Source organism: Micromys minutus, assembly GCF_963924665.1.
Source record: "Micromys minutus genome assembly, chromosome: 8".
Taxonomy (NCBI): Eukaryota; Metazoa; Chordata; class Mammalia; order Rodentia; family Muridae; genus Micromys; species Micromys minutus.
The window spans coordinates 47,771,804-47,832,751 of record NC_137977.1 but is presented as its reverse complement, the minus strand read 5'-3'; the positions used below and the strand labels follow the sequence as shown (position 1 = coordinate 47,832,751).

At 39.0% G+C, this 60,948-nt stretch overlaps 1 protein-coding gene across 1 annotated transcript; it reads right to left on the bottom strand.

Annotated features, from left to right (window-relative positions):
* Nucleotides 1–520: 520 nt before the first annotated feature.
* On the bottom strand, nt 521–53,091 carry HTR4 (5-hydroxytryptamine receptor 4; the record flags this gene model as incomplete). Its single annotated transcript, XM_080920114.1, has 5 exons — nt 521–611; nt 24,216–24,784; nt 39,659–39,812; nt 51,232–51,432; nt 52,847–53,091. The coding sequence occupies 5 exons, from the start codon at nt 53,089–53,091 to the stop codon at nt 521–523; spliced, it is 1,260 nt and encodes a 419-aa protein (XP_080776240.1).
* Between the last annotated feature and the right edge of the window lie 7,857 nt (nt 53,092–60,948).

The window sequence follows — 60,948 nt, the reverse complement described above, 5'->3', positions numbered from 1 at the left end:
ATGTCTACACCTAGACAAAGGGAAGAAAGTGTACAAGCACCCAGCAGAGAAGAGAGCAGAGAAAGGATGGAGGGGGTCTGAGCACAGCTATGGTGGATGTGACCAACCAAGCAAGAAATATGTTCAAGACAGGCACATATTTTGACAATATCTGTAAGGTGACACTTCAAAGAAGGCATGTTTGGAAACTGAAAATTGAACACAATAAACATTTGCAAGACAGACTGGAAACAGCAAGGGGCTTAGACTATGGACTTCAGAGACCACCAGGCAAGAGTGGAGACTCCAGGAAGAGGGAATGTTGAGAAACAGAAAGCAAAAGAAGAAGCCCTTCTCTCCCCTGACTTTCTCAAATACCGCCTCCTGGAATCCTGGTGGGAAAGTCCAGTGTGGATTGCCTCATGCTCTTGGAAAGCCTTGAAGAAGAGAGTGCCAGGGGCAGCCACATACACCCAAGTAGCAGCTTAGGACTGGCTTCTTTCCAAGCTACAGCTGTCTTCTAGGTCATTGTCCCAAGGACCTAAGTATCACTGGGCTGAGCAGCCACCAAAGGAGAAGTTGCTGTGAGGTGATACCGACTCTCCCACTGTCCACCACATTCCACTGCATCCCTGGAGGAGAAGAAGATTAGAAAGGCTCAAGCACTGGAATGGAGTCAAGGGATGGTGAGTTGGCACACCCAAAGCAGGCACCTCCATGCACCCTGCAAATGGGCTGCATCTTAACCTCCAAACTAAGAGTTTCCAACAATAAACTAGCCAATCATTATTCCTGAATAACTTTAACTATTTTAAAATAATTAATTTTCAGCCCAAATTTATCCTCCAGACACTTCTGTCCAACGGGCCTGCTGTGCATTCTGGACCCACCAAAAATCTTAATCTTGTCTCATGGGATAGCTTAAGTTTTCTTTTCCTTAGCCCAATAGCTAATGGTATGTTGTATCCTCCAGATCATATTCCATAATGTGCTATGAACAAAGTATGAGTTCTGGTGATGTCTCTTAGAGTAGAACACTTGAAAGGAGCCCAGGTCTTCAAGTACAACAGGCAGCACAATATACAGGCTAAATAATTAGTTTGCTTATATGGTTACATTTGCAGTGATCTCATTCCTATCGATGCTAATATGCTACTGGGAGGAGTTTTAAAAACCCACACTTCTTCCTTGCCCAGTGCTGGCTGCTCATGTTTTCCCCGTGAATGCTGGGAGCTGCGATCACTCTACACCAATCAACTACTGGCTGGCTCCCGGACTGCACTCTTTTTCTTGCCTACCTGAGTTGCTGCTGATGGTAAATACCAGACAGCCTTAAAATATTTTAAAACCGACCAGATAACACAACTGCTGGGTGAATATCTATTGCTCTGAACTCATCAGCTGTCCTATGTTAGAACTCTGCCAGTGGCAGTTCTAGTGTACCCCAGAACTTACATGGCTCATGCTCTTCTCTCCAAAGCCTGTCTGAAAAGCCCTGTCTGTATCTCTTTCCTGCCTCTTCCTCCCGGGACCTGAAAATCCCAACTCTTTACCTTCCCCCAATGATTAGCTTTCGCTGTCTTTATTGACATAATCAAGAAACAATTAGGGAACCAAATTTTAGTTAGCAGCTCCTCCCCGTACACTATTGACTTTGTTATCAACATATATAGACTTATATGTTTCCCATTTTTGTCTTTTTAATTTCTTTCTCTTCTTATATTACTCTAGCTAGTGCTTCAAGTGCTGTGCTGGAAAAGAATGGGAACAGTTGCAACCCCCTCTTGCTCCTGACTTTAATAGGATAGCTTTGAGTTACTGGCCAGGTAGGATCATGTTGATTATATGTTTTCCATATACAGATTTTCTTATGTTGTGGTCTTTTTCTTCCCATTCAAACATTTCTAGGACTTTTTAATCATGAAGGCATGTTGGATTTTGCCAAAGTTTTTTTTCTGCAGCTATCACAATGATCATGTGATTTTTGTAATGTTAACACATAGGATTATATTTATTGATTTATGTTGAGCTATAGCTGTATCTATAGGATGAAGCCAACATGGTTGTGATGAATAATCTTTTTTGATATGTACCTGTATTTAGTTCGAAAATATTTTATTGAGAGAGTTTTCTATCCATCTTCATCATAAATATTGGCTTACATGTTTTAGAATTATAGTAATAACAGAATGCATTTAGAAATACTTTCTTTTAGTATGAGGGATATTGTAGCTCTTTATTGAAAGTCTGGTGGGATTCTGCTTTGAATCAATTAGAATCTGGACTTTTTAATGTGAAATCTTACATTATGGTTTTAATTTCCTCATTTGTTATGGTTCTAAGTTGCTCATACCTCCTTGATTTCAGCTCTATGCTGGACAAATCTGGACGTTTATTTGTTTCTTTTATGTTTTCTAGCTTAATTGAGTACAGATTTTAAAGTATTACTTCACACTATTTGGAATTTCTCTGGTGTTTATTGTAGTGTTTAATCTTTAATTCTGTGATTTGGGTCATCTCTTCCTTCTTCTGGTTCATTGTCAATTTTACCTTTTTAGAGAACCAACTTAAGAATTTGTTCATTTCTTGTATTGGTCTGTTTCTATTTTATTAATTTCTGTCATGTTTTTTAAGGTTTTTCTTTTCTTCCCATTAATGGATGAAGGTTTGGTTTATTCTTGAATTTCACTAGTAAATTATTTGTTCTCTTTCTGATTATATCAGAGAATCTCCATAGATGCATGGAAATTTGGAAAGTCTTTCCTTTGAATTTTCAGCTTTATTGCATTATGGTGATATAGACTACATAGTATTACTCTGTCTGGATTTTATTGAGATTTGTTTTGTGTCTCAATCATCTTAATAAAAAGCTTCCACGGGCCATTGAGTAGGGAGTATATTCTTTGTTTTTTGGGTAGAATATTCTGTAGCTATTTGTTAGAGATGTTTGATGTTTGCTGTCATTTACATCTTATGCTTCTCTGTTAATTTTTGTCCAGATGATCTGGAGAAAGGAGGGTACTGAACTCACTCAACCCCTGTGTTGGGGTTAATTTTTATCTTTACAGTAGGATGCTTTTTACAAAATTGAGTGAGTTGGAGTTTGTCATATATGTGTGTAATGTCCTCTTGGTAAGTAATTGCATAAATTAGAATTATTATCATTTGTTACTTCTGGTTATTGTTTGCTGAAGTCCATTTTTCCAGCTATTAGGATAGCAATGCCAGCTTCTTGCTGGTCCTGTTTGCTAGAAAACTTTTTTACATCCCTTTACTCTAAGGTGATGTCTATACTTGAAGTTGTGATGAGTTTATTCTAGTTAATAATTATGTTATTACATTATTATATATAAACATGTATTTGAGTCAAAAGGGTTAACATTTATTTCAGTTAAACTTTATCATATGGACTTGACAACAATTTTGCCACTTGAGCTCATGTTATAAGAACTTCAACATTTAAAATAATTTTCAATACCTACCATGTTTTAAATGTTTCTAAGAACATAGATAACCTGTAGTGGGCACTAACTAGACAATTAAGTTTAGTGTTAATCTGAATTTTAAGTTTTCAGCCAAACTAAAAGTATTCAGCAGGGCAGACAAAGTATAAATACATAAGCCTCAACATGCTTAATTAATCATGGCCTCATTCTATCAGGCTTTGACTGGTGATAATTTAAAGTATTTCACCAAAAACTATTCTATTAGAATATAATCACATGTGGCATTGAGTTATTTTCATTCATTTGTACAATGAATGTCTTGGAATTCTAGTGAAGTCTACTTTATGCCACACATTTACAACTTCTAGAATCTTTCATGAAAAACTGGGTATTGCTTAGTGATTGATGTCCACTCTTCTGCTGTCTCACCTGTGCTGTCAGAGAGCCATTATGGGATGTCATCAGTCAACTTTCAAGCCATGAGATTTTATATACTTTGCTTGGAGATATGTTTGTCTTTTTAATTAATCTAGACAGCAATGTTCCCATAATGTTCTCTTCTTATCAGTTAGTGTCTTCTCTTATTATAGAGAATGTGCACCCGTTCTTCCTAAAATAGTAACATAAAACTATTTGAGACTGCCACTTTTTCTTAATACACACTGGATTCAGATTCATTATTGACTATATGTCCTTCTATAATTTTCAAATGCCATTAACTCTTTAGATAATATATACCATAACATCATTACCCTACATTCTATCTGATCTGTTGACATATCTACAAAGATTTTTAAAATTCGAATATAAGGAAGAAGAGAAGGAAGAAAGGGTTGCTTATGTGCCATTGGCCAAGCCAATGGCTTCATGGAAGACACATCTGCTTCCTCTCTGCAACAGCAAAGGCACTTTAGAATAGGAAAGGGGTAGTATATTGATGTCACTGGTCTGGAAGATTCTCAACTTATGTTATTATAGCAGCACAATTAACAGTTAATACTTTAGCACGATTTGCCTGAAGGTTTTTACACAAGATAAAAATTTATGGAAGATTACGTTATACCAAAGAGATGACATGTGCTCTAAAAGATAACACTGAGAGTGTGCACTGTTTTTTCCATCCCAGGAACCCACGTTGCTGCCAGCTAAAGTCAGGAGCAGGAGCAACAGCTAAGTGCAGCAGTAAGAACACTAATCAGAACACAGGGAGTTCTAACGGGTGTTAGTCTGCCAGGGTATGTACCCAACAGCACAGACTTATTTCTGTGCCTCGTTTCCCCCATTTGTTAAGTGAGTAGGAGGAGAGTAATCCATAAGATCCTTTGCAGTTCTGACATTCTGATTCCCTGAGTAGCAGGGATGGTGGGTGACAGCCATGGGCCTTTTGATTAGGTAGCAGTTGTGTGTGGGACTGTTCTACAAAGCTGTGGGTAATTGCTTCAAATTTGGCTTTTAATATCCTATTGTTAGCATTTGATACTTTATATTCCAGTTAGAGGGAAGAGGATTTTCTGGAAACGCAGGGAAGGTAATTTTGCTTTTGTGTCAAAAGAATCGAAAAGTCCTCAGTTTCTGAGCTGCAAATTCACTCTCCAAAGCTGTTAAGTATATCTAAGTAGAAGGGTGTGGGGTAGGGTTCAAAATACAGGGAGATCATAATTGACTGTCCTCAAACACAAACAAGGGCCAAGAACATTGCCAGAGCTATGCAAAAGCCTTGACACAAAACATCACTAAAAATAATTTTCTCCAATAATCTAGCAGGTCAGTTTGGAAATACAAGATTTTGCTTTATGAACTGGTGGAGCGTCTTTACAACAGATGGTACATTTTATCTCTCTCCACGTCTAATCTTCAGCACATACCTATAAGGAAGGAATGTACAGAGTATTTATTTCCATTTAATAAAAAGAGGGAAATATAAAGTAGATATGGATTGATGGGTGGTGTGTTGGTTTGATTGACATGTTCTCCATAGGCTCATGTGTTTGAATGTTTGGTCTCCAGTTGGTGGCTGTTCGTGTAGGCTTAGGAGGGTTACACTTATTGGAAGAAGTATGTCACTGGGACATGCTTTCAGATTTCAAAAGACTCATACTCTTTCCTTTTTCTTTGTTTTTTATTGGATATTCTCTGTATTTATGTTTCAAATGTTATCCCCTTAGCCCATACTCTTTCAAGTTAGCACTTTCTATTTTCTTCTTGTGTGTGAGAATGTGAACTTTCAGTTTCTGCTCTAATGCCAGTCCTGCCTGCCTGCTGTTGTGCTCCCTGCCACAATGGAGAGGGACCCTTATCCCACTAGAGGAAAGCCACCCCAAACCTTTTTTTTTTCTATAAGCTAAATTGGCCATGGTGTTTTATCATTCAAAAGAAAAGTGGCTAGTACAGAAACTGGTACAAGGGGGTGGGCTATTGTTCTGACAGATCTGACCATGACAGGTTTGGAAGATTATGGATGACTTTGGCACTTTGGGTTAGAAAAGTGGTTGAATGCCATAGTCAGGCATTAATGGGGCATCCTAATAGGAGCCTGGAAGACAGTGCTAAGAGCTATATGGATTGTGGAGGTCCAGCTCAAGAGGTTTCAGAGGGAAGCAAGAACTTTAATAGCAACTTGGGTAGAGACCATTACTATGATATTTTGCTTTCTGTTTTTCCCTTGTCCTGAGAATTTCCTGGGGCTAAATTGAAAAATAATGAACTAATTTATAATTTGGAAGAGACTTCAGTATGGCCTAATGCAGACTCCCTTGCGTGGTTATTAGTAATCACTCTTAGGTAGATCTTCAATAAAAGAAAACAGTGGGCCAAGCAGGATACAAAATACACAGTTTGAAGAGAAAAAGAGGACAAGGAAATGTAATGCTGGAGCCAAGGCTTGTGCAAAAAGAAACAGGGAGATTAAGAAGAAGCCTGATTGTGAGCCTAGCCTTTAACGGCTGAGCCTTCTCTCATTTATCTTTGATTTTTTAAAATAAAGTTCTTCAATTAGAAAAAGAAGAAGCCTGATTTTTTTCCCACTCACTGATAAATGGAAATTAACCCAAAAGTTCAAATACCCAAGATACAATTCACAGACCACATGAAGCTCAAGAAGAACAGTCAAAGTTCTTAGAAGGGGGAACAAAAATATTCTCAGGAGGAAATATGGAGACAAATCTTGGAGCAGAAACTGAAATAAAGGCCATCCAGAGACTGTCTCACGTGGGTATCCAGCCCATATTCAGCCACCAAACCCAAACAATATTGCTGATGCCAAGAAGCACATGCTGACAGGAGCCTGATATAACTGTCTCCTAAGAGGCTTTGCCAGAGCTTAACAAATACAGAGGCAGATACTCACGTCAACCATAGAACTAAGAATGGGGTCCTTAATGGAGGAGTTAGAGAAAGGATTGAAGGAGTTAAAGGGGTTTGCAACCCCACAAGAACAACAATACCAACCAACCAGAGCTCCCAGGGATTAAACCACTATCCAAGGAGTACACATGGATGGACCCATGGCTCCAGCTGTACATGTAGCCAAGGATGGCCTTGTTGGGCATCAATGAGAGGAGAAGCCCTTGGTCTTGCCAAGGCTTGATGCTGCAGTGTAGGGGAATATCAGGGTGAGGAGATGGGAGAGGGTGGGTAGGTAGGTGAACACCCTCATAGAAGGAGGGGGAGGGGTGATGGGATAGGGGATATGGAGAAGAATCCGGGAAAGGGGATAATATTCGAAATGTAAATAAAATCTGTCCAATGAAATTAGAAAAATAAAGAGATGCCTCATTCTTAATGTGATAAAGAGAAGTATGCCCTCGAGAAAGATTCCCACCCAGCTAGACTCCTTCTTGTGAAAGAAAGGAGTTGAAGAATTTTTCTACTTCTGGCCAGGGTTCATCCCAACTTAGCAGCCAAACTTGGCCGATACTCACATGGATCTGGTTTTAGAGTCATATAAAAGAGTAGTGGAATCTTCTTCTGTGGTTAAAAAGAGCCATTGAAGCCAGGCAACGTGCTGCAGGGCAGTCCCTGAATGAAAACTCAGAGAGGGTAAGAGGCCCTGAAAGGCCTTTTTGTGATGCTGTGAAAGTGAAGCACTGGAGACTCCAATATGTTAAAGGTTCGGAGCCATGGTATATCTGCCAAGGAGAGCTGCCAACAAGGGGTGGGACCAGCCCAAGACTGCAATGTATTTTATAGGCAGCAAAACCCTAAGGATGGAGCCATTGCAGCCCTTTGACACTAGATATATTTTCCTTAACATTGTTTGGTCTTTGGTTCATCATCTCTTTACTAGGTCCCCTATTTTCCTTTTGTGGTAATAGCATGTATGTTGGAAGCATGGAATCTGCATTTTGATTTTGCAGGGGATTAATAAATTAAAAAGATTGCCAGAAGTCTCAGAAGAGACCTTGGACTTCAAAATAGTGTTGAGGTGATAAAAGCCTATGGGGACGTTTGAAATTGGAGTAAATACATTTTGCCTTATGGTATAGGCATGCCCTTATGGTGGGTGTAGCATGTGGTAGTTGGAATGAAATGCTCCCATATGCTCAAGTGTTTGAATAATTGTTTACCGGTTGGTCTGTGTTTAGGGACGATTAGAAGGTGTACTCTTGCTGGAGGGATTACGTCACTGGAGGTGGACTCAATAGTTTCAAAAGTCTCACACCAAGTATAGTTAACCCTCTCTGCTGTTCTGTTTGTGGATCAAGATGGGAGCTCTCATCTGTTGCTGCAGCGCCATTCCTGTTTGCTGCATGCTCCCTACCATGATAGTCATGGAATCTTATCCCTCAGATTCAGAAGCCCCAAATGAGCCTTTTCTTTTATAAGTTGTCTCAGTGACAGTGTTTTATTACGGCAACAGTAAAGTAATACAATTAGTTACCTGTGAATTCCAGGCCATAAATTGATACTTGCCTCTCAAGCTCTTCCCCAAAATAAAGTTAGTTCTCTCCATTGAGGAACACGGGAGTCATTTTTGTGGTTGAAAGAATTTTTTTGATGAAGCTTGATATTAACAGTTAATAAATAGACTTATATTAGTTATAAAAGCGGAGGAGAAGGGGGGTGGTAATGGAGAAATGTAATTCTACCTAAGAATCTATTACAAAGGCCTCCAAACTATGTGTGTGATGATTATGTACATGCAACAAATAGAGTTCAGGGTTTCCCACCTGCCCAACAACAATGGAGGGCAGAGTTTAGGTGAGAAAAGAAGAATTTTGCACTTAAAAATTGCTGGCAACTGATTTTTACATACACAAGTGTATGAGGTTCTTTGAATAAGTGAGTACTAAACTCTTTGATTAATACCCATGAGACAGTTTAGTGATGCAATCTTGTGGGTAGTAGAGAGAAAGTATGATTCACAAGTACCGGAGCTGGATGCCTGAGGCCGTCAGTGATGCTCTGAATGTAGTCAGAATGAAAGCAGTAAAATGAGATACAGAATATCCCTGTGAGAAAAGCTGAAAAGGGACATTTACTGTTTATATGACAAGGTTAATAAAAGGGCTTGGTGACAAAGTCATGCAAATGAGAGAACAAATAAGTTGTAAAGAAACACAATAATTAAAAAGGAATAATAATAAAAACCCTATTATCCCACTTTAGAGAAACATCCCCTACCAAGGGTCTCTTTCAGCTTTCCTGATTTCTTTGTATACATTGGATTTATACTCAAAGATTCATAGCTCAGATCTACAATAAGAGAGAAGATGGGGCACTTGAATATCCTGGTCTGGGTTACATTGCTCAGTATAATATTTTCAGTTTCATGCATTTACTTTCATTACTTGCGTTTACAGCTGAGCGAAATCTTTTTGTGCATATGAGCCATGTTTAGGTAGATTCCGTTTCCCAGCTTTTGTAAACAAAAGGCGATGAACATGTTGAAGTAAATATCTCTATAGTATTACATTGATTCCTTTGGGTATATAGCAAAAAAGTGGTATAGTTGGGCAATATGGAAGATCCACTTTTGACTTTCTGAGGATTCTCCATGATGATTTCCACACTGCCTGTACCATTTTTCAAGCCCACAAAACAGTAAATAAGGGTTCTCCTCTCCCTGACTTCTTAACAAAATTATTGCCAGTTTATTTATTTATTTATTCATTCATTTTTTTTCTCTTCCTTAAAGGGTAATAGGAACAATGGGGACTCCAATGAGGGAGTGGTGATAAGGTGAGTGGGAAGAAGCAGAGTTGAATATCATTATTAGCATTGTCTACCATGATTTATAGATAGTCTTTGTGCAGGTTAATTTATGCATGTGTTTGTTTATTTGGTTTTTTTGTTGAATCATTGCAAATAGAAGAAAATATAAATGTATCTAAAAGAACATATAAATTGAGATTTGTAGTAAAAGGAACTCTCCTTTGCTCTCTTTATTATTGTCCCAGATAAATCATGGGTAGCTCACGTAATCATCAAAGAATTATAACACATTAGTGTTCACTTTTTGGCAAAAGAATGAGGCCTACTAACTAGGCCTAGGTAGAACTGGAGAGCCTCACCAAGACAGCATCACTAAACGTGTTTTGTCCCCCAACGAACCCCCTAAATTCTTAGACACTGCTCATGAGAAGCAGGGCAGTTTGGTGAAAGTATAAACAGTGCACAAAGATCCAAGATATACTGAGCTCCCACAAGAATGGAGAAGCAACCGGAAGAGAGTCCACACGAAGAAGAAGTAAATAATTATTGTTCAGAGTCCAGGAGCTGGGATCAGAGAAGTTTAGGGAGCTCATATTGGAAAACGTGTTTGGCAGAAAGATGAATGTTGTGCTAGAAAGGAAATTGAGACAACAGTCAAGGCAGCCCAAGTGGGCCAGTGGTAGGAAAGCCCACCGATGACTTAGAGAAGTTCACCAAGCTTATACACCTACCACAGGAAGAAGACCATACCTGCAGTGCAAGAAATGAGCAAAAAAAGTCACGATTGTGTCAGGCCTATCAAGGCTTATGTACCTTTTCACCTTTAGCTCACTGCAAGTCACACTGCATACTTGCTTGTTCTATCCCAGCCTGATCCAGCTGCCATGTGCTGGTGAAATCTTACATGTCTGAGTGACCTCCTGGGTGGTAATATGCAAAACAGAGTCTCTTCCTAAACTATATTATACATTGTTTCAAAAGGGGGGGGGGTCAGAGAAACCTATAATTTACTGTGTTGTCAAGGGACAAATCTTCAAAGATGGCCATAAAGCTTTATTTTCAAGCCCTTTGGAAAGTTGTGAAAACACTGTATTGAATACAGAGGCTTCCCAGGATGGTCTGAGGTATTTGTTGTAGTTCTGTGTGTTGCATCAGAAGCAAGACTTGAGTCATCAGAAGTAAGAGAGAAACTATGGATGCCGAGACACTGTTCTAGAAGGTATTTTGTTTTTGTGCATTTGTGCCAAATCTCTGCCTACTCAGACATTATTTGTAACTCTGCTAGAAAGGTAATAGCAAGATGGTGAATGAGTGGATGAGCCAATGTGTTAAAGAGAAATTGCCCCTGAGTTCTGAACCTGAGATCTGATCTTCCTTTCTTCCTCTATTGACTCCTAATGTTCTCTGAGTCTCCTGGTTTTTGTTTGATTTTTTTGTGTGTGTGTGATTTTGTTTTTGTTTTGTTTTCTTTTTTTTTTTGTCTATAGCACACAGGGTTGAGCTGAGCAGCATACCCCAGGAAACTTTTATAGGATTTAATCAAGTCCCATTATGGGATAGCCATTGTAAACATTAGTATGATGGAGCAATGGCCATGGTATTGTGTACATATACTCCTACATTAACTTCCCTTTCAATCCACAGTTTTGTTTTGTGTTGCCACACTTTGGAATAAAAATCAATTTGAAAAAAATGGTTTGGAAGCCTGAAAAACACATTTGAAAGCCAGTAAGTTGGAATTCTAGAACCAGTTTCACCCATAAGATTCATGTCTTATGTTGTGCGGAGGTACAGGCAAATAAAATTTAACCAAACTTTGCTACAATGAGGGATGTTCAAACTGTAGTTTTCCTGACCTTCAATAATATTGAGAAATCATGTGTTGGGAGTTGAGCTAGACAGCAAAGCATTGTAGAAGAGATTCTGTCCTGTTTGGTGACATAGTTTGAATGCTAAATGTCTCCCAATGGCTTAGTTCCAAGAAAAAAGCATCAGTTAATTTCTTTGAATACATTCCTCTCTCAGTAAATTGGGAATAGTAAAGCCTGCCCAGAGATGATTAAGAACTCAATGCAACAACGAGATGTATTTAGCTCAGTGATTTGCATATAAGCCATTAAATACTAGCTGGTAAGCCATCCCATGATAGCCATAAAGTTGCGAAAATGTCTCCAGATCTGTGGATTTGACCAAGGTTTTCCTCAAAGGCAATCTCAGGCATCCAATAGTTATATGCTTTTGAACTCAGGAATGAATCTCTCTCTCAGAAAAGTCTGAACGTTCTAATTTTTCATTAGGTTCTAACCTGTCTTAGTTAGGGTTTTACTGGTGTGAACAGACACCAGGACCAAGACAACTATTATGAAGGACAACATCTAATTGGGGCTGGCTTACAGGTTCAGAGGTTCAGTCTATAATCATCAAAGCAGGAACATGGCAGCATCCAGGAAGGCATAGTGCAAGAGGAGCTGAGAGTTTTACATCTTCATCTGAATGCTGTTAAGCAGAATACTAACTTCCATGCAGCTAGGATGAGGGTCTTAAAGCCCACACCCAGAGTGACACACCTATTCTAACAAGGCCATATCCATTCCAACGTGGCCACACCTTCTAATAGTGCCACTCCCTGGGCCAAGCATATACAAACCATAACAATATTGCAAGGATTTCTAAGGAAAAACAGAATAGCCCCTGAGACAAACTGTATCACCTGCAATACATCTCTACTCACTGAAAATTTCTTCAGCTCTTCTCCAGCTTTAGCTGAACACAGCAGCTGAAGTGGGCTGCACTTTTTCCTGCATTTCACTGCACTGTAGAAAGAAAATGTTCTGAGACTACCTTATTCTACTCCCCTTCCCCCTACTTCTTCAGAAATTCTGACAAATGATCACATGGTAGTTCTGGTGACTTGAATCTCAGCTGACACTGCTAAGTGGTCATCCATTTGTTTCCTTTAGCTTGACAGGAGCACTCTAAGTAAGGTATCCATTCCACACTGTGCTGGAACACATATTCATAAAACCACAAACCATTAAGAACAGGCCAGATGTCCCCTTTACCCATAGTAGTCCCTTAAATAGATAAAAAAAAAAAAAAAAAAAAACAAGCTTATGATATGAATCATTTGCTCTGTACACAGAATTTTGTTTTCCTTCCTCTGTTCTTCATACACAATAAATTATCCTATAGAAAAATGATGGGATCTGCCTTCTTTTGAGCACACCCTTGTTTGTTAAGTCCCTGCATAAGATGAAGCTTCCATCAATTCAATAGACCAGAGACCTATACCATTCTACTGTGGGCTAAACACACATTTACACAAGACTCTAGTTCCTCAGTGGGTTTCATAGTGTGCTTTGGAGGCAATCCCTTCCTGAGCAGCTGCTCTGACTAAATTGAGAGGGCTGTGTCCTTGCCAAGAACATGGTGTAAGGGAACAAGTGCATAAAGCCTGCCTTGTAGGAAGCTTATCTGCAAGGTGGCTGCCAACACCTAACCACAGACATGCAGGATTCTTCCCAGAAGAAATCTCAGTTGCCTTCCACAAGGCTTCTTTTTCCTTGTCTTGAGGCTGCATGGGTTGAGAAATGTCAACACTACAGGTGCTGTGCCACTAGTGTTATTCAAGAACTCTTCAGCTGTCTCCTGGCAAGGACAAGAAGTTTCTCTTTTGTGAATCCCAAAGTTTAAAGAACTTTCTATTTCAGGATAATCTAGCACCTTAGGGCCATAGAGCTCTTTCTGTAGGGGGCTTTCCTGTGTGTTGCGAGAAGTTTAGCATCATTCTTAACTTCTGCCCATGAACTGACTATAGCAAGCTCGTGCTATAACAACATGCATATTGGCAACCCTCTGGTAAGCAGAATTATACCACTGAGACCTGATAGTTTAAATGCATATTATCTTGGTACCTAAGTAATGGACCTAGGCATGATCTTAGGGTATTATCTAATTCCACTGTCTCATTTTACTGGTGTGGATGCAGGATAATGGCTGGTTGGTGATCAATAAAAGATAAAAATTCCTCCTGATTTCTGTAGTTCACAAGTGGTATTCTACCCTACTGCATGCAAGAACTTTTAAAATCCTTAGATTTTTGCCCCCCACACAGATCACTTATGGTAGCATTTTGCACATACAAAACCTACTCTTAGGTGGTGTTTCAAAGTGCCCAAGCATCTCTAATGTGCAGTCAGGATTCAAAACCATGACACCATGTCAAACTGTCCATTTTTGACCTTAGATGCTTCCTTCACTTTGGAAACTTGAAGATGCTCAAGATAATAATTGTCTTGGGCTTACCTGCACACAAATGCCATATACAACCCCTGTTCATTGTTGACATCAACCTCAGAATGCTGTTACCCAGAATTCTGGTACCCTGAGAGAAAGCCTGCTTGTAATGTAAACAAGGAAAAATCAACACACACAGAAGGTGCTCAGCCTGTTTGACATGATAAGCATGCTTCATGTCAGGTCAAAAAATACCAAGAAGCGGTTGAGAAGCCAGAAGACATGCAATATAATATATGCAATTGTTCAGCACAGGACCTGGTGAACTCAGGGACTAAATCTTATCTCATGTTGGTTAAACAATTACTTATAAGTAGCACTATATTTAATTAATTTCTGGCCTTTATTTTAGCAGAGGAAAACTCACATTTCCCATTTAAGGAACAGTACTTATTAATTCATTCCTTGGAGACACTTATCAGAGAATTAGACAAGGGTGTTTAATGAAGATGTGAATGATGTTGTACATGCAATTATAATGACCCCCACCATTTATTGAATACTTTTTACATAAGAGAGGTTAGGCTTAGCTTGGGTTAGGCTTATCTCTATACATGTGCAATGTTAGAGAGTCATTTCGAGAAGGGTCTAATAGCCTGACTTTACAGATGAGGAAACAAATCCAGAAAAGTTTAGTAACATGTTCAAGGTCCTGTTGACACTAAATGGCAAACTGCACGTGACTGAAGCCAAATTCCAGCATCTGCATCAATTGTGTTATGTTGGTTGGGCTGTTTGGGGGCTCTATGTTGAAGCTCACCATCCACCAAGTCAGAGGCAACCACATGTTCTATGTCAAACAGTGAAAAAATAGGATGCATCCAGTGTATCGACCCAAAAGTGGTTATCTTGGTAATAAACTTTACCCATTTCATGAATAAAATTCTCCCATAAGTTCTAACTTGTCCTAAGTCAAGGTAAGTGGGTATCAGTGGAAATTACATTCATTGTTTTCCTGGTATGATCTCAACAGACCCTGTATTTTCTGAGATTTTTGGTAGGGTCAGTTTTATGGTTTCAGGGACCAGTGAGACTCAAAGAGACTCAACACTGGGTTTAAATCTCTGCTGTCACAATTGTGAAATGTTTGATAAATCTTTGGACTTATTGAAAATATCAATAAGTATATATCAAGAAGTGATAGAAAAATTGAGCTACTTTTTAAAAGAGAAGCATATGTGAGCTGCAAAGTACAGTTTGTATAATTTCAGTGATTCTGCAAATATAACTGACATTACATTTACACTGAAAACTAGTTCGGAACAACATAAAGGAGAATCTTAGCCAGGCACAATGGAGGAATAATTTCAGCATGTGGGAATCAGGGGCAAAAAATCAGAAGTTCAAGGTTATCCTTGGCAACATAAGTTTAAGGCCAACCTGGGCTATTGTGTAATATTTTCCTCAGAGATTGAAGTATTCCATCCTGCAAAAGGGCTTTAAGATAGATGGTAAATGACTAAAAGCAGGTTCAGGAAGTCACTGAAACTGACCAGATTAACTAGGTTTCTCCTTCTCAAGTGCAAACAGTAAAGACTAGCCAGATTAACTAGTCTCCTTCTCAAGTGTAAACAGTAAAAACTGCTGGAAGTCACTCTCAGACAAGACAAAAAAGACTCTAAGTTAGTTCAGCAGAAACCAGCTGAGCTTCCTTGAAAGGTTTAGATCAACTGAATAACTCAAAGGACATTCTCCAAACCGTTGAGCTGCCTGCATGCTGTGCAGTGAGCTTCAGATTCCCAGATTTTGTGAGTTGTCATCATGCTGGGGTAGTCTTTGGTGATGAAACTGTCTTTGAGTAATTTCTGCTCATGTAACCCTTTACCCATATTCTTGTAATTAACCCCAGTAAAATTCATTGGTTCACCAATTTGTTTTTTGGTAGTATCCATACTTTGGTTATCATGAGTTCACTACCTGGGGTTACTAGATATGTGTTGTTTTTACCCAGGAAAAGTTTTGTCATATAACAGTTATGTAAAATTCTGTCTCAAAGGGGTAAGTTTAGGATAGTACTTAATTATTCTGCTATATATAGGTAGAAAGTGAATAATTAAATAAAAATCAAAGCAAAAGTTAACTAAATAAAAATAAATAAAACAATAAAAATAGTTAATGAATCTATGAACTAGCAGTTTGATGAGATAAACAAGATTTATAGACCCTTGGCTCAGTTTTAAAAAAAAGTGATGAACGAAATAAATAGGATCAGGATTATAAGAGAACTTCACAATGGACACCAAAGAAACTGAGAATGCTGTAAGGGAAGACTTTAAAAATCTATAATCCACTACTTTAAAATCTAAAAAGAAATGGGCTAATTTTTAGATTCATACAAACTACTAAGTTAAGTCAAGAAACTGTCACTTTCCCAAACCTGTGAAATTCCCAACTGCATTCTAAATACCTATCTTTATATCCACAGGGAAGTGTAGTTCTCACCACCCACCAAAATAATCTACTTTTTCCAGCAGATAGAGACCATCAAAGGAAGCCATAACTGGTCAATTGGATGTACATCCAGCTGATACACCAACAACATAACTCCAATACCTAAGGCTCAGAAAACATCACACAAGTGGGGACAAAGGGATGGTAAGAGCCAGAAGACCAGGACATCTGCTGTGAGATTTTGTCTTCTACACATAACACGAAAGCTAAACCCATGAAATCTAAACAACATGCTTGCCTCAACATGACCTATGTAACAACAGTACTAGATCATGTTTCAACATAGATGGTGGACATCTCACAAGACCCCACCCCTGGATAAAGAGGTATAGGTAATTTGTGACTGCTAAGAGAGGAATAACCAGTATTCCAGAGACAAGCCCCCTAATAGGTCAGCCAATCCCAAAAAGTCAGCCCTAAATTCATGAAAACATGAGGAGTACATATGAGCACTACTAGAGAGATCCAGCAGATCATATTTAGGTATATGTGTGTGTATGAGATAACAGTAATAATTTAAAAAGAAGAGGCCATGAATTCAAGAGAGACTTGTGGGAGAGATGTGATAAATTTGAGAGGGGGAAGAAAGTGATGAAAATGATGTAATATAGTATGCATAATTCTCAAACATTATAAGCTTTATAATAATTAAATTTTCCTTTATATAAAAGTACACAGTAAGCAATGACAATAAATGATCAGATAACAGAGACAGATGGAAGGAAAAGACTTTATATTTTAGTTCCTTTAATGGCAATTTTTCCTGCCCTCTTAACCAGTAGCTCAATATGTTCACTTTTGTATTAAGCTATAAATTCTACTGACACTGATGAAGATTAAGAGAGATAAGGAAGGGCATCCACATCCATCCGTGATTTAACACAAATTAAATTGATCTTGGTTCAATTCAATGAGTAAATGTTGACTTCAATTGTAACCTCTAAAGTTCAGGGTAAAGGCCATAAAAATGTCAAACAACTTTACAACATTTGTAGAGATCTCCCAGGATCTTAAAGAAACAAAATCTAAATTATTTGTTCATTTGGGGATGGGGGAATCTTCCAACTCAAAAGTATAAAAGGCTTTATTTTTAAAAGGAATTCAAGGAATTCTGGTAGGTTGAAGTCAAATGTTGGTACGTGGTTCATGGTAAAAAAAATAATGATTTTAAGAGCCACACTTGTGTGTGTGAAAATTTGTTGTCATATATAATAATATACCTACACTATAGAATATTCATTTATCCAGCGAAAATACTGATAAATGATTACATCCTAAAGAGACCTTAGGAAATTAAAGAGACAGTTGTCTGTCTTCTTGTACAGACAGTCTACTGGGTGGGGTGTCTACCAATTCTTAGAAAAAAAAATAACTTCTGGTAATTGTTTATAAGGGAACCAGAAGGAGGCAAAAACTTCAAGGAATTTCATATTTTTCTGCTTTTGTGGGTAAAGGATGAGGTCCTCATTCTTCTTTCCCCTCCATTTTCCTCTCTTCCGGCCCTCATGTTTTTCTCTTCTGATTTTCTACAATTCTGTGTTTACTAACCCCATGCTTAGACATATAGAGGGTTGATATACATATATGTACACATACATATATATCTTATATATTAATTAGTATATATACATATATATGTATACAACACACACACACACACACACACACACACACACACACACACACACACACACGTATAAAAGCTTACTTAAGATAGAGCTCTGCCCAGTAACATGAGTTGTTAAGCCTACGAGAAAGATATACTGAATCCCTTTCCAGAGGAAACCCTTGTTTTCCTGTAAAATTGTGGTGTCTATCAGAACTTTTTCCACTCTTTGAAATATTCTACAACTGTATTCAATGCAGAAACCAATCATGTGGCTAATAAATGCTAAAAATGAGGTCAATACCACAAGGGAAACAATATGGTTTTTTGTTTTATTTAATTTTACGAATATTAACATGTTAGTAGTCACATGTGGCTTATACTTATACCACTGTACAATATATTTGTAGAGATATGTAGACAGTGGAAACCCATCTACCAGGAAGATTACAGCCAAGAACCAAGCTAGGTAGCAAGTTCTTTGGAATTTGGCAGTTTCCCCACTTTCTCGTAACTTCAGTACCTGAAGTTGGAAATCCAAGAAAGAGACCTAAGCCTATTGGATCATCCAGCTCATCTCTAAATCTAACCCATAGACAATTCTGTTTGTGTCACCTAGCTCTGTCTACTCATAGAGCGATCTAGCCCCTGTAAACATGTATAATAGTAGCAAAATAAAATTGTCAAGGAACCTCTGATCAAATCAATGTGACTTGTCTCCACATTTGTCACCTAGTTATTGAGGTCCACAAGGCAAAGTTATGTGTTTATATCATGTTTCTCAAGTGCAGAGACATCTGGTTTGAAGCATGACTTCCTCAAGACAACTTTTCCATGATAGTTTTCTAGTATATTTTGCTAACTAACGTATAGTTAATGTTTACCCTTATGAAGACTTTATCAGAACCCAAGAACTGAAAGAATGCATCATCACCAGAAGTCCTGAAACAAAAGCAATGGCTTCGGGTACTGAACATCCTTCCTAATCAGTGAAATTATAAACTGGTGGATATGGCTTGAACCTTTCCCTAATGGATGAAGATTTTAGGGGACCAATCACTGGGAGAGGAGTAGGCGGGACTTCTGGGTAGGAGAGAGGCAGAGGAGAGGCAGGAGAAAGAGATGGCCTTTTTGGATGGGAAGGAGGATGGAGACAACATGTAGGTAGGGGAGGCCCCTGGTTCAGGAGGTATGTTCGTTGGGGTCAGCTACCAGAGGATTTATAACATGAATTATTACAGGACAATCTAGGTGGGCAGTTTATATTATTATCCATTGATTCTGAGTTTATTATGTGGATATTTTGTGGGGTGTGAATTTACTGATATAGATGTGATTGATGAATTATAAGACGTAAGTGTTTTGATTTTACCTGGTTGCTGGGAATGTGAGCAGAGTTCGCAGCAGGGAATCGCGAGAGGGTGGCCCTGTTGGAGCCAGAGAGTAGCCAGCTCCATGGAAGTGGAGAGACTGCCGCCAGGGACAGAGAGTAGCAGGGGTAGTGTGGCGTGGTGCATGGAACCACTCGTCCTTTTAAAATATTTACTGCTACAGGTGAATCTTAAAGTTCATGATGCAGAAAATTTGTATTGGTAAAAATATCATTTTACTAGTCGAGTCTTGATTTGCTGAGTAGGGCCCATGAATCTGTTTTTACTAAGTAATTCATTTATTCAAATGCAACTGAACAGTTGATCATACTTCAGTTCATTCTTTTAAAAATATGTAAGTCAGACCTACAATATATCAGTTCTCCCTGAGTCACAGAAAGTGTCCTAGTTCACTGCACTGTGGTAGAAGTTGATCCATTGACGGCGATAGAGAAGACTCGGCAATGTGGCTGGGAATAGTAGGGAAGCAAAAAACTAAGACTCTATTTGGCTCTGTTAGACTTAAGATGTTTAAGAGATGTCTACATGGGGTTGTCCAGCGAGCACATTTTATCTTCTGATGTAGAACTCGGAGTAAAGCTATGGCTAAAGATAACATTTGATCTTTTATCTTAATCTTTGAAAGTAGGTGGCATGAAGATGGTGAAGGATGAAGATGGCGATGAAATTCATGACTGGGTCAATCCCATGAGTGTGGAGCATAGCATCCTGAGAACTGACAAGCCTGGAGAGAAGAGGCAGAGTATGTGAGGACACTAACAGACTACTATAAATTAGGAAGTAGATCAGGAAGTCGTAGTGTTTAGGAAAATTAATGTGGGTAGTACTTGAAGAAAGAAGCTAATAATGTGTGTAAGAGGTCAAGTAAAAAATGTGGTTTTCAAACTTGAAACTTCTATTATTTTGTTAACCAAGGTCAAAACTGAAGCAGATGATAGCTACATTTGGAAATAAATACAATGAAGAAACACTATCCAAAACATGACAGATGCCCAGAAATCAATAAGAAAACTACATATACTTGAATGGTGGGATATAGAGAAATTAGTTTCAACTGACTAAGACAATCTCCATGCTGGCTGGCTTTCATAGTGATAGAAGGCACGGAAAAGGTTGTCAGGGGGAGGAAAGGGATCAATGGCCTTATCTAGCACTGGACTGTGTTCAAAATACGTAGTTTGCAGGTGTAAGATGATTAAACAATCAATAAAATATTATATAACATCCTTTTGTATTTTAAAATATATGTAGTTTAAACTATTACTGAACTAATCATATGTAGCTAAGGAATACCATGCCTGTCAGTGAGAACTTTGTTCATTCCTCTTGTTTCAGATGAGTAAAGAAAGACTCAGAAAAAATTATCTTGTAGTGAGAATTTTGAGTTCTTCTAAAAAACACACATAAATATTCTTGCTTTAATCCCAGGGGTGGGATATGACAGCTACTGCAGAATGTCCATAGCAACTGACTATGATTTGGCTTATGCTCTAGCAGGGGTATGATTTTAACCAGGTGCAGATAATTTCTGCAATTGTGTGATGTTAAAAGTTCTGGGGACTTTTCAGAGGTTATATAAATGTTAGTGTACCTAGAGGTAGGTGTGGGGCGGCAGATGTTGTTGGCTGCTGGTTGCTGTGCTTATGGTTTGTTAAGTAGTCATGCACAAAGAAGAACAAGAAGAAGGAGGGGGAGGAGTAAGAGGAAGAAGAAGAGGAGGAGGAGGATAAAGGGGGAGGAGAAAAAGGAAGAACAAGAAGAACAAGTCAAAAGTTAAATATTCCGACAGGAAAAAATCAAACTTGCTGCAAGGGTCTTGATGCCCCTAATCAGCAGAAAGTAGTCTAATGACGCCTTTATTCAGGGATTGCTTTTCTTTCTTCTCTATCCCCTTTCTCACTTATCTAGTGTTACGGGGCTGAAAGGGTAGAAGAAAGGGGATGGCAAAGGGGGAAAGAAAGAACCACAAAGTAGCAAAAAGCCAGCTACAGCTTTTAAGAGGCAAAAATCAAGACTAAAATTCAGACTTTCTGATTTCTAAAAACGATGCTATTTGTATAGTGTCTAGTGGTTATACTTATAAGAAAAATTGACTACATTTTAAAATGAGTAGTATATTTTTAAAAAGCACTGATTTTAAAAGTTCAACATGATCAGTCATCTGGAAAATGCAAATTAAATGAATGTTATAAATTACCAATAATCAAAGGATAATATTTGATATTTGTGAGACAAATAATCTTTTCACACACATTGATAAGAATGATAATTGTTCATATAGTATTGTAGGATATCCATTTTATGGTAAACATGTTATTACCACACATGGTAATAAAACATTTTAACTTTGGTTCTATCTGAAAGGCCAGCAAAAGAAATGTGTTCAAGGGCAGGAAAATAAAGTAGCTTTCAAAAATTTTAAAAATGCATATGGGTCTGGGAGTAGAAAATAAGTAAGACAGTTACTCAAGAACGAATGTTCAAATACGTTAATATTAAAGAATAAAACACAAAATCTAGAAAACAGAAAAGTGCATTTGCAATCACGCCATTTAATTAAAACGATGGAGTTAGTTATGACTTCATATAGTCTTAGGAATGTGTGTAAAGATACTGAGAAAAAGATGGCTCCGAGATAGGGTAGCTAATAAAAGCCTATTTCTTTTTTGTTGTTTCAGTTTTATATTTGTTGAATTTGTCTACATTCCCTGACACTCTAGATGTGAGGTCTTTAAGGCAATGCTGATTTTTTGAACATTACATTAAATCAGATACCTTGATCTGAAGAAAAAAAATGTTTACACAGTCATCAATAACCTAAGTTTCTATATGTCTCAGACACTTGGTATAGAGCAGTGAACCAAACAGGTAGATTCTTGCACCTGGAAGGCGTCACCTACAGTAGATGCAGTTTAGAAATAGATGTGTTTTCTTTACACAGACTACTCTGTTTTCTATAGGATTCTCTTCTCCCACAGAACAATGATAAGTAATCTCCAGCTCCTCCTTATTTCGTGAAGATGTGTAATGAGGACCACATAGTCGGTACATTCATAGCCCTCCAAAACCAGTCTCTTTTCTTACACAGGTGACCAAGGATGGGGGGAGGGGCAGTTTAACATCAGCAAAATAGACCATCTTCAGCTGTTCCAGGGTGTCCGAATCTTTTCTGTGACATTACCTGAGCTAGAAATCCACCACCTTTAGAAACAACAAACTTGGCAATTGTGCTCCTGGAGGCATATAGTATATAAAGCTGCCGACAGCCTGCACTCAGGCAACTCCCAGTTTAAATAGCTAAAGCTCCCTGCACTCTCACGCACATTCTGCACACACTGAGGTTGGCTTATTTTTTTTTCCTGGTGGCACTCCCTCCATAATGATGAAGAGAACACCAGGCTGTCAGAGTGTCCTTCGAGGCCCTTCTACCTGATGCAGCTTCAACTCTGTGTTAGGCTGCCACTACCTGTCTGCACACACGGGGGCATTGATGCTTCTGCGCAGCCTCTGAGGATCATTCTTAGTACTTCATAGCAGTTGAAGCTTCTCCCAAGCTTATAAATGAAAATCCTCAAGTGTCAGCTCCTAGGACAACTCCATATTGCCATCATCAGAAAAAGACAAGTGCTCACTGAGTTACTGAATATGATAAAATTGAGGTATTAATCAACTCTGAGAAACGAAGATGCTCTTGCAACATCAAGTGTTCTTTATGTGAAACTAAACAAGCATATGTATTCTGTTTTTAATAAATGATAAAATTATATAGACCCCGAAAAAAATAAAAGAAGATAAAAGAAGTACTTAAGTCAAAAAAGAAAGTATTCTTCAAAAATCCTAATGGATCTCAGAGCAAAGAACAGCATATTATTGATAATTAATCTTTGCCAGAGGTTAAAGGTTCTGTGCCTGTTACTTTTCACAGTTGAGAACAGTTCAAGCTCACACCTAAAGGCTCTCTGTGGGAGACAGTGCATCATGATACTAAACTCCAGCGTCATCCCCACCTCCAGCAGCCTTGTGGCCTTGTGAGTCCCTACAACCCAGGTGCTCCCAGGCTTTCTTCTTTCTTCCCTCCCCTGCTCTATCTGCCTAGAATGGCTTCCCTAGTCTTTCTGCCTTATCAGAGCTTCTTACAAACTGCGGTTCTGTGAAGTCTACCCACTTGAGAAATTACTGTCCTTCCTTCTTAGATCATGACTGTAGATCTCCACACCCCACTGTATAATTCTTTACACAGCATTTACTATTGTGCACATATTATTCAATTTATCTTAGTTTTATCATCTCATTTAGGCTTCTGGGCAATATACAAGCCCTAGTAGCTAAACTAGTATTAGTACTGTTAGTAGCCCTATGAGCGGACTACGTGTTAAGTTCTACAAACATTTTATCTCTTACTGACATAAAATCAGATTACCAAGATGGTTAGCAGGCACTGGGAGAATCAAAATCAAGTCTCTCCTGCTTTTTGAAGGCCATGCTTTTTCTGCTACCTAAAACACTACCTGTGAATAGTAGTGGACGGCGCTTACTCTCTCTAAGACCGTACTGAGCTCAAGGTCTGCACTGTGAGTGCCACACATATCAGCTCACTGGATGCTCACAAAAGCATCTACATGCAGTGGTTACACCAGTTTCTAAAGGGGCAATTTAGGCTTAGAACTGTTAGTGAGCTAAGGTCATTAATAAAAGTCAGAGAACTATGGGTCTGAATGCAAGTCAGTGTCCTGAGTTCTTGCCCACCGAGTCCACGGCTAGATGGTAGAATGGACACAAATCGTGGGAAACACTGCACACATTTTCAGTGATAACTCCCTAGAGCAAAACTGCATCCCAAGCTCTGCTGAGCAAGGCAAACCAACCCGAGTGATCCCCTCCCTAAGCACTCACCTTAGCACATGGGTGGATCCATTAATGGTTGTGGTTGAACAGGGGACAGTCTGGCCCAGAATGGGGGGTCTTTTGTAGCGCTCATCATCACAGCAGAGGATGATGAGGAAGGCACGTCTGAAAGACTTATTCAAGAAGGCATAGAGAAAGGGGTTCAACCCTGAATTGATATAGCCAAGCCAGAGAAAAGCAGTCCACACCTGCTCGGGGACAGTGTAGTCTATGAAAGGGTCCACAATATTGGTGACAAAGAAGGGAGCCCAGCAGAAACAGAAGCAGCCCATGATGACACATAAAGTCTTGGCCGCCTTGGTCTCTGTCCGCATGCGATGTGTGCTGTGCTGGTCAGCTGACTGGAGCCTGCTTTCAGAGGTGGCTCCTGCCCGTTGTAACATCTGGATCTGCTGGGCATGCTCCTTAGCAGTGACATAGATACGATAATAGGCCAGCACCATGAGGAGAAATGGGATGTAGAAGGCCACCACAGAGCAGGTGATGGCGTAGGGCTTGTTGACCATGAAGACACAGCAGGTAGAGTTAGAGTTGTGGTTGAATTTTCTCTTCTCTATCTGAGAATGGGAAGGAGAGAGCAAATGAGGGTGGGAAGGCAAACGGGGGAACATGGTGAAAAAATAAGCAAAAGTGAAGAAAACAATAGGGAAAGAAATAATGAGAAAACAAGCGAAAGAGTGAGGAAAGGTGGAAACAGAAAAGAAAAATTAATGCTTATCATTACATTTTTCTGTTTTATACAAGTTTATAGCACATAGAACTTTCATGGTAGAAAAGAACATGTCCCAGAGTTGTAGGAGTTTATCTGTGTGGGGTTTCAGAAGATGTAGTAAAAAATCATTCTCAATTCTGTCTGCCCAGTCTTTCTTCATTGTCTGATTGTATATAATATACAAATATCCCTTAGTAAGATGTCTTAGATCAATACCATCAAATATGTTTAAGATCTGGGCAGATTCTGACCTCTATCAAGATCAATTGTTTCAAAATCACTGTTTCTTCATTTTAGACACTTTTAAAAATAGTAAGTTTGTTAACATTTGAGAACTTCACCCTATATCATTCTAATCTCAGATCTTTGGGGGATGCTGGACTCTCCAGAATTGCTTCTTTGCTTTCTGAATGGACTGATGAAGGTTTTCCCCATGTAGAAAGTACAGTAGCCAAAGCACTGATATTGAGAAATGAGCAAGAGAAGCTCGGAGCTTGAGAGAAAGAAAAGGTGGATATTTCACAGTCATGGAAGATATAACATTGCAGTTGTCCAATTGCTCATAGTTTTACCTATCAAAGTTTTAGTTTCTGTGGTCATCCAGTTCAAACATTATATAAAGAAGCAATCCCTAAGTTTTAAATTGTGTGCCATTTTTGAGTAACAAGTAATTCTACACCACCCTCCTCTGTCTCATGTAGAAAAGGAGTCACTCCTTTGTCCAGCATGTCTGCATTATATGACACAGCAATCATTTGTTACCTAGTAGCCTTCTCAGTCATCAGAATGACTACTGAGGTACTTGTATTCAAGTCTGCATCGTGACGTAACAATGACCCAAAGCACAAACTAGTGAAATTTTACAGAAGCATATAGTTGTAATTGTTCTACTTTACTGGAATTATTGTTATTGCTATTTTCAGTGCCTAACTTAAAAATTGAATTTTACTATGTATGTATGTATGTATGAATGTATGTATGTGTATATATATATATGAAAATATTTTATGTATATGCAGTATATATACAGTCATTTCAGGAATCCCTAAGGATCTTGGAGTGTTCCACCTAGTGGACAAAGGGATGCACATCCCCCCTTCTTATTTTCTGATGAATCCATTCCATTTAGGTCCTATCCTAGTCATTCCATTCAAACTACCATAATCAAAATTCCCAAAGATTTCCACAAATTTAGCACTTGGTTAAATCAAATATTTAATGTATTGATGTCCTTAAGCCTTCAAGTCTTTCTTACAGATACATATTTTGTTGAAATAAAATACAGCATCCCAGATATTAAATGTATATGGTGAATGAGATTCATAAAGTAGACATACATATGTAGTCATTTTACAAACCAAAGTATAGAGTATTAGTGGCATCCCTAATGCCTCCCAAATGCCTTTCTCAGTCATAACCATATATTTTGTTGACACAGTCATGTGGTTCTCAATGGGTTGTATCAATGAGCATTTCTGCCTCTCTGCTAGGAATGTTGCAAGTACTCCATATCCCCATTAGTACTTATTATTGTCTATAAATAGTTGTATTTCATTGTGGGCTTATTTAAGGTTTATTAAAAATAATTCCATTTCCTTGATTCTCTCTATGTTCCTCTTCTTTCCTCTTTTCTCCCACTATGCTAGTTCTTTGAGAATTTTATACAGTGTGTTTTGATAACATCAAACCATCCTCCCCCAAGTCTTTCCAGACATCCAAGTTTGTGTGTTTTTACTTTCTAACAAGACCAATCTGTATTTCCCAAATATACTTAGATTGTGGTCTTCCTCTGGAGCATAGCAGACCTATCAGGAGCTACACAGGTCCTTCCTCTCCCAGAAGCTAATAATTCCTAACACCTTCGGTTCTAGGACTGAGACTTCATGCCTAACCCCAAATTTAGTGCTGGGATTTTGTTTGGCTTGAGTTTTCATAGATCTTATGCATGCTTTCAAGACCACTGAGGATTCATATGTGCAACTGCCATGATATATTCAAAGCACACTATTTTGTTGTAGTCATCCAAAATATCTGACTAAAGTTCTTTATACAATGATCCCAGAGTTTGGAGGGGGATGTGTGGTACATATTTTTTTTTTATTGAAAAGTTTTATTTTAAAAAACAAAGATAAATGTACATTTTTGCATAAAAGTATACAAATACATTTTAAGGTTGTAATTAAGGATTTGTGGGTACATATACATACACATATGTATATATGTAACAATAATATAGAAAAAGAGGGCATTAGTTTGAGGGGATGGGAGAGAAACTTGGAGGGGTTGTAGGAAGGAAAGGTGGATGTGATGCAGTTATATTTTAATTAAAATATATTCTTTTTTGTTGAAATTGACACAGTCTGTGAGTTGTTTCTGGGGTGTTCAGAGCTTTCTGGGGTTAGTATCCCATTATCAGTGACTGCATATTATGTCTGTTCTTTTGTGACTGGGTTATCTCACTCAGGATGATATTCTCTAGATGCATCCATTTTCTTAAGAATTTTGTTAAGTCATTGTTTCTGATAGCTGAGTAGTACTCCATTGTGTAAATGTACCACAATTTTTGTATCCATTCATCTACTGAAGGACATCTGGGTTCTTTCTAGCTTCTGGCTATTATAAATAGAGTTGCAATGAACATTGCGGTGCATGTATCTTTGTTGTAAGTTGGAGCGTCTCTGGGGTAAATGCCCAGAAGTGGAATAACTGGGTCTTCAGGTAGTACTATGTCCATTTTTCTGAGGAACCACCAGACTGATTTCCAGAGTGGTTGTATCAGTTTACAACCCCGCCAACCGTGGAGAAGTGTTCCTCTTTCTCCACATTCTCGCCAGCATCTGTTGTGATCTGCGTTTTGGATCTTGGCCAATCTGACTGGTGTGAGGTGGAATCTCAGGGTTGTTTTGATTGGCATTTCCCCGATGGCTAAGGATGTCCAGCACTTCTTTAGATGTTTCTCAGCCATTCAATATTCCTCAATTGAGAACTTTTTGTTTAAGTCTGTACCCATTTGTAATAGGGTTGTTTGATTCTCTGGTGTCTTGCTTTTTGAGTTCTTTGTATACCTTGGATATTAGGCCTCTATCTGATGTGGGGTTAGTAAATATCTTTTCCCACTCTATTGGCTGCCGTTTGGTTTTCTTGACAGTGTCTTTAGCCTTACAGAAACATTGCAATCTCATAAAGTCCCATTTGTCAATCTTTGACCTTAGAGCTCGAGCTATTGGTGTTCTGTTCAAGAAATTTTCTCCTATGCCTATGAGTTCTAAGGTTTTCACTACTTTCTCATCTAATAGTTTCAGTGTGCCTGGTTTAATGTGGAGATCTTTGATCCACGTATAATTGAGCTTTGTACAAGGAGATAAGAAAGGGTCTATTTTCATTCTTCTGCATGCTGAGTGCCAGTTGGACCAACACCATTTGTTGAAGAGGCTGTCCTTTTTCCATTGAATGTTTACTGTTCCTTTGTCAAAAATCAGGTGATCATATACATGAGGGCTCATTTCTGGATCTTCTATTCTATTCCATTGATCCACGTGCCTATTTCTGTACCAGTACCATACAGTTTTCAGCACAATTGCCTTGTAATATAGCTTGAGGTCAGGGATAGTGATTCCTGCAGAATGTTTTCTTGTTGTTGAGGATGGATTTCACTATTCTAGGTCTTTTGTTATTCCAGATGAAATTGCACATTGCTCTTTCCAACTCAATGAAGAACTGGGTTGGAATTTTGATGGGGATTGCATTGAATCTATAGATTGCTTTTGGTAAGATGGCCATTTTTAAAATGTTGATCCTTCCAATGCATGGGAGATCTTTCCATTTTCTGAGATCTTCCTCAATTTCCTTTTTTAGGGGTTTGAAGTTCTTGTCATACAGGTTCTTCACTTGCTTAGTTAGAGTCACACCAAGGTATTTCATAGTTTTTGTGACTATTGTGAAGGGTATCTTTTCCCTAATTTCTTTGTCCACATGTTTGTCCTTTGAATATAGGAAGGCTACTGATTTGTTTGAGTTAATTTTATATCCAGCCACTTTGCTGAACTTGTTTATCAGCTGTAGAAGTTCTCTGGTGGAATTTGTGGGGTCACTTAAGTACACTATCATGTCATCTATAAATAGTGACGTTTTTACTTTTTCCTTTCCAATTTGTATCCCTTTGATTTCCTTTTGCTGTCTAATTGCTCTAGCCAGGACTTCCAATACTATGTTGAATAGGTAGGGGGAGAGTGGGCAGCTTTGTCTAGTCCCTGATTTTAGTGGGATTGCTTCAAGTTTCTTACGGTTAAGTTTGATGTTGGCTGTTGGTTTGCTGTATATTGCTTTTATTATGTTTAGGTATGGGCCTTGGATTCCTGTTCTTTCCAAGACTTTTAACATGAAGGAGTGCTGAATTGTGTCAAATGTTTCTCAGCATCTATTGAGATGACCATGTGTTTTTTTTTTTTCCTTTGAGTTTTTTAATATGGTGGATTACATTGATGGATTTCCGTATGTTAAACCATCCCTGCATCCCAGGGATGAAGCCTATTTGGTCATGGTGAATGATTGTTTTGATGTGTTCTTGGATTCGGTTTGCAAGGATATTGTTGAGTATTTTTGCATAAATGTCCATAAGTGAGATCGGTCTGAGGTTCTCTTTCCTTGTACCGTCTTTGTGTGGTTTAGAAACGAGAGTTATTGTAGCCTCTAAAAATGAGTTAGGTAGAGTTCCATCTGATTTTATTTTGTGGAATAGTTTGGAGAGTATTGGTATTATGTCGTCAATAAATGTCTGATAAAATTCTGCACTGAACCCATCTGGACCTGGGCTTTTTTTGTTTGGGAAGCTTTTGATGACTGCCTCTATTTCTTTAGGTGTTATGGGATTATTTAGATGGTTTACCTGGTCCTGATTTAACCTGTCTAGGAATTCATCCATTTCCTCCAGGTTTTCTAGATTTGTTGAGTCTAGGCTTTTGTAATAGGATCTGATGATTTCTTGAATTTCCTCAGTTCCAGTTGTTATGTCTCCACTTTCTGATTTTGTTAATTTGGATACTCTCTCTGCCCTCTAGTTAGTCTGGCTAAGGGTTTATCAATCTTGTTCATTTTCTCAAAGAACCAGCTCTTGGTTTTGTTGATTCTTTCAATGGTTCTTTTTGTTTCTATTTGGTCTATTACTGCCCTAAGTTTGATTATTTCTTGCAGTCTACTCCTCTTGGGTGTATCTGCTTCCATTTGTTCTAGAGCTTTCAGCTGTACTGTCAAGTTGCTGATGTATGCTCTCTCCAGTTTCTTTTTGGAAGCACTCAGAGCTATGAGTTTTCCTTTCAGTTCTGCTTTCATTGCATCCCATAGGTTTGGGTATGTTGTGTTTTTGTTTTCATTGAATTCTAGAAAATCCTTAATTTCTTTCTTTATTTCTTCTTTGACCCTGTTATCATTTAATAGAGCATTGTTTACTTTCCATGTGTATGTGGGCTTTTTGTTGTCTTTGTTGTTATTAAAGACCAGCCTTTGACCATGGTGATCTGAAAGGATGCATGTGAGTATTTCAATCTTCTTATATCTATTGAGGCTCGTTTTGTGATCAATTATGTGGTCAATTTTTGAAAAGGTGCCATGAGGTGCTGAGAAAAGTCGTATTCTTTTGTTTTAGGATGATATGTTCTATAGATATATATTAATTCCAGTTGGTTCATGACCTCTGCTAGTTTTACAGTGTCCTTGTTCAGTTTCTGTTTCCATGATCTGTCCATTGGTGAGAGTGAGGTATTGAGGTCTTCCACTATTATTTTGTGGGGCACAATGTATTTTTTGAGCTTTAGTAGGGTTTCTTTTATGAATATTGGTGCTTTTGTATTTGGAGCATATATGTTAAGGATTGAGAGTTCCTCCTGACAAATTTCCCCTGTCATAAGTAAAAAGTGTCCTTCCTTATCTCTTTTGATAACTTTTGGTTGAAAATCTACTTTATTTGATATTGGAATGGCCACTCCAGCTTGCTTCTTGGGGCCATTTGCTTGGAAGGTGTTTTCCCAACCTTTTACTCTGAGATAGTGTCTGTCTTTGTCTGAGATGAGTTTCCTGTATGCAGAAAATTGCTGGGTTTTGTTTATGTATCCAGTCTGATAGCCTATGTCTTTTTATTGCGGAATTGAGTCCATTTATGTTAACAGATATCAAGGAATAGTGGTTGCTGTTTCCTGCTATTTTTACTTTTGGAGGTTGAATTGTGCCTGTATTTCTTATTTCTTTTGGTTTTCTTGCTTGGGAGTTTTCTTGTTTTCATTAGTTTGTAGTTCCCCTCCGTTGTATTGGGTTTTTCCCCTATAATGCGTTGTAGTGCTGGGTTTGTTGTCAAATATTGTATAAATTTCGTTTTGTCTTGGAATATCTTAGTATCTCCATCTATGGTGATTGAGAGTTTAGCTGGGTATAGCAGCTTTGGCTGGCACCTGTGTTCTCTTAAGGTCTGTATGATGTCTGCCCAGGCTCTTCTAGCTTTCATAGTCTCTTTTGAGAAATTGTGTGTGATTCTGATTGGTCTGCCTTTATATGTCACCTGGCCTTTTTTTCTTACTGCTTTTAATATTTTTTCTTTGCTTTGGCGTTTTGACTATTATGTGTCGGGAGGAATTTCTTTTCTGTTTCCAATCTATTTGGAGTTTGGTAAGCTTGTTTTATGCTCATGGTCATCTCATTCTTAAGGGTAGGAAAGTCTTCTTCTATGATTTTGTTGAAGATATTTACTGTGCCTCTTAGTTGATATTCTTTGCCCTCTTCTATTCCTATTATCCTTCGGGTTGGTCTTCTCGTTGTGTCCTGGATCTCCTGGACATTTTGGGTTAGGAGCTTTTTGGTTTTTGCATCTTCTCTGACTGTTTTGTCTATGTTTTCAATGTTGTCTTCAGCCCCCGAGATTCTCTCTTCCATCTCTTGTAATCTATTGGAAATGCTTGCATCGGTGACTCCTGATTTCTTTTTTAGGTTTTCTATCTCTAGGATTGTCTCTTTTAGTGTCCATTTCCGTTTTAAATTCCTTCTTCCATTCCTTCATCTCTTTGGTTCTGTTTTCCTCTAGTTCTTTGAGTGTTTTTCTTGTTTTCTCTTTAAAAGCTTCTAATTCTTTATGCTCTTCCTCCCGTTCTTGTTTAAGGATTTCTATCATCATCTTGAGGTATGATTTCAGGTCTGTGTCTTCTTTTTCTGAAGTGTTTGATATTCTGCTGTTTGCTGTGTTGGAAGAGCTGGGTACTGGTGTTGCCAGGTTTTCTTGGTTTCTGTGAGGTATGTTCTTTCCCTTTCCTCTTGCCATCTTGTTGTCAGTCTTGTGTTGATGCCTAGTTCCCTGAGCTGAGCTGGGGCGGGGACCGGCGAACCTCTCTTTTCGCGAACTCTGCAGAGATCTCTCTGCACCCAGGCTAGTCGGAAAGCCTCGCTCTCGCCAGTCCAGTGTCCCTGGATCACCACTGGACCACCACTGACTCACCACTGCTCCTGGTGGTGGACGGTCCTAGTGCGCACCCTGCACTCAAGGTGGTCCGGCTGGGAACAGCCAGACGCAGGGTCACAGGTTCCCTGAACCGAGCTGGGGCAGGGAGGGGGAACCGGGGGACCGCACTTTTTTGCGCTTTGACAGAGATCTCTCCGCAGAGATCTTTTTGCACCCCGGTCAGTTGGAATGACTCCTCACCAATCCTGTGCCCCTGGACCACCGCTGGGCCACCGCTGGCTCACCGCTGTTCCAGTCCTGTGTCCCTGGATCACCGCTGGACCGCTGCTGGCTCACTGCAGCTGGCTCACTCCCAGTGGCGGACGGTCCGAGTGCGAGTTCTCAAGGCTGATCTGAATTCATAGGACTTTTCAGAGAGGTGCATAGGGAGCAAGGTGCTCTCTGGAAAATGGTCTTTTCTGGCCCACAGAAAGAGCTGGGTCAGGTCTCTGTCATTGGAACTCTGGACTACAGAAGGCTGAGCTCGATACATATGTTTTATTTACAGCTGAATATTTTATATTCTATTCTCTACACGTTGGCTAGTTGTGGGTAACTTTGTTGATCATGATCTTCTGCAAACAGAAACACAAAACATGTGTCTCTGATGGAGGTTGAAAGATGCCTTAATCTATGGGGATAGTCATTAGGAGATAGGTAAATGCTATATCCATTTAACAGAACAATAGTAGTAAACTCTTGTACAGGGTCTGAGACGTGTCTAGCCATAGACTCCAGGCCTGATAATGGTGGTAGGTGTGGGTTCCATCTTGTGAATGGGGCTATGAGTTCAATCAGAAAATGATTGGTTATTCTCATAAGATTCATGCCACTGTTGGACAAGTATTATGTCTTCCCAAGCCGGTCATTACTGTAGCTCATAGAAGTCACAGCTGAGTATGAATGATGATCCCCTTTCATACATGAAGATAGCATGTATGATATCTTCCAGCACTATGAAATCTAGCTGGTAGAGATGAAGGTCAATATCAGCTTAATTTATCTGTCTTCTGTGACTCAACTGCATGGTGCCTTCAGCAGTAGTGTATGACTGTCACATTCTGGAGGACAATCAGAATATTGGAAATAGCCTGAGTCATTTGAGCATCATGAGGAAACCCACTGGCCGACAAGTTAATTCTGAACAGTGTCTTGGGCAGCCTTGTCTATATGATTTGAATGTGTGAATTTCATGGGAAAGGGGAAATGAGTTTCTGCTTCTATTCTTGATTGATGTTCTGGTTTCTCCTCTGAGACAAGATTAGAATGGTTGAGCAACTCAGCTTCTGTCAGCCCACATTCTTGTAATTGTGTCTTCAGATTTAATCCAGGTCAGTATTCTTAAGCGTAATGTATTCCATTCTCTGTACTCTGTTTCATGTTTACCTTACCTCGCCTGACTAACTGGATTCAAATTATTAAATTCAATAAACCAAAATAAAGTCTAAATTAATCTGGGCTGCTCACATTAAGAATTTGGTTTTACCACACATTTCTAGACATCTAGATGTCAAATTATGACTTTCCAATTTGTCTTGGGAAGTCATTAGTCAGGTGATTTTCCCATAATAAATGCTTATATAGGTCGTTTTGTTTTTAATAGTTCTATATTCTGGATATGTCCATTGTCAAACCTATATATTGAAAATTCTTGGTTTGTTTGTTTATTGCTTTGTTGTTAGTATCATCTAATTGAGATTTTAATTTTAAGAACCTGTACTTTCAGTTAATACCTTTGTGACCCATTATGAAGTCTTTACCTCCTCATGATAGAAATATTATATCTACCACTTAATGGCATTTCCTCATATCTTGGAACATTGTTGTGTTCACTTTTACATTGTAAATTCTTCAGTCCAGTTGGGATTAATTTTCTGTGAGGTGTTGAGTTTTGTTATGGTTTCTATTGCTGTGATAAAACAGGATGATAAAAGTACCTTGGGAGGAAAGTGTTTATTTCATTGTAAAGCTCTCAGGTCATACTCTGTCCCCCAAAATATTCTTGGATGTATGCTTTTCCACTAGAGCATGCTTTGCTTGTTAGGAGTTACACTCGAGGATAATCTAACCTTTCCTTTTTCAGAAGCTAACATGGCCAATCATTCCAAAGCTGGGAGTGGGATTATGTACCCAAGTTCCCACTCCATGCTAAGACTTGGTCTAGACTGGGGCTTGGACAGGATTTCTACTGTGTAGTTTAAATTGGCTTGATACAGAAACTTTTCCTGGCTATGGCCTTAGGTATGCCTGACACTGATTTCTGAATATAGTATATTTTATTCATCATTATAGTTGAGGTTAGGATCCTTGTTACACTACTTATAATATGTTTTTGAATTGGATTTCTAGAATTTTCCCTCTTCCTTTTGCTTCCTCTTAGTTGTACCTTCCAACCCTCCATTACTGGCTTTTCACTTTTGAGACATTGTCTCTTAGGTGGCTTCATTCCCTAGATGGTTAAATCTACTTGTATGGGTTTAAATAGCATCGAGCTCTAAGAGTGACTTATTTTGAGTTCATTTCTGATAGAGAGTTCCCATAAATATTAAGATTTGATATTAAGCTGACTTCTTGACTGCTGTGTTAAACTATGTAGAAGGTACTGTAGCCCACAAATATTCTACCTATAGCATTTCCAATCTGGAATTTTCAGCTGAAATAAATAGTTATTCAGTAGATTTTTCCAGTTATACTGACCAAAATCTTGGTTGGATCTAATGTTTCTCTTTCACATTTCTCTTCCAACCATACAGAAGATCCTTGTTATATCAAAAATACACTTGTTCCAGACCAGTCTCCATTGCTCTCACTGAAGCTAGAGTATCATTGTTGTCTCTTATCCATGACATCACTTTAACAGACTACCTTTATGTTTGCTTTTTAACAGAATAAAATGAGGATTCTTTAAAAATATTATAAATCTCACTACTAATAAGCTCAGACCCTGTAGTAAACTCCACTCACTCCAAGCCTGATTGCTTTAAATGTCCCACAGACCAATACATTCTCTCCATCTTCTATTTTATTTAATTATTTCGTAAACTCCTCTCTTGTATTCTTACCCCCTCATTAACTCTGTAATGGTCTGTCAGTTACATCTTGCCTTGGAAGCTTTATATCACCTATTTTCTGTCTGCTGTCTGCTTCTCCAAGACACCTACAAGTATATTTCCCCATCTCCTTAAAGTCTTTATTCAAATGTCAACCTCCTCAATAGAGTCTACTCTAACTCCCTATTTTAGAATTTCAATCTGCTAACAACCCACCTTTTAAAGATTTAATATTTGAAAATTGTGTGTGTGGGTGCATGCACTCACATGTGGGCATATTCACGTGTAAGCAGGTTGCCAAGGAGGCCAGAGGTGTTGCATTTCCTGGAGCTGGAGTTACAGGCAGTTGTGAGCCACCTGGTGTGGATGCTGTAGAGATTCTAATTTTATAAGCCATCTCTTCAGTTCCAAGTTGAAGTAAAATATAATCATTATCACCTAGCATTCTAGATCCTGCTTATCATTAGTGTATCGTGTGTTACTCACATCTCACTGGTTGGACATAAAGTTACAAGGATTTGGACCATTTCCAGCTCTTTTTAGTAATGCAGACCAAGCATCTAGAAACAGGTACCAAATAAGCATGAAAGGAAAGAAGATCTGAACTCTTACAGTTTGCCACCACTTCTGGTCACTGCCATCCTACTGTGTCCCTATCATCAATTAGTGGGACCATTGTAGTCTCTTCCCAATGCTTTCCTGATTTCCTGTCACCCTATCATCATTTTCTGTGGACTTCAGAAACACAAAGAGGTCATGCCACTGAACTCTTCTTTGCCCTAATCCCTCCAAGCTTTTGATTGTTCAAAGTGAAAAACTAACAAACAAAAGAATCTGGCTCAAAACCAGCTCTCCAGCCTCTACTCTTGACATTTTTAGAATCAACAAATCATGCTCCCAACTGAAGGCCTCATCATTGTCTGCAATGTTGGTTCCAAATAACTTCTCTATTAGCATCTGCTTGCACAGGGTTTGTTCTCTGTCTCATCTTGCAGGACGATGCTCCGGCCATTGGTTATCAAGTGAGGTAAGTTCTCATACACAGCAGGAACATCTCGTCATCACTTTGAAACTTTTTACTTGGTTTGAAGTTTTGTTTGAAATAAAAACCAACAGTTGAAATATAGTGACATTTCTTTTATTAGACCATAAGAACGTCAAAAGTTGAAATATTGAAACTGATTTCTTAGAAATCACCCAAATGTGATGGGCTTTCAGTTAATATTTCTTGAATGGCTAAATGAAGAAGTAGGGCAACTATTAACCCATAGACTTTGAAGTCAAGATTTTCTTTATAAAACAACTGTTGAGAATGGTAATACTGTATGGACCAAATTATATTAAGTCTTGAAGAATTTAGTATATTCATTAAAGTGCTTGGTAAATGGTAGGGAAGAAGAAAAAGGAGACATTGTTCACAATGTTAAATCCCCTTCAAAGGGTTGGTACAGTGTCCATTTGTAAGCTTTGAGGAAGAAGTAGAACAATTTTGGCAAGCCCAGGTTTCAAAGTATAAGTGTTTCAGCTAAGGAAAGAATGTCCCTGAATACGGTTCACTGAAATACTGATTAACATAGGGCTTAATACATAGTAAGTATGAAACATCTGTTGACCATTATTATGTTACTTGATTATTAGAGTTTGTTGCAAATCAGTATTTCATTTCCCTTCCAGATTTAAAAATGAATCTAAAAAACTGAAAGAAATGGTTTGGGATTCAAGAAATTATCTGCAGCTTCTTCTAAGATGGAGCCCCAACCACCCTAATCCATGCCTATAGGATTTTCTCAGAAGCTCAAGAACTAGTGCTCAGAAATGTCCTGCTCATGGGATTCATTTAAATGTGAAATTAAAATACTTAGGTGTGCAGAAAAGAAGGAAAATTCTCTCTTTTCCAGTCCATTTGGTTCAAAACTCATTCTTCATTCTCAGTCTCTTCTTTCTGTTACCTTCTCCACATCTAGCAAGATCTTAGGAATGGCTTTAAGTGACTGCATGCCATCTTCCTTTAAGAATGTACAGCCCTGACAATGAATCTTGACTATCAGTTTTAATCATCATTATAATTTGGAATGCCAGAGTGGATGATTTTGATAGCAAGATGGTTAATGTCATGTGTCAATGTAACCAATCCATGAGTATTTAGATATTTGGTAAAACCCAATTCTGAGTATGACAATATTTGTGGTTGAGATTAAGCTCTGAACTGGCAGATTGTATAAATCCATTTTTTTTCTTCCAATTCAGCACTACATCTAACCCTATTAAAGGTCTGAATGGAACAAGATAACTGAATAAGAGGAAACTGCTGTATTAAACTAATGAAGGCCATCAGTTTTTTCCTATATTTGGACTTGAAGTGAAATATTGCCTTCCTCGAGTCTCTAGTTTGCTGAGAGTTGTCAACTTCCACAACAATGTGGACCAGTTACAATATGTCTGTCTCTGCTTCTCTTTTTCTTTCTCTAAGTATATAGGTAATAGATGAACAGATGCATTGCAAGGAAAAATTAGATAGATAGATAGATAGATAGATAGATAGACAGACAGACAGATATACAGATAGATAGATAGATGCACAGATAGATGGACAGACAGATATTTACACACCAACATCCTATTGGTCCTATGTCTCTGGAAAACAATACCTAGAGTTTGGACAATATGTGACATATATGACACATGTTCCCCTAGACTCATATTAGATGCAATTTTTCAATCAGCACCAACTTTCCTTCTTAATATAATCCCTTAGCAGGTTGGACATCAGCGGAGCTGGGCTCCAGCTTATATCCTAACTTTTGGACTAGGACTTTCCTCATTCCCTGGCATACTTCATTCACTTGGAATATCATTCTTTGGGTACTACAAACCTTATAGACTCTCAATATGAAATAGAGTGACAGCATCTCAGGACATATGATATGCCTCAAGTTCTGGGAACTTGTTTATAAATATCAATAAATATTAAATAAATAAAAATTTAAACAAAAATCATTTTACAAGAAAACTATGTATCATGGGGAATGCAAATTAACCTGATCACCTTTAAAATGGTCATAATTATATTCTTCCTAAAAGTATTCTTTTGGAGTTACATATAAAGTGCTTATCATCCTATCTGATTTACACTAATGTTAAAAAAATTGTTTGAAACTCTAGCTAAGAAGCATTTATTCTACATTATTTTCATATGAGAAAATACTGTGATTTTGCAGAAGAAGATTAGTTTCAACTCAAAAACACCAAAGGAAAAAATAGTGGGGATTTATAGCCAAGGAGTTGGTTGATGAGGATCAGATAGCAGAAAATTAGTAAGAGTAAGTGGGAGGGGAAAGTGGGATTCTCTGGCTAAGTCATTTTAGCAGGATTCTTGCTGAAGACAAGCCAGGGCAATCAGACATAATCTGGGGAAGCGAAAGGATGACGTACAGGGATTCAGGATAAACTAACTCATCAGCTTTCTTGCAGACACTGAGCAATGCAAAGTTGAACATTATGTTGGTTAGAGGGAGTTGTCAACTTGACAGAATCTGAATCACCTGCCAAGAAGTGCCACTGGGTCTATCCGGGAAGGATTAACTTGTACTTGATAAATGGTGTGGGAAGATCCATCTTTGTTATGGAAAGGACCTTTCCCCAGACAGAGGGTTCTGGAATGTAGAAACTAAAATAAACAAACCCAAAACAACAAACAAACCAACAAATGAAACTGAGCAGTTTTATTGTTCTCTTCTGACTGTGGACGTTAAGGGACTCACTGCTTGAGTTCCCTGCTGGCTTAACATCTCTGCCATAAAGGATATCTTAAACTGTGAGCTAAAATAAACCATTTCTCCCTTAGGTTGCTTCTGTCAGGGAATTTTACCATAGCACAGGAAAAGAATCTAAGACAGACATGGAAATGCAAACTTTGAGGATTAGGCTTCCATGCGATCTAAATACATTGTGCTCCTGTATGAAATTCTCAAATAATAAATAAACTTTTAAAAACACAAATTCTCATTGGGAAGATAATTCAGAGGATCTTGCCTAACATTTGGCCAAGGCATCAATAGGCATTTAGACATGTTGCTCAGACCACTATTATAACATCTATTAAAATAGCTACATAGCTTAGTAGTTTTGCTTATCTAAAATGCCTAGTAAAGCTGAATGGATAATAATCCCATGGTTTTGTGTGCATACTTACCACATCAACTATGCCGATGTTGTTCCAGCCTTGCATTATGGGGAGAAAAGATATAAACATGGGAATGACCCAGCAGCCTCCCAACATTAATGCGATGCGTAGAGGGGTCATCTTGTTTCTATAAACCAAAGGTTGGCAGCAGATGGCATAGTACCTGGAGAGACAATTAAGGGCGGGTCACAGGTAGGGGAAAATGAGGAGAGGGGAATGATCATAATAGATGAGGGAGAGGAGGAAGAAAGAAGAGTAAAAAGAGATGAAAAAAGGGAAAATATTGAGAAGAGGAGGAGGTAAAGAGTAAAATAGAAAAACAAAATTGGGAATAAATAAGTAGGTGGCGGAGGAGGAAAGTGAAAAGGACGGGAATAAGGGCAGAGAACAAAGAGAAGAGTAAAGGCAATTATACAATTAAATATTAACACAGGGCTGAAACATTTGCTCTGTATGAAATGTTTATATTGCATCTCAAGGTCATTGCCTAGAGTTGGCTCCACTTCCCCCTTCATCTCCCAAAGTCTAAAGCAATCTGAAGGTCTACTCTGCCTCGGACACAGTTCCACTTTCAGGGAGTTGAGAAGTTCCTTGAGCTCTCCAGACCCCTATTCACAAGTACCTTTAGCTTCTGTGACTATCATTTGAACTATCACAGATTTCTCCTACACTTCTTGAGGGCTATGCTAAGAAGTTGTATGTACTTCTGTGCTCCTTAAATTGTTGTCCAGGCTTACCCTTTCTCCTCTTTTCTCCCTCAATAGACTTAGCTGAGACGAGCATGTTGATTTAGAGGGTCTCCTGAATCACAGCCACCTGGAGTACCTACCTCCAGTAAATACCACTTACTTCCCCATTAGGAGTGCATTCATCTAATCTGAAGAAGCTTCTTTTCGTTTCTTTCAGTAGATGGAGACCAACACAAAGCTACAACTGCTCAAGCTGTAGAGAAGAGCTAGCCATGGCTGCCAGCTCCAGTGGACAGATCTACAACACAACTGCTATATCTAAGGCTTAGGAAACATAGGGGAAGAGAGACTGGAAAGATTGTAATAGCCAGAGGATCAGGGCATTTGTTTCAAGCTAGTCTCATCAAGAAAAAAAGACAAGGGCTGTTGATTCTCTGGCTAAATATGGATGTTGTTTAGCAAACAGAATTGTGGATCACCTCACTAGTAGCCTCATAGCATACTTTCTATTTAGCTCCAAAATACTTTTACAAAGTGACTGAGTAAATGTTCTAATGGCAAATTAGATCCCAGATGGCCAGGATTAACTAGGATGTAGGAAAGGACTTTACAGAGTAAGTTTTTATGCAAACATTTCAAAGTTTTCTCACAAAGTTCCACCAAAGTTCTCATTGGTAGACAGCCTGCAGCTTCTCCAACCACAGCCACATGCAAATGAAGGATGTAATTGCTTTTAAATGTCTTCAGGGACACAATTTACTTTGACAAGTCTTAGAAGACAGCAGTATATTTTAAGCCCCAAGCTAATGTCTTTACCATCCTGCAATTAAGGAAAATTCTACCATCTCATTCCCTGCTCTCTAACCACAGGTAAAGAAGAAACACCCAGAACAACCAAGAATCCTGGAATTTCACAATTAGTAGAGACCTCAGCAGTCAACATCATGTATCCTCACAGTTTGGTACTGACTTCCTTTACCTTACTCCTATGCCTTCTAGTCTTAGAGCTAGCTCTTGACCCTCTTCAAGACAGTTTCTTCACTTGTAAAGTGGGATAACAATTCTATGCCATCTACTTGCTGTGAGAACAAATGAGCTAATATGTTGAAAACCAGGAAGTTCCTGGCATATACACATAGGTGCTTAGCTATTAACCAAATCATATGAAAATTATTGGATCAGCATCTCTTCTAGTACTTAGAGAGTATAAGACACAAAACACTAAACAAGCTTTTCCCTCTAGGTAAATGGTTGTGAATGATGGAGTTCATTGCGTAGAAGATGTAATATGTACTGTTGCATACAAGTTCTGGGGTCAGTGCTCCACAGTCTTACCTAATCACAACAGGATAAACAGAGATATCACCTATACCTACTTATGCCTATACCTATACATATATGTGCATACAAACACACACACACACACACACACACACACACACACACACACACACACACACACCCAAACACACACAGAGGCAGTAAAGTAGCCTTTCCTTCATGCAGTGGTTTAGCCATATTTTAGGTCAAATCTTTGAATGTACCCTTTTCTCCAGTACAAAAATGGGCTCCCCATTTCTTCATATTTTATCATTGCTGTGTCTCCATGGTGTTTCTCTAACTACATTGTAATTGCTGCTTTCTCCTCTAATTCTTCAATTATCTACAGCATATGCCATGCACTAATTGAAGTACATTTTATGACAAGAAGCAGCTTCCATTTTGTATCCAATATCTGTAACTACAAGGCAACACTTTGAATCCTTTGATGTAGCAAGTAGAAAAGATTATTAAGGTATGATGGAAATTTCCACTTTGAACCTATTGGGTTTGAGAGAAACAGAAAGATGCTGAAGGTACTCTTTCCAACAGACAAAGAGAGGACCTTGGAGCTCAGAAGTAAACTGAGAAAACAAAAACAAAGGTTCAAGTGAGCCACCACTTGTTTTTCCTTTGATAAACAAGTTCTTCAAAGGAAAGAGAGGAAACACCCAAGGCTGAGAAATCTCTTAACTCTCCAACAACAAATGGCTATCAGGCTGAAGAGTCAGGGCCTGGGAAGTCACCTACAGAAGCCACCAGTACTTTGGATTTGGAAATTCCCCAAGGCAAACAGCAAGGTGAAATCATTTAAATGAATTAGGTAAGTGGTACTTGCTTAGACAGCATTTATGTCACTCAACTCCTTTAATCTCCCAGAGGATGTCTTTGTCATTAACATAATTCTACAAATTAGGTGAACTCCAGAATATTCAAGTAGCTTTTCCAAGATGATGAAACTCATATTTGTTCAAGTTGGGATGCATCTAGGCAAGTTAATACCCCAAGCTACACTCTTACCCATTTTTTCTTATGCCAAATTTATCAGAATAGAAGAAAAATAACACCAAACTTGTAATTAAAACCAAGGCACATCTCAGAGTAGCCTACATTTGGTAAACATGTATGGTTCAGTTACTCTACATGTCTCTAGCAACAGCACAAAGTTGATGAGACCAAACGTGTTCTTCTGGCATTCATAATTAGGAAGAAACTGGCAAAAACATAGACTAAGATGAGCTGTCATGCTTATAGGTAATGAATGGTCCATGCAAATGCAAAGCATATACAATGAAAATCAAAGGCTAAAATGAGTTTAGTTTATAATTAATGTGTTAGGTCTTAGTTTCAATCTTCCCCCCTGAAGAACCTTCCTGCCATGGGGAATAGCATACCCAAAATTATTAATTTATTCACTTTATATTCTGATCACTGCCCTAGCTTCTTTACCCGCCCCCCACAGTCCTTCACTTCATTCCCTGTCCCCTTCTCCTCTGAGAGGGTGGAGGACCCCCAATATTCTCTCATCCTGGCACATCAAGTCTCTGTTGGGACTAGGCATATCCTCTCCCAGTGAGGCCAGACAAGGCAGCACAGCTGGAAGTACATATTCCACAGACCAGCAACAGCTTTAGGGACAGTTCCTACTCTAGTTGTTCAGGATATACATGAAGACCAAGCTACACATCTGCTGCATATACTATACGTAGGGGTCCTAGGTCCATCCTCTGTATGCTTTTTGGTTGAGTTGACTCTGTTGGTCTTCCTGTGGAGTTCCTATCCCTCTGTGTCCCTCAATATTTTTCCCAACACTTCCATAAGACTTTCTGGGCTCTGTCTAATGTTAGGTTGTGGGTCTTTACATCTGCTTCTGTCAGCTGCTAAGTGGAGCCTCTCAGAGGACAATTATGCTAGGTTCCTGTACCATTAATAGTGTAGGGATTTGTGCTTGCCCATGGGATGGGTCTCTAGTTGGGCCAGTCATTGATTTTTATTCCCAGTGCAGCATGTCCAGCCTGGCTACAGGAGGTGGCCACTTCAGGATCCAGGCATTGACTCTCCTGCTCTTCAACTGTCAGCAATCTTAGCACATGCTTCTATCTGCTATCACCGTGTTCTATCACTGCACTAAAAGCTCTGCAGTTCAGAGCCTTTCCTGTCATTCAGCACTAAAATTCCAGTGTCCATAAGAGCTCCCAGAAATTAGTAAGCACCTCATGAATATTTGATGAAATGAATATAAACACCACAGTTCATAATTATGCCATGAAATCCAACTTAATAAATGTGACAGTTGGGTATACTGCATAGACCTGTCTGGGAAAAGTATATGAAAAGAAGAAACTCTTATTCACCTTCCTTGCAAAAACAAATGGAACTGTGAGATATAAGTTCACAATGATTGACACATTTGATTTATACATTCACAATTTAGTTATGCTCCAGAGAGATCATTAAGCGAAACAGACATCTTTTCCCTTGCACTCGATGAAATATGCAGCCCTAGAGTGAAAATAATATGCTTTACAAGAAACTTTGTTTCAAAGAAAACTTGAAACTGTAGAGTTGTGGAGGGTTTGCAGATGTAATATATCAAGTTCTGGGATGGCAGGAGACAGTCAGCAATACAAAAGCAAAGGAAAATACTGTTGTCTTATAGGTAATGGTCTCTTCAATAATATAAAACAGGATTCTCTTAATGCATTCATGTTCCCTGCCTGCTGAGTTCTCTGGGGTACCCTCAGCTGCCCCGAGAAGCCTATATATCCCAGTCCAACCTCCATTGTCTCCCTATCTCTCTGCCCACCTTCATCAGACCTGCTGACCCAGAACCATGCAGGCTAGACTCCCTTCCTGCACCCATCTTCCCTTCCTGCTGTATCCTCTGGGGTACTCTCAGCTGTCCTGAGCAGCGTGCTCTTCCCAGTGGACCTACAACACCTGACTCTCACAACTGACATGTCATCTAGAAAAAGCTAAGCAGAAATAATGAAACTAACCAAATGAATGATTTTTCTAGACAGATGCCATGTGCTAAAGTTAAATCAAGACCAGGTAAACCATTTAAAAGTCTTTAGGCCCCTAAGGAAATAGAAGCAATCATTAAAAAACAAACAACAAAAGACCCAGGGCTAGATTGTTTTAGTGTAGAATTCTATTATGTTTTTACTTCTCAAACTATTCCACAAAACAGAAACATAAGGAACACTGCCCAACTCGTTCTATGAAGCCACAGTCACACCGATACCTAAACCACACAATGACTCAAGAGAATATGAAATCCATCAGATAAACAAACTGAAAGAAAAAACCATATGTTCATCTCATTGGATGCTGTGAAAAAGCCTTTGACAAAAATAGCCCCTTCATGTTAAAAGTCTTAGAGAGATCAGAGATACAGAAAGACCAACAGAATCAACTAACCAGGACCCTTGGGGCTCTTAGAGACTAAATCACCAATCACAGAGCCACTAAACCACCTAACACAGGATAAGACTAGGTCCCCTGCACATATATAGCAGATGTGCAGCTTGGTCTCCATGTTGGTCCTGAACAACTGGAGCAGGAGCTATTCAAAAAGCTGTTTTCTGTCTGTGCGGTATATTCTTCTAGCTAGGCTTCCTTGTCTGACATCAGTGGGAGAGGATGCACCTAGCCCTAGAGACTTGATGTGCTTGGGTAGGATACATGGGTGGAGGGAACTCTTCCCTCTCAGAGGAGAATCCGAGGGGGAATAATAGGAGAGACTGGGAGAGAAGAAGGAGACAGATATCAGGAAGAGAGAAAGAAAGAAAGAAAGAAAGAAAGAAAGAAAGAAAGAAAGAAAGAAAGAAAGAAAGAAAAAAGAAATGAGAGAGGAAGGGAGAGAAGGAAGGAGAAAGGAAGAAAGGAAGGAAGGAAGGAAGAAAGGAAGAAGGAAAAATCAAAGTAAAATGGACTTTTAGAGGTAATTGTATTTAAAGCCAAATACAGGATAGGTTGCAAACATGTTCAAAGAAACAGAGTGAGAAAATCTAAGTCTCAAAAAGTTAAGAACCCAGTGGAAGAACAAACTTATAATTGGTCAATGCAGAGAAAACCAGAGGGTAACACCACTCCATCTGATATGGGTATGCCAAAAGACACCTTTAAGCCTTCAGCTCATGGTTGTTCAGTCAGTCTCCCCCCCCCCCTTAAATAATTTTATATGTTAATATATATTCATATGTGCACTTATTTTATGAATGGAATTGTAACAAACATTTAAGCCTGAAACTTGCTAACAGTTATATCTCTCAGCATATATTATTTGTCAGGAGATTCAATGGCTTTATTTCAAAAGTAGCAACTTGGTTGCTTTTCATTCACCATAGAATCTCAGACAATAAGGTGTTTGACCTGAAGACCTCATGACTATATGAAACATACTAATTTTAGGTTTGAAATTCTTTCAAATTTTCAGTAATATGATTCATTGGTCAAAATACCAAGAAGCATAAGAATTGTAGATGTAGAAATGGATCTTTTAATAGTAAAGACATTCTTCTTACTGAATCCAGGACACAATAATCTGGGCAAAAATTAAGACTCAAACTGAGTCTCCTTCTTGAAAGGCACTAGCCTTTCCTAGAACACTCACAGCTGCTTGAGGTGGGAGGGCACTGTGTCCTGGCAGGATTCACACAGATAACAAGGACACTAAATCTCTCACACCCCCAGTCATCCCAAGAAACCCGGTCCCTGACTTGACCCACCCCAAATGTGATTCCAAGAGGGACACTGCAAAAATGGAGGCTAGATCATAAATAGAAGCATATTGCTCAAGGCAAGGAATTGACTGTAATGTTTGGGATGGACTTTCCCACTCAGTAAGGGTATCAGGGTATCACTTGGGATAGGACTGGAGACAGAAAAAGACAAAAACTTGTTCCATCTTCCTTGTGGTGTTCAAGTTTCTAATACCAACTCTGGAGAAGAAAATGAAAATTTGCCAAACACCCAAATAAATATTTATGTGCAGCTACTGTTAATTGTCAAAAGTGTCATTCAATGCAAATTACCACAGTTCAAGCATTTTCTCATCCTTGTTCATCATGCAGAGCTTTCTCCCACAAGAGAGAAAAAAGTCTTTGTGTGAGAAATTGCAGAACTATGTTTAATAAAAAATTCAGAGAGATCTACAAAAAATTTGTCTGAGGAGATTAGAGATGGACTTCTGCCCCAGGGAAGATAGAACTGAGCTAAAATCCCACAGTCACACAGTGAACAAAAAAGGTCCCCAGGCAGAGAAGAGCCCATGCCTGGAAAGCAGCAGAAGAAAAGAGGTCAAGGTGTCCAGAGCCTAGAGACAGGGCTGGTGAAGGGTGTGAAGGGAAGCTTTGGATAGAGGTAAAAACAGACACTGAAATTCTCCTTTTATTCACCAATTGTCACCATTCTCATATCTCATTAGAAAAATATCTTTTTGCAGTGGATGGTGGTTAACACACAAACAGCTGGGCAGAGGGCAGAGAATAAGTGTCCCAGGAGTGCTCAGCCACAAATGACACATCTATGTCATACACACACACACACACACACACACACACACACACACACACACACACAAACACACACACACCACTAATGCTCAGAGACCATAGCCTAAGAGGGGGCAGAAAGAATCTGAGATTTCGAGAAGACTAGAGATCAATAATGTCTTCTGGATGTGACAGGACCACTGCATTCATGACTCACAACAGCTTTGTTTGCCTGCACAGAATCTTCACAAGACCAAGCCAGTCAACATTCTAGCACTGAGGGGGAAGGTGAGTCTCTGCAGGTATGTGAAAGGCTATGGGCAGTGGAAGCCTTCTCGGGGAGGGAGAGCCAGTTTTCTTTAAGGGAATGGCACCTGGTAGGTTGATTATGTTCCAGTGCTTGGCCCCACAGTTAGGAATATATGAGCAGCACATATTGATGTTGTTAGGTCGTTTCAAAGGGGGACATAAATTTGGAAAGTAGGGGTTCATAGGTCTAGGAGGAGGTGGAGGAGTTGGGATAAATAAAATCAAAATAGATTGTATGAAATTCCTGATGACTTTATAAATATATTTTATACAGAGGAATAGCAGGTAATACAATGAGTGGGGAAATAGAAAAAAAATAGGGAAAACCTTTGTGGAGAGGGGAGGAATAAATACCCAAGTGTTTGAAAAAGCTATAGGGAAATACTTTGTGTTCACTTAAAATTCACATGTTATACAGGTAATGCACATATTGTCTAAATGAAGTTAATCCCCTTGCAGTGATGATCTCCCTAAGAGCCATAGATCATTTAACAGACATGGAAAACTCCACTTCAGGTTGTTGGTCGGGGTAGCCCAAGATGCTCCTCAAACAATACAGCCTATTGCCATTGCCCTTGGTTTCCTCTCAGAACACGAAGGTAAAACTCCGTTGCTGGAAGCATGAATACTTCAAGCACAGGGATCAAACTGGATATGATACAGAAGCCTCCTCCCTGAGGAATGGCTCTCATTGTACAATAGAGATGTCATAGTCATATAATGTCATAGAAGGTGACATGCAATCTTCCAAGGAAGACAAGCAATCAATACTCCTACTCAACTGCAAAGCCCGAGAACCACAGCAATGACCAGCATGACAAGATTTTCCCCAGAGTCCAAGGATGGATGATACATCTTGGGGGTAAACCACAACCATCTAACTGGACTCACAACCTACTCGGTAAGAGAGAATTCATGCCTGGTATTGTAAACCTACTCAACTACTTCTGGTTGGTAAAGCTTTGGACTCTGGAAGAGAATCTACTACTGCTACTTTCCTAAACCCTGTATATCTTTTGACCATGTTCTAAATGCCCACCTTCATAGCCACAGACAAATGTAGTCTCTACGCACTCATCAGAAAAGGGTGTGAATTTTATAGCATATGGGGACCAATGAAGAAATCAACAGCTGATTAAGATGTAGAGAAGTAACAGGCCATGGGTATCCAACCTTAATTGATGGATCTAAAATGCAACCTCTACATTAAGGCCCAGGGAACATTGCCAAAGAGGGGACGGAGAGATTGTAAGAGCCAGAAGACCAGGCTATATCTGCTGCCAGACCATGACAGAGAAGCTAGAAGACCTACATATGATAATACCAATTTGGTATGTCAACAAAGATGGAGAAACATCATAAGACTCCCTGCTCAGAAGGAGGGCTACAGAGAGTCAGTGATGGCTGAGAGAATGAGAATCTGTCTTTTCCAGAAGTGAGCCCCTGATAGGTGATCTAATGTTGAGGCAGCAGGGTTAAACACATACACATATGAGTAACACTAAATGGACTCAGTGGGGTGTGTGGGCTGCAGGGGGATGGAGTATGGGAGGTGGCCAGGGAAAAATAGAAGTAGGGAGAGGGAAGGATAAAAATACTAAAGATACAATAAATATGCGTGAAATTCTAAATCAATTAAGTTGAAATTAAAATGTAATTTAATTTAGAAATTCTCTACATCTACCAGTGTGGTCGTATCTCAAAGCAAGAGGTAGCTATTGAAAAGTTCCAGGCAAGTGGCTCAGAGTAGCTGTTTGCAAAGCTGGCCATTTGTTTGATCTTGTAATGAAATGCATACAGAAATGTGAGGAGGAAAATTAGAGGATGTGTTAAGTCCTGCAAGATCGATTCTTCGCTCTCTCTTTTTTGTTTGTTTGTTTTGTTTTGTTTTTTGTTTTTTGGGTTTTTTGTTTGTTTGTTTGTTTGTTTTTGACACAGAGAAAACTGGGACTCAGAAAGGCTTATTAACCCTCTGTCAGTCTCAGAGGCAAAGATCTGACAGAGCTGAAAGTTAAACTTAAATCTCTCAATTTTTAAAACAGATAGCTCTTATTGTCCAATTCTTAACTGCTTCACTCCATCCCGAGTCTACGTGAGCAAATCTTCATGGAGGGGTATGAGCTGAAATCTAGAAATCCAAAGCTGAACTCTCCTGATAGGAGACCTTTTAGCATTTGTCTTGGGGGGCTGGTCAGATGCTATTCTCTACTGCAATAAAATATCAATAAATAAATAAATAAATAAACAAACAAATAAATATTTCTCCCATTTTTATTTGATGCATGGCTCATTTTCTTCCCCTGGCTTCTGCCAAAATTCTCACTGACTTCCAGCTTCCTCTTAGCCCCAGCCTCGCTGTTTCCTAAGTGTCACTATCATCTGTCATCAGTCTCAAGGATCATTGTAGCAATGATCATACACAGGTTAGCCTCTAGGTTTCCCTGAGTCTTCTACTTTCTCATTTACATTTTATGAAAGATGAAATTTCATATAATATATACTGTTTGTAAAATATTTTCACATACTGATATCCAATTATAAACACTCTAAGACACAAATTTCTAATTATGACACATGGGGGGTCCTCTCTTCCTACACATGTGGTGGAGTCTCATCATACACACATACATAGAACCTGGGCAATTCAGCTGCGTTCTTGTCAGGAGAACAAGATGAGAGTGGTTTTGACAGCGGAGATGATCTCACCTGCTGTTGTAATCAGTGCCCTCATGGGACAGGAAGTGAATCTGCTGTTGTCACAGCAGGTTTCAGTTCTTAAGGACCTGCCCCAGATGAGTACTTTTCTAAGAAGCCATTATTTTACTGTTTAATGACGAATATTGTTTGATAATATAGCATCCTCTAACTTTTGCTGATTATTTTTCTAAATTCTCAATTTAAGAACATCTTTCCCAAGCCCAGGGAAGGATGTTTATCAGTGGTCGGAGGGGAAATGAGATGACATCTTGATGGTCTGAGCTCATGAAATCTTTATCTCACATTTCCCCCTGGGTTCTGGGCCTTAGGCCACATAGTCATCTGAATTCGGAAGCATTTTTGTTTGTTTGTTTGTTTGTTTGTTTTTTATTCAGTGAAATTGACCAGAAATTGAGACTGGAAAGGTCTGATAAGCATAAACCTGAAACAAGTGAAGCAAAGGGGGACCATTAGGCCCTAAAGTATAAAAAACAGACAAACGAACAAACACAATTTACATCAGGGTTAGAATGCTAAACTAGAATTGAATGCTAAACTATAATTTTAAAAAGGCAATAATAACTGGAGGTCTAATTGTCAATGTTAACTTTCTAGGGGAAAAATCCCCATGACCACATGAACCTTATTACATGGGCATATTTGAGGAGAAGGTCATGTCCAAACACTGAGTGATATCCTTCTGAACTGGCCCATAGCATCCAGGGCAAAGGCACTAATTTTTGCCACCTGGATCCCTAAGCCTTTGTTCCTCCTGTCCATACGACATTGGAAATCAACTTGGCTGAAGAAACCTATCACCACAGAAGACTTTGCAAGCATTGGCTAGTTCATGCCAACCTTTAGGTCTTCAATATCTCTGAGAGCACCTGGCTGAGTAGGAGCCCTTCACAAGGACTGCCCTGGTGAAAGAATCACTGAACTTCCAACATCTGTCTTTCTGGAACTCATTTTGTGTGATGATTCAGGAAAGGAAAGAAAGACCCCGGGTAATATTTGTTAGGTCACCGGTGTCAAATATGGTCAGCTCCGCACATCGCTCTGCTCTTACCTATCCAGGGAAATGCAGCAGAGGTGAAAAATCGATGCTGTGGTGAGTAGAACATCCAGAGAGGTCCGGACCAGGCAAAACATTTCCCCGTAAAACCAGATGTCTTGGACCAGCTCAATGGCACCAAAGGGCATCACCAGCACGGAAACCAGCAGATCAGCAAAGGCAAGAGACACAATGAAATAATTGGTTTTTATTTTCCTGTGAGGGAAAAGGTATAGGCAAGGTGGCAGGGGAAGAAGGTGGGAAGAGTGAGGGAAGAATTGGAGAGAGTAGAAGGAAGGAACAAAAGGAGGTAGAAAAGGAAAAAATAAATCAAACATTAAACATACTCCACAAGGTTCAGTTTCCCCTCTCCACCCCAGCTGAGCAGATTCTCTGTACTCTGGCCTCTTCTGACTTCTCCAGCACCATGTCATGCCATTTCCCTCTCTCTTTTTCCCTTCTGGCCTGACCAGAGACTGGCTGTTGGTGTATCGAGAACCATCTGAGGTAACACACAGTTGTGCTTTTCCCTATCTACTCTTCTTGCCAGTATCCACCCTGCCTTTGGTCCCATCTTAGGCACACCCAGGGATCCCGCTCTTGGTGCTGCCCCTAGACAGCGTTAAGCTGTACCATTCTCAGGTGCTGAGGTGACCTCTTCTCTACCCTCTATGTGTGACTCCAGGCAAAATTCTTTTGTTTTCTCTCCTTCACTGGGTCAGGGCATGTCCTGCTTAGAGACATGCTACCTCTGCCTCACCTCTTTTTTTTATGGTTGGATGCTACTTAGCCCAGGCCATGCACTAGAAATACCCAGTGAATTTTAGGGAACTTCAGTGCCCAGGGTTCAACTCAGATCAATTAGACAAAAAAAAAAAAAAAAAAAAAAAAAAAAAAAAAAAAAAAAAAAAAAAGAGTGGGTATCATCCTACTCCACTGAATATTGCACCTAGAACAGGGATGGTCAATTAAAATTTGATGCTTAACAATGGATACTTTAAAATTGTTACTGTCTATAGATTATTACACAGTCCACATCAACATCATACTGTATTGTTTTGAAAGATATTTTAGGTGATTATAATTGTAGCCACAGTTGAGGCTGGTAAGGGACAAAATGTGGTAGATCCAGTGCTTATTCTTTAAATCATTCATTAGTTATGGTTGATTTGTTCCCGAACCATTGTTGCCAAGATACATATCTCAATAGGTAGGTAGATAGATAGATAGATAGATAGATAGATAGATAGATAGATAGATAGGTAGGTAGGTAGGTAGGTAGGTAGGTAGGTAGGTAGGTAGGTAGGTAGGTAGATAGATAGATAGATAGATAGATAGATAGACAGACAGACAGACATACTCACACAGAAACACACACATACATAATACATGCATGCACACATATATTTTTCAGATAGAATAAAAGTACCCCAAGATATTTTTATGGTTATGTTGGTGTTGGCATTGTAGAATTATGTGTGGTCCCTTTTCTGTTTTTTAAACTATGTCTCCATGAATGTTTTCCATCATCATGATAAATTAAAATCATGATAAAATCACTCAGAGTCAACTTTCCAGGGAGATGCTTCTGACACCTATGTTTGCTGAGAGGTCCCCTTGTGCTGCTCACCTAAGTTGCCTGTCCCTGCACACAGCCACCATCACCAACAGGTTGCCCAGGATGGCCATCAGGATAACCACTGCGAGGAACGTGAGCAGCACAACCTTCTTCACGGACCCGAAACCCTCGTTGGAACTGGAGGTTATGGAAACACAAAGCATCCAGATGTGAGGAGTGTCAAACACCTTGGAAAGGTCATTCATTTGCTCCCCCCACACCCCAGTCTTCAGGAAGGCTGAATCATCATCAACCATCAGTAGCAACATGAACTTGCCAAGGTCTGCTGTCACCTGATGGGCATCCTCAGAGAGGGGAATTGGGCAGGCAAATAGCTAGCCTTGACTCTATATTTTGTTTACTTTTCCTTCAGAGACTCATCTTGCCTCGTAATCAGGTATGTAACTCGGTTGGTTCCTGTATTGCACACCTGACAGTGCAAGCTCCATCACACAAGGACCTCAGCTGTGTTCGTTGATGTGTGTGCAACTCATAAGAGTTGCATTATAATTTATCAATTTATGAGATAAAGGAGATGATCTGTGATCAATAAATGGTAGTCACTGCAACCAAGGTCTGCGTGAATGAAAGGGCTACAAGTTTCTGTATTTTATTCCAACTTCAGAAAAAGCCGTGGTTTATAGGTGGGCTATCTAGGAAGGGATAGCCATACTCAACAAGTGTTCTTGTGACAGTTCACAAATAACATCAGTGTTCTGTGAAGCCCACAGGACAAGAGGTCCTGGGATGTTTCTACTTCATTACATGTTGCTTCACTGACACCTGATGTTCCTTTGTGACTCACATACTTGTTGATGTCAGCACCAGATTAGACTCTACAAATTTTTTTTTTTTTTTTTGCTAGTATAAGCTCAGGATTTGGTTTTTTAGATTTAAGTAAGGGTTCCTTCTCAATAAGATCAGAGTATTTGCAAGCTTCTCTGAAACTGCAGAGAATAATTAAGTTCATGATGTCACAAACTTTTTTTTAACAAAGCTTGAAAAGGCTTTTAAACTGGTGGACATGAACCAAACACATCAGCATAGAACACTGGGGATAGAGAGCTTTTGGGAAACTTTAGGGTTCCATCTTTGCAGTGCTGATGGCCTTTCATTATAGAACATGCTGCTGGTGTTCAGCTGCTGCTTGTCATTCCTGCTTAAGTTCAACCCTTATATGGCATGCAGTAGCCAACCAGCATTTCTAATCTTCATGGTATGCACTGCCTGACATAACCTTCAGAATTATTCTATAAATCTGTAAATTATTCTATAAATCTGCAGATTGTCTTTGGTTATATTTTCATTGTAGTTTCCAATGGCTATAATGTCTCTGGTCTATAGTATGTGTGGTGTGTGGCCATATGCAATGCATACTGAGTAATGCTAGTTTGCTGACTGAGTAACAGGCATGTGATATGGGGAGAGAATATGCCATAAGAGGAGACATATTCTTCCCTGTATTCCAAAGCACTCTTTCAAAGCATAGAGATCTTACTTAAAACAGAAGATCCAGCAAAAAGATTTTTAATGGGGGATTTTTTTTTTAACTATCAGAAGGAATATTCCACTTGAAATAAGAATAGATTAACATATTTGTCCATTCAACTCTAAGATGTGCCTAGTGTGTGTATAAGAAAAATAAAGTGGATAGTAAACAGTTATGTAAGAAAATAGGTATTGTTAGCTCCAAAAATTGTAGGGAGATCGGGACTGTCTTGATGTCTGCCATCTTTGTGTTTAAAGAGGAATGAGCATGTGTGCACAGGTGTGTGGAAGTGTACTTTCCTATGTGAGGAGAGCAGAGTTATTTCTCCATTGTTTTTAGGGTTTTATTTGTATTGTTTGCTTGTTTTATTTTGTCTTGTTTTTGAGACTGAGTCTAACACTAACTTAGAGCTTGTCACTTGGGCTATATTGGCTGACCAGGGAACCAAAGAATTCTATTTTTCTTTGTCTTCTAGTCATAGACAACACCACCATGCCCAGCATTTACAAGGTAAACACATATGTGCATGTACAAGTATACATATGCACTCACACACATGCATATACACACACTTGTGTACAAATACACACACACTCTACACACAAAAAAATATTTTTAAGTTGCTGGTGGTGTTGCCCCACCCAAAAACCTGATTTCATTGGTCTTGTCTGTAGTCCGAGTGTCAGAACTTTTGAAGCTCCAAGTTATTCTGATTTGTAACCAAGGCTGAGTCTCAGTGAAGAAGGAGATAAGAACCTTCTCATTGCCAAGGAGAGACTTCAACGGTTTCCTGGAATTGCTTTGAATTTCTGACACAAAATTCATTTAAGAACACCTGGCTCTACTGAAAGACCAATACACAGTTGTTAGAATAACTACAGTCAAAAGAGCAAAATGAAGAGAACCAAGTGTGATGGCGGATGTAAGTAATTTGGAATCTATTTGTATCTCTGATGGGATTATAGAAGGCTCGGTGTGTTCTAGAATGACCACATGAACTCTGAAATTCTAAATACATATCCCAAGGAACTGAGAACAGGAATACAAACAGAATATTTTATATCAACATTCTTAACAGCATTATTAATAAAAGCCTGTAGACATAATCTAGTGGCTTATACCAATGAACAAACAGTAAATAAATCAGAATGTAATAGATATGTGTTGGAATAATATGCTTCCACAAAAGGCATGAAGGAATGACACATGCTTCAATATTAATATACTCTAAAGATATCATACTGGTTGAAATGCACCAGAAATAAAAGGGCAAGTACATGATTCTGCTTAAATTAGAATCATAGACTACACAAAGTCACAAGAAAAGAAAGCAAATTGATAATTCCTCAGGTCTGGAGTTGCAGGGGAGTTGGAATTATTACTTAATAGATAAGAGTTATCCTTTGGGTTGCTGGAAAGATTCTGGAAATGGTATTGATGATAATAGTTTCACACCATTGTGGATGTACTTTTTATTACTGAAATATTTGGTTATAGTAATTATTTAACATATTATTGGTCAATTGTCTCTTTGCGTTTTATTGTCACACAAAAAGAACATATGGATGAGTATACATCAAAATGCTACTGTAGCAGACTTTTGTGTTAGTGGCCAGTTGTACTGGGTATTTTAGGTTACCTTCTTACCTACAGTGGATGATGACAATATACCCTTAGAAGGTGAATTCTCTACATAGCTCATGTAGAGCCCATTAGAACTACTTTCCCTTTGCTGATGTTTTTTCTTTTAAGAAGAGAAAACATGTTCAGTGTGTTTGTGGTAGACACATCTGGCTGCAAAGAGTATGTGTTTAAAGAATATGTGGAACAGAAGTTCAATGTCATGGTTCATTTATGGCACACCAATTAGAAGCTGGAAAAGGATAAACTTTAAATTGTGAGTAATAACCTCAATTTAACTATAGAAAGAATATTTATAATTAAACAAAAATAAGCATAAATTCCAGTAACAATAAGTAAAATAAATTAGGAGCTTTTCTTTCAAAATCCGTGTTAGATCCTTGGGTTGCCTCTGATACCCTCCGGGAACATTATCAAGAGCAATTATACAGTTCTCACCACAGAGCTGCCATCTATGCTAAATGGGTTCTTTGACAGATTTTCCTATGAGAATTTTTTCTTTTATTTCTTTTTCAATGATCTTTTGACCCATTTACAAAGAAATTCTATAAACTTGCTCGTCATATTTAACATTTTTTTCTGTTCTTTGTTTAAAAAAAAACCCTGCAAATACTTAAACCAGAATTCTCTATATATGTTAGTTTAAATAAAACCAAATTTCAAAGGACAATGTTAATACAAATAATTTTTACAAATAGCAGAAGCCCGTGTATGTACTAGCACAAGGTATGGATTACGTTACAGATGGTGTTTGCTACCACACTGGCTCTACCAATAATACACCATGTGAGTTTATGTCACTCATTTATTTCCTCTGAGCCTCAAAAGTTAGATCAAATGTCTCAACATCCACCAAATATACACAGAGGAGCAACTACATACTAAGTGTTGTGCTGGGCATTGACAAAGTTCTCATCCTCAAGGAGTTCACACTATGATGGAAACAGAGAAGACAGAGCGGACAGTCACAGAACAAATGCAGCTGTGCCCAATACCTCGTAATTCTTCTCTCCCTTTGATGTTTGTAATTCACCGGGTTTCCTTTCTCAAGTACAGATTCTGTTTCTCTATCAGGTGAAGCATGGGCTTTTGGCTTTTTAGCCTTGTGTGACACAGATGCTCTTCTCACGCTCTCTTATATTTTGTGGAGGGTGGACAGAGGTACATGTGGGTGTGCATGCACACAGAAGCCCAGAGGTTGACCTCAGATGCTGTTCTCCATCACCTCTCCACCTTGCTGAAGCGCGTTCTCTCGATAACCCTGAAGCTTACCAGTTAAGTTATTACAGCGTGCTACAAGGCCCACGTATCCTCCTGTAACTTCTTGCCCTGCGCCAACATTACAGGTGCATGCGACTGTGGCATTTCAGTGCACATGCTGGGGACTGGTTTAGATCCGTGTGAGTCATCTCCTCAGACTTCTGAATTACAAAACTCCAAAGGGCATAAACACGAAGGTGTAGTATAGAGTGATTAAATGAGAGGAAAATGTTAGGTAGTCCAGGAACTCTACAGATGACATTCAGGTGCCCTTTGCAGAGGATTCAGAGATAGAAGAAATGGAGGAGTGAGGCTTATGAGAAAATGCCCCGAGACATGAAAACCTTTTGTATCTTTCAGAGAGCCAAGCACCTGAGATGAGCACACAACAGTACCAAAGAGTAGGCTCTGAGGACCAGTCTTCCCAGGTGGGAAGCTAATGCCCTAATGAAAGATTCAGATGTGGAGGAGCAGAACAAAGCCATTTGGGAATGAACGTGAAAATGAATCAGAAGAGCTATCAGGTGAGTCTCAAAGAGTCAGAGTGCACGGTACTTGGAGTAGAATTGGAGCTATGAGGAAAGAAGAGGGTGGCTCATTTGAGGCAGGAGAGGTAATCTTCCCATAGAAGATGAACTGGTTGTCTGGGGCCAAATGATCAGTCAAAAAATGCATACAAATAACAATATGCCAACTAAGAAGATTATATTTAGGAATATATATATATATATATTCTACTATCTTCCTTGAATCTACCAATTTTTAAACTTTTTTCTTATTATTGAGATTATAGAATAGTTACAGCATTTCTCCCTTTCCTTCCCTCCCTCTAAACCTTCCCAGATACCTGTGGTGGTTTGAGTATGCTTAACCCAGGGAATGGCAATAATAGGAATAATAGGCAATAATAATAATATATATATATATATATATATACATGTATATGTGTATGTGTAGTGTATGTTCATATGTATGTATATGTATACAATGACAATAAAAAAAGAGGCATGAATTTGAAAAAGAGTGGGGAGGGAAATTTTCTTCATTAGGGCTTCCATTGCTGTGAAGAGACACCAACACCAAGGCAACTTCTATAAAGGACAACATTCAATTGAGGCTGGATTACAGCTTCAGAAGATCAGTCCATTATTATCAAGGTCGAAGTGTAGTAGTATCCAGGCAGGCATGGCACTGGAGATGCTGAGAGTTCTACATCTTGTAGACAAACAGGAGAAGACTGAATATAGGAGGAGGGTCTCAAAGCCCACCCCTACAGTGACACACTTCCTCAAACAGGCCACACTTCCTATTATTGCCATTCCCTGGGTTAAGCATACTCAAACCACCACAGGTATCTGGGAAGGTTTAGAGGGAGGGAAGGAAAGGGAGAAATGCTGTAACTATTCTATAATCTCAATAATAAGAAAAAAGTTTAAAAATTGGTAGATTCAAGGAAGATAGTAGTTACCATAAAAGGGGTAGCATGCACATATATGTTATTTAATATTCAATATGGCAAAAGAATAATAGCATGGGTAGTGGTGAGAAGTAAAAGTAAATTTGTATTTCTAATTTGCATACATAGAGAGCTGCAAGCATGCATGTTCAATAGGCAACTAGGTGCTTATAGCTACAACTGAGATGGGACAGCCACACAGGAAACACACATGGTATTTGCCTTGGGGAGAAATGTAAATATCCAAGAAGAGGGTCAGAGTCTTGACCTAAACATGATGTAGAGAAGGTAGCAGCTGAAGATATGAAGAAAGAAAGTAGAAAGCAACTGCAGAGCACCAGCGAAGTATGGCATTGTAGAAGAAAGATGGGACATAAGTTTCTCGATGGCAATTTGTGTTGCTGTGGGTATGGGGGGTATATTAGGGTTCTCCTGAGTCACAGAACTTAGGGGTAGTCTCTATATAGTAAGAGGATTTGTTGGTGATTTACAGTCTGTAGTCCAACTCCCCCCAACAATGGTCAGCAGCAGCTGTGAGCAGAAGTCCAAGGACCTAGCAGATGCTTGGTCCCACAAGGCAAGCAGCCTAAGAGAGCAAGCCTTCCTTCCAATACGTTTATGTAGATCTCCAATACAAGGTATGCACCACCACACCTGGATCTTGCTTTGTCCCAGATGACCTTGAGCTCAGAGATCTCTTTGCCTTCATGTCCTAAGATTCTTAGCCTCTATGCCTCAAAATCAGGATCAAAGAGGCGAGCCTCCCAATTCTGGATTGTGGTTCATTGCAGATATAGTCAAGTTGAGAACCAGGAATAGCCAGCGCAGGTGAAAAGGAAAAGAGCAGAGGATCTCAGTGCTGCTGGGATGATGGATGGAGAGGCAAATGGAAAGGTGGGAAGTGGGGGCAGTCGTCACCTATGAGGCAGCTTTGGGTGAAAGTCAAACATAAGGATGGCTAAACAAAACAGATGAGATAGTCTAAGGGAGTGGCAGGTATCTGCAGGCTCTGCAGGCTGATACATCGAAATGCTGAAAAGTAGGCTAGCCTGTGTCCTTCAGACAAACTTACTGTAGAGAATGTGTATAAAGGAATCGAGAAATGCAATTAACTATGGGGTAAAAAGGAGAATGGTCCAGGCAAGGTAACAGACATTCTTTTATGTATTTACAAACTGACCATCGTAATAACTTCATGTTGATGAGAGAACTTTATCTTTGGACAAAAGTCTTTCCTAGAGAAAAGGGCCTGCCAAACCGTATGTTAGGATCACCCTATACAGAGGAAACATCTTTGAAAATACACAGTGTGCACTTGCAGAGGGTCCTGGACAGCTCAAACACTCCTATCCAGCATCTTTCTTCATCCTTCTCCAGTTCACTCACAATCTTGGTGCCCTCACATAAAGATAAGGAAAATACTACTTTATTCTTTTACCAGTCAACAGTCAGCCAAAACATATAAAATAGAAGATGACGGAGAACACACAGTCAGGCAGAGGAAGCTGGATTACCAGGTAGGCAATGGCCAAATATGTCTAGTCCCACTAGCAGATCAAATAAGAAACAAAATGCAGAGTCCATTCGGCATGTTCTGGGGAGCTCCAGGGGAAGGAGACATGCCATGCTTAAGAGAGACCCTCAGAAAGCAAACCCCACACTCTCCGTAACAGACATTTTAAAGAGAAAAGAAGGGAGGGAAAGAGAAAAGGCAAAGCTTGCATGTAACTGCAGCAAAGAGAAAAAACTCTCTCTCTCTCTCTCTCTCTCTCTCTCTCTCTCTCTCTCTCTCTCTCTCTCTCTCTCTCTCTCTCTCTCCCTTTCTCTCAGCACAACTAGGACAGCAGAAAATAAAAAGTGAGTCAAATAGAGTCAGGACAGAGATTGCTAACAGACATACTGGGGACAAAACCTGAAACACTAGAAATGGAAAATTCAACCAACCCAATACAGAGCATCATGGGAAGTTTCACCAACAGAACGAGTTAGGCTTTTCACTGAATGTTAAACAGTGTACTTTGTCTTTTAAATGAGAATTTTAGCTAGTCAAATACTAATACCATGTGAAGATTGTATCTGTAAAATAATTTTTGACAATTCTTGGGAATACTAACTATATTACCCCTGAATCTCAAAGAGTAACATCTCAAGGAGTTTGAACGTACTGACAAGTTGTCTTTGTTTCCAAAGTGTAGGACAGTTATAAAATGCATTGTTGTTGCTGAGTAAAATACTTTGCTTTAGTTTTTATAATATACATATGGAAGC